The sequence below is a fragment of the Lepisosteus platostomus genome, chromosome 15, assembly GCF_059453375.1.
Source record: "Lepisosteus platostomus isolate fLepPlt1 chromosome 15, fLepPlt1.hap1, whole genome shotgun sequence".
In the NCBI taxonomy this organism is placed as follows: Eukaryota; Metazoa; Chordata; class Actinopteri; order Semionotiformes; family Lepisosteidae; genus Lepisosteus; species Lepisosteus platostomus.
In genome coordinates this window covers 15,727,130-15,780,189 of record NC_142625.1, presented here as the reverse complement: position 1 = coordinate 15,780,189, position 53,060 = coordinate 15,727,130, and the positions used below count along the sequence as shown (strand labels likewise).

Here is a 53,060-nt window from a genome sequence, read left to right as displayed (position 1 = left end):
AGGAGTCTTTGACCAGGACTATTTAAACAGAAGCTACTTTCAACAGATTCCAGGGTAGGAAATAAGTTTGTTTGTAATATGTTTACCAAACCTGCACACGATATTCCGAATCATGTTATCCCTACGAATACAAAGGGTATCATCACATTTTCTCTGTTCCAAATGTAGAAAAGTTCCCAATGTGTGCATGCCAAATTAAAAGGGCCATACATTACATGGAGTAATGTAGACACAGTAGATAGAGCCATAGCATCTGCTAGCTGTGTTTTGTGTATCATGTAGAGCCTGATGTAGATGCTTCACCAGAAAGCTGATATGTTCACCTTGACTGCAGAACTGTGTTTGGGAGTGCTTATTTTAATACAGCAGGTGGAAAAGTTACATATTGGACCCATTGTTTGTGCATTATACACACTTAATTTAGAAGTCGGAGAATTTTTTCCGTTGTACCCAAGTACTGTAGTTCCACGGTTAAATGTCTTAAATCATAATATAGGATAGACTTTATAGTTTTGAGGTTCTGGGCACCAGCTCTTTGTGGGTTTCCTCCAGGTCAATGAATGGATTACATTATCAGTCCTAAACCGAGCCCCTTGAATTGCAAGCTTGCAGTGTGATCAGTAAGAGCTGCGTCAGTGCTCTCTCTAATGCTTAAGCAACACTGTTGGCGTTGTAGGACTCACTGCTGAGGACACCTGTATGATGTCTCTATCCTTCCTATGCCAATTCCTAATTGGCAAGAGAAAATCAAATGGTAAAAAAACAAGCAACAGTTTTTCTTTTCAACAGGAAGTCTTGTGGTTTTCCACCAAGTGCTTTTACAAATTACATCAGCAGTAGTTTTTCACCTTAGGTGAGGTGAAACTCTACAAGAGGTTTTAAGAGAAATGTACACTTGCTGGGAATTTTCTGCCTGGATTTCAAAGCACCAGATCTCATACTGACAGGGGCAGAGTCAGCAGATTATGATTGGAAGTGAAACTTCTGGTGTTAATTAGGCCTTCTTCAGTCACCAGCTGAGGCTGTAGGATCTACGCTGAGAAAGGCTTCTTTTTCTCATTGCGGAACGAAAAAAGTATTTTTGCATTGCCTGCCATTCACTGAGCTACACTTTGGGGAAGATACTTGTTAATTATGATGGTTCTGCAATGCACTGGCCAGTTAAAGACATGAAAGGGTAGAAAACTGTATAACCCATTGGCAAATCCCCTGGAGATTTTATTTACTACTTGTGTTACAGCTCTAACAATCTCATTAAGGGTGACATGTAGCAGGAAGGACACGGCTGACTATAGCAGTGATCCCCGAATGGCGCTGTTTGCCAGAAAGATATATAAAACTTGGCTTGGGTCTTCCTGTCTGCATGTTGGCAGGACGACAGTGTGTCAGAAATGCTAAGATCTTTGTGAGGGAACCCACCACTACGGCAAGGAGTCAGGGCTGGGGGCAAGAGCTCTAAAAGACAAAGAGCAAAGGATTGTGAACCACAACCACAGAAGAAGCTGTGGGGGCCTGTGATGCTGTTTATGCCTGACATTTCATTGTGTGCCACAGGTGTGCTTGGTCTTGGGCTTTAGATTTCCAAATGTGAACCAGTTTGTAGGTGCTCAAACATTCATACGTGGAGTCACGTGTGTGAAAGGCCTGTAGTCAAACTAGCAGGGAGGTCCTCGCTGTAAACACAAGCATTTTGTTAACTGGTATAGCCTACATAGGATTCACATTTAAATTGTCCTCCCAATGTGTTTAATGTGCATACTAATGCAATGTAATTAACAGAGTCCATTTGATAAATCCAATCAGGGCATGATGGTGCAAGGGGACAACAGCTGTTATTATTATTTTTTAAATCATTGGGAATCGCAGCTATAATACCTTAAAACTACAAATAAACCAAAACTTAAAAGCAGCTCAGGAATGATTCTCTGAAAGAGCTGAATGAAATAATTCAGTGGGACTATAGAGCCTCTTGATTGTGTTTTCGAAAACAAATTCCATTCGTACCACAAGAAAAGAAAGGTGCAGCAGATGAAAAACGAACGCTCCTATGATAGGGTATCACGATTTTGCTTAACAAACCTGAACCTCATTGCTGAGCTCGAAGTCCTAGAGCAATCCCCTCTTTGTCTGTGAAAATTAACTTTGCCCAAATAAAAGATAACGTCTCGAACATTAAAAGACCTCAAGCACATTTGAGCTAATGAGATGTGTGAGGCGTCTTTGAAGCTGTGCATTGTGATGTTTCGGAGTGCCTCGCTGATAACTGCACAATATCCTCCGAACAAAGACTTGTACCATGGTAATGGCTTTTTAATTAATAATCATCGTCAGAATTGTGCTAAAAAATAATACAACCAACACCAATAAAAAAGACAAAGCGTAGCATTATTTTCTTCTGGGAGAGACAGTGTAAGTAAGATGCACAGTATAGCAGCTGAAGCATCTGTTCAGATGCTATTAAGAGCATCCTGATCATTCAATTTTAATGGAACATCGATTTTGTGTTGGAGATTGACATAATTCAGCAGTTTTGATTTACCAAATAAAAAAAGAAGACAGAATGAGAAAGAAAAAGCAAGAAACACCATCAAAATGCAGAAAATAGCAGAACTAGATAGGATTATTATTCTCAGTGGTGCTTAATTAGTTTCCAGGGAATATTTAAGACGGGGCTTAAATTCAATTGTCCTTTCGCGTCTTTCGAAATGAAATGAATGATTTGCAATAAGCGGCGCTGGTGATCTTGTGTTTTAGGTTTTGAAAATAATTGAATGTTAATGAGAAAGCAGTAATGCGTCACATGCATTCACTATGGATATCAATTATTGCAAAGAATTTGCTAGTTAAGCATGTAACACATATGGGGTTCAATAATAGAAGTGTAATTACATATCTGCAACATATTGATTTTTCACATTTCATTATCAAATATTATATGGGTTAAAGTGGAATTTTTGTACAGCACAAACAAGGTATCATGATTAGAATATTGAAATAAAAAAAAACTCTTACTATGAGGCAGACCGTTCTTTTTATTAAAAACACAGTGTGTTCGATGCAGTAGGTAACTCACCTACAGTGGGACATCAGGCCCTAAGGCATAAATATTAAACAGCTGCCTTGTGAGAAAACCTGTACATGCACACTAGTTTCTGTTAGCTTTATTTATTTCTGTGCACAGAATGTGCTGTAAATCCCAGTTTTGCAAATTGAGGTTTTCTCAAAAGTTACAATTGAGCATTCTGGTGCTCGGAGTCACATGCTAAGACAGAAAGCAAGTAACACTATTTTTCTTTCCTGTTTGTCTTGTATTTGATTTCAAATCAATGAAGAATGTTGTGATCGAACTGCTGTTAGAACTTCTTTGCTCCAGATTTCTAGTGGTTTTCTGCTTTGGATTTTGGCATTTTTGGTCACATTGAATTAAGACAGAGAAGAGATGTTTTGGGGCAGCTCCGTGGTACAGTTGAAAATGCTATTTTTATTTTCTCCCTGTGTTCATACAGTACAGTATGTGTGTTCTCTGGGTGCACTGGTTTCCTCCCACAGTCCCAAGACAAGCTGGCAGATTAATTGGCTTTCAGAACATTGGCCCTGATGTGAGTGTGGGCGTGCCTGTGTCTGTCTGCCCTGCAATGGACTGGTGTCCCATCCAGGGTGTACCCTGCCTTGCACCTATTGCTTTCTGGGATAGGCTCGGGCTCCCCTGAGAATTGGATGAATCAGTTAAGAAATGGATGGATGGATGCACTGCAGCATTAAATTGAATGCTGAACATCCACAGAACCATTCGATCACAAGAGGAGCTCCAGCAACAAAAGCCTGCTAGGAGGTAGTAACAAGCAGCCCTTCAGTGGTGGTAGAAAGGATAATGTCCCTGTGACTGAAATAGCCTGTGAAACCAGGGCTTGTTCTGTGGAATGGAGCTGTTCTGTGTCTTATTCATCTTGTAAAACTTGGTATAAAATTTTGATGTAAAAAAACTGTATATCTTGAATGCCTCGGTCACAAGTCGCCGTGATAGTTGCAGCTCATTGTATTTTCACATTGATGTATGATTGAAAAGCCTGCAGGGGAAATTCTCACACGCCAGCCTAGTTATTCATCTGTTTCACTGGTCGGCTGTAAAACCCTCTATTGATTTTTTTTTTTTTCCCTCTCTGCTATAGCTCAAGTCTGTTAACAATCTTGGCTTCTGAGAGGTATCTGACTTGCTGTCTCCTTATGTACTTGGCCAAACGTAAATACAGGCTGGACTCTACATGCCCAGGAGGCTGAGCCTTCAAGAGGATTTACAGTGCAGTTTTATTATCGAGGCCCTAAGATTTAGAATGTCACACAGTTTAGAATTCCAGAAGCAAGTCTGTTAAATCCAGGATGAAAACCATCTTTTGTGATGTAGTTTTAGTATATTATGGGATTATTTTTAGGGCTGCATGGAGCACTAATTCAGCTTAATTGTACTACAAAGGAGCAAGTAATGGTTTATTCCATGCTGAAAAGAGAAGTAAAGAAACGCAGCATTTTGGCTGTGAGACCTTTTTCAGGTGATGTGTTTATTTTCTTCTCTTTTCAGCCTGGAATAAACCTGTACTTGTTCCTTTGCAGCCTACGCATGCTGACGCAGCTCCCTACTTGAACTACTTCATTTCACTACTACATTATTTCACATGATGCCACATAAACACATGATGTGCTAAATGACTACATTCTAGTTTTAGTTGCTGTACCTATTAAGAATTTTCATCTTCCTTGATTCCTTCCTTGATTTTCACCTTCCTTGCACCCGTTTTTACTTGACAGAAAAATATGAAAGAGAAGAATAAGAACAAACGAAAGCAGAACATTTGCCACAGTGTCCTCATTTGGTTGCAAGCTGTTTATCGGTACATCGTTGTGGGAGGAAACCGGAGTAACCAGGAGAAGCCCGCACCAATACAGACAGAACATACAAAATGACAATAATAAAGTTTATTTTAGATTGCATATTTAAAGGAAACTTGCAGTGCCTTACTATAAACTAAAGCACATTCAATTAATTAAAATTGAAGAAAGGAACAAAACAAAGTGGGAATACACAATAAACCAGAATCAGCCAAGCCAAGATCACAAGATGTATATAAAGTGATTGATACTAGGGAGCCAAGCCCAAAACAGCATAAGGATAAGGATCTCGAAATAAACTCAAAACCTGACAGGAAGCTAATGCAAGGGCTCCAGGACAGAAGTGATGTGATCACTTGTGCATTACCTAGTTAGGACCTTAGCTGCCAAGTTATGAACATACTTTAACTTGATACACATAGAGAGACCAAGATCGAGAGATATAGGGCATCACATTAATTAATAATTTTTTCAGCTATACAGACATACTGTAGGCAGTGTAAGACACAGAGGGGCAACATTTCTCATATTGAAAAAAATATATATTTTGCATGATTTAGAACATAATGTTCAAAGGTTAGGCTAGGATCAAAGGCCATCCCCAAAGTCTTCAGAATGGATCAAAACTCAAGCACACTGTCATGGGTTAGAAAGACTACAGCATTGGGTTTACATCAATTTACATTGATGTCACCCAGAGAGTGCAGCAACGCTTAAAGTGATCCTTGTGGTTCTCCAAGGAACACATCCATCCACTTACAAATTCTTTCCCTTTAATAAAGACACTTCTGTATCGGGTTAATTTAGCTAAAGATGCCCCATTCAAAGCTCTGGTTGGGATCTCAAGCAGCTCAATTGAAAAGTGAGCACTGCAGAATGCAGGCTGGGCCTTACTGTTCAGTTATCACTAGACTGGGTCTGTAATTGAGATTTTCTATGCAGCACTGCAGAACTGGCCAAGCAGAACCAGGCTGGTAGATTAATTGTGGCTTGAGTATTGCTACCTGCAATGCACATACTGCCAGCATCCAGTCATCTAGTTGTCTCAGTAGAGCTGCGTGCTTATGATGTAGAGATAACCGCTGTGCCTTGCCTTCATCACTCATGTGCTAATTATAGAAGCAATTAGACAGTTATTGGAAGTGAAGATGATCATGAATATCATTTCTAAATGTTGGAGGGGTTTAGGAGTGGGACAAAACATTTAAAACTGCAAATCAATAAATGTAAAGAGAAACAAATGGTAAAGATGAAAATAACTTTTCTCCAACTTAATTCGGTTGCTGTCACATTTCCTCCAGCAAAGAGCTGGGATCATGTTTTTTTTCTCTTTATTTAAATCACATGCCTCATCACTATCCCAGGGAAAATAGGCAGGGGAAAAGCAGGGTGTGAATGGAAAAGCAACAAGACTCAAATAGCTGCCTTTAACACAACAGAGATCAAAACCAGGAAGACTCTGACAACGCTGTACTGTATAAAAGCTGGGGAAAACTCTGAGGCACAGACACACAAGTATCATCTAGGTCATGAGTCTGCAGTAAGCTCTGACTCTGTGATTGGAGTGCGTGTGAAACTAAGTAAGAATCTCCTTTCTTATTTGATTTTATACCTGTTTTTCTTCAAGGAGATTAGCTTTATAAATACAGTGGCTGACAGGTAAGATTAACTACTATACATGCACATACAAGATGAAAAAAAAACCCTGAAAAAGATGACAAACACATTCAGGTATTTGAATAAGCTTTGCTTGCCTGTCTGTTGTAGTGACAAATCCACCGTGAGACAGTTCTTCAAAGTCAATACCTGTGAATATGTGTCAGTTCTTCCTTTTAGACACTGTTCCCTAACCTTTTTCATATCTGACTCACAGAAGTGTACTCTCGAGCACCTTTTTGAAAGGCTTTAGTATTTTAATAACTTCACTGGTCTTTTGTACTATTTGTGGAGTGAAGATTGTATCAATGATGCCTGTTTTATCTGTTTGCCTGACTCGTGAGTTGCTTTCTTCAGATTCTTAAAAGAGAAGAGTTTCCTCCTTTTTAAGGATGTATAAGACAGCTCAAGTTAAGTGTTTCATTGTATTTATACAGCTCTTTTCGTCACAACAGATCCCAAAGCACCTTACACCGAGAAGAGAGCCCATTTCATCCATCACTGAGTGACAGCACCAGTATACAGTATATGAATTAAGGGAGAAGTTTAGAGAGGCTGAAATTGTCTAGGCCCAGGGACAGTTTCAGTCAGGACACCAGGGATAAAACTCCTACTCATTTGAACAGTGCCTTTAGCTTTTTATGGACCAAGTAGTCAGGACAGCTTACTGCCTCATCTGAAGTGTCATTAGTCATCCTAGTGGGGCATCAGGAATGCTGGTGCTTGAAATGTGTTCTTTACTAAGTAAAGCAGTACAAACAAGCCTGACCCAGATCTGCTCAGACAACAGGATCTGATGTCATTCAACACTTGAGATGCAAATTGGTGCTTTCTAGGGTCCCTGGAGCTGTTTTACAAAGTTGATCTACTGTATGGTTTACTGATTACACCACAAATAACCAAGGAAAAACAGAACCTACAAGCAAAAGTATATGTAATTAGTATTTAAAATACTAACATAGGAACAAGTAATAGGTTTATTCCATGCTGAAAAAAAGAAGAGAGAAAACACAACGTTTCGGCCGCGGAGCCTTCTTCAGGTGTCATAATAGTTCATAATACTAACATGGTCTCTATGGGTGCTTATGCTTCTGTATGTGATTGAAACAAGAAACCAAAAAGGTACTAGAGGCTACATGAAAGTTGCTGTTGGAGTGAGGCAGAGGGTTATCATCGATCATGCAAACAACTAAAGAAAACAGTTTCTTTTGACAACAAATGGTATTCCATTGGAGTAATTCTTAAATAGAAGCCTGTAGAGTTCCTATGTTATCATTTTTGTTCTTGTTTTCAACAATTTAAGGTGGCACTGTAAAGTGTGAGGGGTGCGATTTCCTCTGCGGATTTCAGTTTCCTGTTTTGCCATTTAAATGAACTTAAAAATTGCCTCATCGTTTCTTACCATCAACGCTTTGTCTTAATTCTCAATCACCTTATGTGCCTTAAAATTTAACCCTTACATATCTGAGCTCGCTTTTCAACTCATTGCTGTTGAGCTTCCCTTTAGTTCGAAAATTGAGTCTCGATAAACGAAATAATGAGGTATTTAAATTATCCATAGATTTATAGTATTTTTGTAGTTCAGGGGTTTACGGAGAGGAAATCACAGCTGAAGCTTGTGTATTACACTCTTGAGTGCACTGCCCTCTATCGGCCAAAATAAGTAATAAGGGTCTAAGCGATGGTGAGAACGTCGGACTAGCAAGTTTCTCAACACCTCACTCTGGTTTGTAATTAACGGCATTAAAAAAGATTTCTTATTTTTCACCAAGACCTTACCTCGTAAAACTCTAAGTGTGAAATTAATAGATTAGCTAGCAATGGGTATGCCTGGGGCAATTTAATCTACATTAACTAGAAATGTCAGAGTAAATTTCTGTAACACAATCCCGTTTGGGAAATCAGATTGAACTGAAGAACAAAAGCCCTGTTCTCTGAAAAGTATACATTTTCACTCGTGGTACTTGGCCCAGTTACGGTTTTAATGCCGAGTCTTAATCTAAACAGTTATAGTGGTCAGTTTGATCTACTTTCTCAAATCTGATGTTTAAGAAGCAAGTTTTTGTCTAATACCCTTATATAGCTAAATATTTCCTCTTAAAACAATATTGTTAACCTCATGTAATACAATACTATATTGTTTCAATTATTAAATCTAAGTGACTCTGTATACAGTGCTAATAATACCGACTATCTAAACAACTGGCCACCTTGCAACCTGAACTTTGACATAATAAAAACCTGGACGATTTTTGTATTTTTTACTGTATAGGTAGTGAGTGGAAAATTAGAAATAGACTTTAAAACTGTGGCTGTAGTTTATTCCAACTTTATTTATTTTTTTATTTCTTGGGTTTTAATTAACTTAATTTATAAAATTGCAAAGACATGTCAGAATAATATTGTAACAGTTTCCGTCCCTGGGACTGTAATTTCATTTCAAGTTGTATTCTTATGTGAGTAGTAATCTGATGCTGAGGTATTTGTTGTCTTAATGCCCTGTTTTATTGCTCTGTTACTGTGTCTTCCGCAGTTGTAATTAAATTGCGCTGCATCGGGGGGGCGATTGTGTCCAGATAGCGCAGCCTTCTTTACAGAAAAATAAGCTGTCGCCGTGTGCCATTTTCCTCTGCTCCTGTAGGGACATACGCAAGCCATTCTTGGGTGGTGTCAGTGAGGTGTATAGGTTGTATGTTAGCCTCTGTTGCAGGAGTATGCTACCGCCGTCATTGATGCATTTGCCTTCCTTTGCCGGTTAATTAAAGTGGGATGCACTGGACTGCTTAAACCAAAACGAAGCGGAACCCACCCAAGCGATAAATTCGGTTACCATGCGGTTCCTTCTACAATTTCTCAAGGAAAAAAGTGTTTAGAATTCACTGCGTTTGTGAGGCTCTGACTGGGATATGGTTAATTGCAGGAGTGCTGCAATTTTGCGAGTGGAGAAAACTCAGCGGAATTGGAGACAGTTTGAAAATGCTTTCCATCCAGCAAGCGTGTTGAACACCTGCATCCGACACGTCTCTCGGCCTGTGCTTGAATTCAGCAGCCTCTAGATCCATATTTTCTTTTCTTGAATGAGTTTTTCATTCTCTGAGTGGTATTTAGATTGATGACAGAAATGGAACGCATTTTCTGCACAGTAACTGTGCCTCCAAGCCGAATCCGTCATTGGCGATCAGTTCATTTTAATGTGCATTGTTAGTGCACAAGTTAACCAAAACGTTAACCCCTATTAACTGCGGGTTTTCACTGCTTTGTCATGGCAAAATCCTGCCGATTGAGTGTGAAAGACATACAGTATGAAAGCAATTTCTGTAATAATCCCTGTCTCTTGTCTCTAGATGGGATTCCAGGTTTCTGCTTTTTTCATTTCTTCAAGAAGAAGCCGAGGTAAAAAAAATACGCTGAACGAAAAATTAATCCTTTCTAGATCTAGCTTTGCCTCCTCAAAACACTGGAGCCCCGAGCCCAGTTCCTGGGGTTCCATCTGTGTGGAACCCGTTTATTCTCCACATGGTCATGTGGGCGTACTCCAGGTGCTCTCGTTTCCTCCCAGTCTGAAGATACAGTAGTAGGTTCATTGGTTTCTGGAAAAATTGACCCTGGTGTGGGTGTGTTTGTGTCTGTGTGCACCCTGTAAGGGACCGATGTCCTTTCCAGCGTGTACTCTGCTCCTGTTGCTGGCTGGGTAGTCTCTGTGACCAGTATTGCATAAGGAGGTTAGAAAATGGATGGATTGATGACATTCTCTTCTGTGGGTTCTTCCAGGATGCTTTTATGACCTATCAATGGTGCAATGCACTGGGCAAATAGAGAAGAGACAAAATCATAAATCTCTCTCCTACACTTTCCACCTAAAAAAAAAAAAACTGAGCAGAACCTATTTTTTTCCCCATTTCATTATCACCTTCTGGAGCTTGGTCTGGCTCTGCCTATGTACGTATGTGTCACTTTAAAAACTGAGATTTTTTTTTCTCTAGTGTGTAGAACTTTCACCATTCAAAAACAGTTTATTAAAAAAAAATCTCATTAAAGCCCTTCAATTCTTCCCAGGTTTAATCAAGCGAGACTGCCAAGCTCTTTAGCTCACTGTTCTTGATGTTTGTGTTGTTTATGCAGAACCCATCTGTTTTCCAACACAGACTTCTGGCAGAAGGTCTTTCTCGGCCTTCTGCTTCCGTCTTTGATGTTGCTGTCAGAAGCAGATACTTGCTCTTTTAAACACAATCTTGACTTTTTATTAACATTCAAATGAGCGCATCCAAAGTCCAGAAAATAGCATGAGGGCTGCTAAAAGTTACCCCCACCTTGGCTGCCAAACTTCTCCCAAGGTTAAGACAAGAAAGCAAGCACTCCAGTATGTGTCTTTGTCTTGAGCTCAGCAGCTATATGAAGTGTGTGATTTGATGAGATGACTGGTCATGAGCGAGGTTTTCCCAGAAACGTTTATGGCGTTAATAACAGTTAAACTCATTTTAGTGCTGGTGGAAGTTGGAAACACATTATGGACAAGAATGGGTTGACAGTAGGTGTGATGGAAGGCCTTCTTCAGTTTAAGAGTTCATGCATAGTTGTGTTGAGGACAAAGAATGGGGAAAGGGTGTTTAATTTATCCTCACTGAAAAAAATACAATACCTTCAATACCTCAATAAATCACTTCATGCTTTATATATGTCGCAATAGATATCATATATAGTATATTTAGTTTCTGCATTGCTCATTTTGTTACTTTCCAGAAATGGCTAATTCATCCATAAGCTGCAGAATCCAATGTTTTATTCTTAAATCAATTGTAGGGTAAAATATACGTTTTTAGTGATTTTCTTACTGGGTCTCAATCAGTAATCCAAATGTGTGAAAGTACACCCCTGAGGTGTTGAAGCTAATGAGCCATTTTGGAACACAAAAATAAGAACAATCACCCTTTGCAGGGCTTGCAACTGATGAATAAGTGGGATGATATTAAGACAGGCACTGCAGTAATTTGTAAAATATGCCCTGCAAAGTTACTGTCTTGTTTTCCTTCATCCTTCCATTTTCTAGCTGCTTCGTTCAACTCAGAGTTGTGGGAGAGCTGGTCATGGGTGTAAACCAGGGTACACCCTGGATGGGATGTCAGGATGTATGGAAATGTAAATCCAAAATATCTGGACACAGTTCAGGTATCCCTTAAGCAGGGAAATCAACAATAATAAGGGTGTAAATTGAATGTAAGTGTGTATATGAAGTGGATTTAATTGTATAACCCCTTAAATGTGCTGAAACATTGGTAATACTCGTCAAATGAATTAGGGGGAGTTTTTGAAAAGCAGTAGAAGTCCATCCATCCAACTGCTCCTTTCAGTTCTGAGCTGCTGAGGAGCCAGAGCCTATCCCAGCCAGCAACGGGCGCAAGGCAGGGTACACCCTGGGCAGGACGCCAGTCCAAGACAGGAAACATGCACTCTCTCCCTCCAGGGCCAATTTTCCCAGAAGCCACATAACCTACCAGTACATCTTTGAACTGTTGGAGAAAAGGCGAGGGAGCGCTGGAAGGGACTGTGGGCCCTGTACAGAGACTAAAGAAGAAATCCCTGTTCACTGAGCTCCTGTGAAGGACTGGAACGACCGCTGTATCAGAGCCGGGATAATGAAAAGGCGTGAACAACAGCCAGTGGTAGGACTTGAAGGGGCTCTTTCATTGTGCAAATCTAGCCCCAACATCCACCTACTCTTATTGATTGATAAAGGACAATCACTTTTTCTTAGAACAGGTGTAATAGGGTAGAGACAGCATGACCGTGCTTGAGTGTGTACTTATTGTGAGATGTTTACTCTTAAAGTTTAGTGTGATAGAAAAAAAAAACTGTGGGAGAAAAGCAGAGCACCCAAAGGAAACCTACACAAATCTAGGGAGAACATATAGGCTCCACACAGATAGCACCCCAGGACTGGAATTGAACCTAGGGCCCTAGCACTGCAAGCCAGCAGTGCTAACCACTGTATGACCATGCAGCCTTGGCAGTGCATGTGTTTCTCTTTTTTACTGATTGACCTCATCAATCATTTAACCCCTCTACAGTGCTCCTGGCTCTCTACCTTCAACAGCAAAGGTAAGACAACATCCTCTTGTTGAGAAACCAGAAAATGACTCAATTAATGCCCTTTTCAAAGCATACTAATTCTGAAAATTATAAAAACTTCTCCCAAATCTCTCCAAATGGCTTGAAGTTACCTGGTGAGCAATGACAACAGTAAAAAAAAAGAAGCCTGACGTGTTTCAGTTTGAAATGAGTTTGTTATTTTGGGGGTTGAGGTGTGTGTAAGCAATATTAAAAATAATTGCCGCAATACGGTCAGAGGAGGCCAATGGTGATAAATTGCCTTCTGACGGCAAGATTTCAGAAATAGATTCAGCTGTATAATGAGCTCTAACAGCTTGTCCTGGTGTCATTAATAAAGATGCAAGGAATTTTAAATACCTTTATCTCAAACTGCAGTAAGGAGTGTAAGTTTCTCTGTCTAAAGAATTATCACTTGAAAAGCTTGCTGTTATGTCAAGCAGGGAAATAAAAATAGCCTATTCTGTTATTGGATGCAATGCATGTGATTATTTTAAACGCAGGATAATGCCAGAGCAACTAAATAATGCAGTCTGTTTTTCTCTGTTTTATTACGTAACAATAGCTGGGAGCTTAATTAATGCCTCTTTGGTACAGTTAATATTTTAACATATACGTTAGGAGCGTTTTACCCTTAAATTGTTTAATAACTATACAGTGTTATTTTCATTTTAAACTGACTCCAAGGAAAGTTACTGGTTGTTTTTAACTAATTGTAAGCAAGCATGCCAAAAGTAGAAATATTCTTATTAAAATCCTTCTGCTGTTCGTTTCCCTGTGTAATGCCCACAGGGGTTTCTCATCTGCAGTTTCTTATGTGATATATGACACGATCATCACAATCTAATTTCTGAAATTCATGCAAGTTTCAAAATATAATTTTATTGACTTTAGAAACACTTGTTAGTTTAGGTACTTTACAGACTAGAGATACCTGGGACTGGAGTGTGCCCATTTTCCTGTTGCAGTAAGTGTGTCATGAAAACAAGATACCACTTTGAAGGGACACCAACCCACAGGAGGTTAAGACCTCAGGACTGCTTGTACCCTTTTCTACATTGATCATGTTTTTATATAGAAAAAATCAGAGTAAAATACCTCACCTAAAGATGAAACACCACAAACCTCTTGTGATGGATCAGAACCATAATGTTGAGAAACTCAAGTTTTTTCGCCACCACCAGTGTGCAGCCCCACATGGATGATGCAACCGCAGCCATAGTGCACCAGTACACTTACCACATATTAGCTCTCAGTGGGGAGGAGAACAGAGTGATGAAACCAGTTCATAGATGGGGATTATTAGGAGGCCATTATTGGCAAAGGCCAGTGGGAATTTTGGCCAGGAAATTGGAATTAACACCCTTACTCTTTTCAAGAAACGCTCTGGGATTTTTAATGATCACAGAGAGTTGGGACCCCGGTGTTTTACTGTACGTCTCATTCAATGGACAACACTGTTTTTATGGTATAGTGTCCCCCTCACTATACTGGGGCATAAGGACCCACACAGACCACAGGGTGAGCGCCCCCTAGTGGTCCCACTAACACCTCTTCCAGCTGCAGCCTTAGTTTTCCCAGGAGGGTTTCCATCGAGATACTGGCCAGGCTCACACCTGCTGAGCTTCAATGGGCTGCCAGTTGTCAGTTGCAGTGTGATACAGCTGGGCAGATGACTGAAAAGTTGGACATTTTGGCTACAATGAGAAATGTTTTGTGTGGTGGAAATCAAACACTGCCTTTCCACAGGAAAGCCTCATCTCGACTCTCAGCCATGGTGATTCAGAGGTCGCTTTGCTGCCTTACCACCCAGACAGCTTATCGTCATTGACAATGCCATCCGTGAATGTGGAGTTGGATCAGTATATTTGGGCAGAAAATGCCAGGCTGAAGCTGATCCCAAAATGGGTCAAGCAGTAAGACAATAATATAAATAAGGAACAAGTAAAGGTTTATTCCAGGCTGGAAAGAGAAGAAAAGAAACACAACGTTTCGGCTAAACTTTGTGTTTTTTTTCACTTGTTCCTTAGCAGCCTCTGATGCTGACGTACCTGTAGCTCCCTACTTGAATGATAGAAATATACAAGCAGATTTTACAACAGAATGGGGGAAGCAAGAGAAGACATTTTAAATTTGATTGATTTGATGTCTGGAGATAAACCCCACTGAAACATTACGGAAGGACCTGAAGCAAGCTTTTCTTGCAAAGGAATGCCTCCATGAAGGAGTTCCGTTAGGATGAATGGGTTAAAATGAATAAAAGCCAAAGTGAGAGACTGATAAGCAGTTACAGAAAAGTCTAGCTGAAGTCATTGCTGCTTTAGGAGGTGCCACCAGTTACTGAATGACAGAAATCATACTCGTTCACACAATGATATTTCCTCTTATCATTAATATTTGGGTAACTAAACAGTTCAAATATATTCCACATCTTTGTGTTACTTGTTTTATGAAGACTTGTGTGATGGTTTAAGTCCATTTTAAGTCAAAAATAGATGAGAATATGAACCAACATATTCTCTCCTCAGACTCCTTTGTAGACAGCCCTGACGTTGTCAGAACATTGGGTGCTGTATTCCAAACACTTAGGTTCTTAGATGTTCATTGTTTCCAATAGAGATATAGGTGTTTGGAATTTGGGGCCCATTGTCTTTAATTACTAAATGAAAAGTAAGGCTCATCGGCAGATTAATTTTATTTAAATGTTTATTTAATGCCTGACATCTTTGTTAGACCTTTTCATTTGCTTTCTTTTGCTTCCTTTCAGGCATCTGACGTTCTCCAGGAGCTCAAAGTGCCATATGGAATTTATAGTACATTTTCTCCATCTGTTAGCAGAAAGTCACTCCTTTCTGTTGAGTGTTGTGGCATAATTGTAAATTAAACTTTGTATTTGAAGAGTCTGTGTAACAGAGGTCTAAGTAATAACCTCTTGCCCAACTCCTTCAGCTGTGACTAAGTTTTCTGTAAGGCTTGAAAACTGAATGATTGGGCTTGTCTGTGGAGCAGCTCAGCTGATCTTGATTCTTCCTCTACTGTACAGGACGAAGTTACAAAACCAAGTCATAAACAACTGGCAGTTCCTGAGTGTAAAATAGAAAACAATTGCCTAATGAATTTTTTAACAGCATCAGTATTTAATTATGTATAGTAGTTATTCATTCAAGGGTTTGTAACAGTTTCAAAATATAAATGTCCACACAATGCAGAAATTGTTTTGGGAAAGGTCAGCAGCTACTAACTTACCTATAGCTGAGAAAGCACCTGTTTGACCAATTTAAACTGAAAAAGCACCTGATTGGGCAACTTAAATTGATAAAGCACTTTATTGGCCAATGGAGACTGCAAAAGCATTTGATTGGCCAACATAAACTGAGAAAGCATATCATTGGCCAGCTGTAGCTGGAAAATAACCTGATTGGTCAAATCCATCTGAAGACCCGAGTAAGATGTGCTGTAGCAAAATGTATTAGTAACTTCAATTGAGGAGGACCTAATTCTGCTTTTCTATTCCACCGAATATCTTCTCAAATTATCAAATGAGATTTTGCCAAGCATTCTTTCATCTCTGTTCCTAAAACCCTCCTTTTACTAAAGCTACTGAAATTCTGGTCTGAATTTTTCCATAAATGTACACTGTACTGTACATGAGCTGGCTTGGGATGAAGCTGCAGTCTTTTGGTACTCATACTAGGTAAGTTATGGCCTGCTTGTTAAATAAAAGTGCGCTCCTCTCCTCTCTCACACACAGTGGACCATATCGACCGTTTGAAGGGATACAGCTGCTTGAATCAATAATGGACAGGAAGGTTAAGATGTATCATTTATCACATGGCTTCTTAGTCCTTAAGTAATGAGGCAAAAACTTCACCCAGGAGGTAGATATAAGCTCTAAAGCTAGCAGAGTTCATTACAGTGTCAGCTCGTTTCCAATTTTTGTATTGTTGCCTTGAGAGGTTATTGGAGCTCTTGGCTAATGGGTTCAACAGTGCTGTAGCATTTTGAGTGGGCACTGCCTGAACAACATTAGTCATGACTACCATGTGTCAGAACAGTGCCTGTTCACAAAAAAAAGAGACTAGGCTGCACAGAATAAAACAGCAATGTCCTTAAATATATGATGTGTTTCTCAATATACACTTGCTGATAAAGGTATTATCATATTCAGTGGAACACTGGTAAGCATTGCTGCCTCACAGCACTGGTGCTCTAAGTTCACAACCTGGGGTACTATATGTGTGGAGTTTGTATGTTCTCCCCATGTTTGGGTGGGTTTCCTCTGAGTGTCCCTGTTTCTTCTCACCATCAATGAAATACTGGTAGGTTCATTGGCTTCTGGGAAAACTGTCCCTGCTGGGAGTGTGTAAATGTTTGTGTCTGTCTGCACTGTGCTGTCCAGGGTGTATTCTGGGTTGCACCTGTTGTTTACCAGAACACGACCCAGCTCCCCTGTCACCCTGTAATGAATTAAGTGGTTAGAAGATGGAAGGATGAAAGCGGTGTAATTGTTTAAGACAACCATCCATTTTCAGGAAATTTCTTATTCGCGGACAGTGTCCAATAACCAGGACCCTGTCCTAGAAGCACAAGGCCCATGTAGAGACTAGACCCTGGATAGCACACCACTCCACTGCAGTGGCACTTCAGAGAAACAACAGAATAACGCTGAGCCTGCCTTTAAAATGACTGATGCAAGAATCAATCCACTAAAAAGGTAGAGGAACATTAAGGTTCCTAGGGATGAGTAAATATTGAGATTCTGCAGGAAGCATTAGTCCTGGCTTGCCTTTGGATGGAGGCGGGTGACTGGAACCCCCACATGACAGCCACACTAATATAGAGAGAATGTGCAAACTTTGAATGTACCCCAGTCCAGACTCAAAGTCATGCCCCCAGAAGCTATGAGGTAGCAGCTCTGTTCACTATGCCACTGTGCCCGCACGTTTAAGAAATGTTGCTTACTAAACTGGGCCATTTTGTATCATTTAAATAGTTTTCAAGTTCAATTAATCCTAGTCAGTGGTTATGCATATTCCACGTAGGTCAGAAAAGGGGAAATCATGCAACCCGATATGAAATGTATATATCTTACGCATATGAGTCAGCATTCAGTCTACAGCCTACTCAGGTACAGCAGTGTCAAAAGCAAAGTCAAAGGGTAAATTCTGACTCATTGGCTTCACATTGCATTTCGATATTCAGTGATGTTTACCTGAGTCACACTGTAATGAAGTTGCTGGTGTGAGTCCAGGGTGGGATCTGAAATAAGGCAGTCATGGTCTCAGAACCCTCACCACGATGATGCCTAAAGAGCTGGCATCCCTGACGAGACAGCAGGTATATTGTGTAAGACACATTCATTTCATTCTTCTTCAGACAGATGAAGCTCCGCGTTGAAATGCCTGGGTGAACAGTGAAGATCTGCTCTTCACTGTATGTAGGAGCCATAAGCACACAGCTATTCTGGGAATATTTCCACTGAAATGAGGGGGATTCAGTTCTTCAGGTGCAATTTGCAATTTGAAGCTCTTGGTGTGAGTCCAATGAAAGGAAACTGATCCCAAGTTATCAAGATCTCAGAACATAGACACAGCTGCTATTGCTGAAAGAGCTCATTTGAGAAAAACACTCATTCTTCAAAGCTGTATGTGCATAACTAAAGAAGCATTCATTAAACTGACACAAAACCCATGTTTAGCATGGTACATATATGAGACACAAGCATTATTTTATGGGTCTAATGCTTTTAGCCAAAGCAATTTACAGAAGTTGCAATTACTTATTTTCCTTTTTACATGCTTATTTAGGTGCCCACAACCCTTTAAACAGGAGGCTAGGGGCCTAACCACTAATCCATACAGTGCAGATTAAGGTGCAACAGGAGACTGGCAATACAATAATGCTGAGCCTGCCTTTAATGACTGATTCAAAGCTCATTACACTGAAAAAGTACGGGAACACTAAGGTTCCAAGGGATGAGCAAACATTGAAATGATTCTGCAAGAAGCATCAGTGCTGATTAAATCAATACTTCAACCCATAATCCGATTGTGCGTTCCAACTCCAGGACTGGAAGGTGTCTCCCAGAATCTTGTGGAAAATGGAAACCTGTGATCAAGTGGAGAAAGTGGCTTCGGTGATTGATAATTGTCTTGGGAGTTTATTTCAATCCCAGTATTGGTTGCAAGGCACTTACCAGTTTTTATACCATGAAGTATAATGCCAGATTTCGCATACACCATATGTTATTGACAGGGAGACATCTGGGATCTACAAAACAAGAAAGGAAACATGACCTGTGAAATTTTCCTTACTTTAATGCTTCCTTAATGTAATTTAGCATTTTAAATTATCCCCCTGCTAAGATTTGATTTTTCCAATGAAGGGTAAAAGCGTGTAGTAATTTATTTTGGGTCACTGTCCCAGGCTAGCTGCAGCATTGATTTAAGATGTGCAAAGTGCCTCATTAGGACTCAGCGTTGTCCATGGAGAAAACAAACAGTTTTTACTCTTCTTAGGAGTGTATTCCTGTTAAGATCTGGTGTCTTTGATGCCAAGATGAGTTAATTGTTACCTGATTCTAACAGTAGGCCCAGACTTTCTCTCGTTTCTATGGCAACATTCTCATTCCTTTGAATTCCTTCTAAATATAGGACATACTGCTAAGAAATTCCTTTGAAGGAAAAAAAAATAACCCTCTTTACCACCCCCTTTTCCCCTAAAAAAGTCCCTATAAAAGAATCTCATCGCCTGCTGGTTCATTAGGCTTTTCTTTTTTTCCTGTTTTTTCAACAGCATTTCTAATTACTGAATTTTAATGAGAAAAGCAATGTACCCAGCCTATGAAATGTAAATAGCCCTCATCAGAATTCTTGTTCTTAAGACTGTTGACTGGAGATGTGTTGAATCGCATTGACTTACTTTGCAAAGGTTCTGTCCAGGGTTAGGCTTCTCCGCACAATTTATAGTTTTGATTAAGGAAAATGTGAAATGCTCTAAAAAGTGATGCTGAGCCTTCATATTTATTCTCTTGTTTTGCACTGCACATAATCTGATTGTAAGAAAATTCACAGTAAACCCTTTTTTATTGAAACAACTTTTAGTAAACTTTCTTGAAACATTAAGATGCAGTAGATGTAAATACAGTGGGTGTTGAACAAGATGAGATCTAAATTGAATATAGATAACTCTGTTCTGCTCAGGTAAATGACAGCAGAACATACACACTCTGTAATGGTTTGGATTTTAAAAGGCATCCAAATAGAATCTAACCAAAAGAAAATACATTCATTCAATTCCTATTAGTGCAGTGACTCAGAATAGTGCAGTGACTCATAACTGGTGGGTTGTGACTTTACCTTGATTGAAGTACTTTATCCCCAGTTGCTCCAGTTCACCCAACTATTCGAACAGGGAATAGAATTTCTGAGGGTAATTCCTGCAATTGAGGAGGAGATTCACATGCTCTCCTGGAACCCACTGTTGCCTTGCAGCTCTTGGGTCCAGAGTTTGATTCCAGGGTTTTGCTCGTTCTGTGTAGAGTCTGTATGTCCCCCTGTGTTTGTTTGGGTAATTTGTGGGTGCTCCTGTTTGCTTCGACCTCCGTAAGTCATGCTGGCTAGGTAAGTAGTGTCTGTAAACATACTACTTTGTCCCTGTGTTCATTAGTGAGCAAGTGTAGGGTAAGTTATCTCTAGGGTGTATGTGTTGTGCCATAAGTTTCTAGTCGAAGATCCATATTTCAAAGTTAGTTTTAAATTACCTGCCCCTTGAATGTAATAAATGGAACAGAAGTATTTTGCAGTATCAAGCTTGCCGCCTAAAGACGGTCCATACAGTCAGGACTAGGAAATGTTATATCAGGATAACAATCGTGTGTTAACATCCAGGTCACATCACTGTGATTCAGCAGGGTTTAACAGATTGTTGCAACAGCCGAGGGGTAAGAATGAACACAACATCGCCACCTGGTGCATGTGTGTTAAGGTTGGCCATTTCCGGTTTGAAAAGTAACCTAGGTTTTATAATAACTACCTTATTATTCTAAAACTCATGAATCATTGTGACTAAGCATTTCTGGGCCAGCCTGAGAAATGTGCACTCAGGTGTTGCGCAATATCTTCCTTCATTTTCTTCAGCGCAAACTGCCTATGAATATCTAATGTACACTTTAAAATTACAATACTTAAAAACGGAGGTGAAATAACTCTTCAAGAGTAACATACAGAACTTAGCTGAAATCAGTCACTTAGCTAGAACAGGCACCCAATACCGAACTGTAAAATATTTCAAGTTTTGGGTCAAATGGAATATTCCACCGTTTACTACTGTACTAGGATTTTTATCACTTTAAATAATAGACATTCGGATAAAACATACACTAGGTGTGTGAATTACACAGGATAAATACACTTTCTGTTTAGGCTCCAATACTTCCAATACGATCATTTTGCGGATAAAACTTGGCAACAACTCCTCCAGCGAATGGTTCCGTCCTGTTGCGTTGTGAAGTGAACACTTCCTTGTTTTCGGAACCGCACTGACTCTGTCAAACCGAGATGTTCGCAGTTGTTACAAGGATAAGATGTAACATAGCGGAGTTTAACAGAAACATTTTATTTTCTACAAAAGTATTGACTGCTGAACAGGGACGAATGGATAGCGAGAGGAATGAAAACAAGTCGATACACTCGGACAGCATTGAAGAAGTCCATAACGTGCCCATGAAGGTTATTATCCGACCCATTCCGCCGGTTCTGGATGAGGAGAAAGTGCAGAGTCTGATGCATAAGATAAAGGTAGTGTCATTTCGTTTTACAGTATCAGCGGGTAGCATCTAAATGCAATGTTGAATTAAAAGTTCTGAAATGATTTATGTTAAGACATTACCTTTGTTTGACAGTACAAAGTTGGTGATTTGTAAAAAAAAAACTTTTAGAGTACTTAAAATTACTCCCCACTTTCAAAACTAAGAGGAGGCGGATCATTTTGCCCGTGTGCAAATTGCACGTCTCTTGCATTTACTACGCAGAGCGCAGTTTACCCACACGGAAGACAAGGGGCGGAATCTGCCGATGTAATACAGTACTTACATGCAAATGGTGCTCACGATGAAAATATAGATGACTATGTTTTAGTTCTGTTTTGATAACGCAGTGGCAGATGACAGTGGTTTTCTATCACTTTCACCGTTTGTCTCCTGCACATTCTCCTTTTTAAATAGATTTTTGACAGTGAATGAACAATTGTCGCTCCGTCTTTCTGTATATGATGTTGTAGGAACCTAAGACGGTGCACTGCGTCCCTCCGATTGATGTGCTGTGGATTAAGGGCCGAAGAGGAGGCGACTACTTCTATTCATTCGGGGGCTGCCATAGGTTTGCAGCCTATCAGCGATTAAACATGGAGACTATACCGGCGAAAATTGTCAAATCAACCATTACAGACTTACGTACTTACTTAGGGGCCTCGACCCCTGATCTGCAGTGATTCTAGGACCTGCTACAGACTGGGCTGAGCTTCGTTTCAGTCTTACTGTATATCTACAGTACATAAAGTGGGAGAATGAGCTGCACAGGTTAATTCCACTCCATCTTCAATTAATCCACTTGGACACAGGTAATACCGACAGAATTACCAGACCGCGTGGACGTACCGAACACAGAAGATTCTCCAAAAATCAGAGGGACTCTATTCCAGTCAGGTGTGCCGTCATGCTGTGAAGCACTGGCAAGCCAGCCTAATGAATCTAAATCTTGGTTTTAGCGTTTCCTAATCTCAGGACTGTGTATTTCAGCACAGGGCATGGTAGGAAATAGATGTGTAGAGTAAAATGTATGCACCACCACTTCCAAAATAAACAGGGACAATGGGACATGCAGTGGAAGATCTCTACAAGATATGTCTTTTGATTTATGGGACTTGAGCACACTAATAAGAGAAGGATCTGAGTGGTGAAATGGAAACGGTGTATTTTTGAACGGCAGCCATGCATTCTGTGTGCTAATTTGCTGGCTGAATGTCAGAGAAGCATCGTGTGGAAACAGCTGCACAGAACAGGAAAGAGACAACAAAAGAGGCCAGGAACCTCTCTGATTGAGGTCAGAGGCACAGAGCACTAGCCGCCCGCTGGTGCTGCTGCTCAACACGTCAGATTCTATATTTATTGTCACCCCTTTATTTAAGGAAGACCCGTAGTATTGTTTGCTAGCATGGGACTTTGGAATTCCGTGCAAGGCTATGTTTAGATCACATCCAGGTATTGGTTTGGGGCCGAAGCCTGTATTAAAATGACAGGCTTCCATTAATTAAGAAGCACAAGATCTTCTTTGGGTTTCCTTTCGTTTGTTTTTTTTCCCCATGCGTGTCACGGTATACTGTAACTGCAGAATTATTATTATTAATTAAACGTACTGCAATCAGAAAGTGCAAAAAAGCTGACATTAAACCTCTGTGCAGGGAAACGTTTTCAAGTTTTACTGAATGTGCATGATAAGGGGCAGCCCACAGTACTCTGCAGTTAAAGGAACACACAATGTTGAATGTGTGATGGAGGTCGCCACAAACTGATTTTTGCCATGCCATGCCATTCATATGAATTCATCTTTTGACTTTTACCTTTGAACAGTATTAAACTGGGGGTTGCCAAAGAAAATTGCAGCTGCCAAAGGAATATTTTAGTGGACAGGACAATGTTGTATTGATTTCTCTCAGTCATTGTAGTGATTAAAAGTGATTAAATACTAAGTGCTGAAGTGTTAACTAATAAATGCAGAGAATATACTGACCAGCAGATGGAGGTGTTGAGCTGTTTATTTGTAGTGTTGATAAAATATTGCACCTGTGGATTTCACATCTGTAGTGGTTTTAATATATCTTTTTTATTAGCTCTAGAACCTCTAAAGAGTGCTCTGATCTTTTTTAGTCACGATACCCTTTGCTTTTTCTGATGAAATTGTTGAGCATTGGGAAAGTCATGAAATTGTGTGTATATTATCTGTTTATAAAAATAGATAATCTGCACACAATTTGAACTAAATATTACAATTTTATCTGTTAAACCTAGTTACAAGTAACTTACTGTATTTTAATTTTCAATTTTAAGTGCTAGGATTTCTGTTGCCAAATTTCTGGAATGTTATTATTGATACTGAATGTTTTTGACCTTTAAAACGTGTTCTTACACGTGGGTAAGATCAAATAAGTAATGATTCTGACTTTTATGATTGAGTCAAAATTGGGTGTTTTAAGGTAAGTGTTTGAATGAGTTATATTTGCTTAATATTTGGTAAAGAACATTTTCATGCAGAAAAAGTCACCACCTTTGCGTGCTGTATCATATTCCATTCATGATCATATTCTGTGAGATTGTCCTTTTTTGTGAAACTGTGAATTTCAAATGGGTGGCACAGCAGTTAGCATTGCTGCCTCATGACACTGGGGCTCCAGGCTCAATTCCGGACCTGGGGTAATGTCAGCGTGCAGTTTGCATGTGCTCCCCATGTCTGTGTGGGTTTCCTCTGGGTGCTCTGGTTTGGACAGTCCACATACTAGTGGGTTAATTGGTTTCTGAGAAAACTGGCCCTGGTTTGAGTGTGTGTCCTGCAGCCTGCAATGTTCTGGTGTCCCATTCAAGGTGTAGCCTGCCTTACGCCCATTGCTAGCTGGGATAGTTAAGACTTTTAAGACGTCGGCTTAATTTGTGCTAGTGTTCACCTTAGACACCATAGATTGAATTTTGGGCCTCTAATAATTTATTTGTCCCTTGCCCTCAACCCTGTAATGGATGAAGCAGTTAAAAAAATGGGTGGATGAATTTCTTTTTACGTTACATGTGGCCTGAGCCATTGGGATGTACGGAACAGGTATGTGACAAATGTTCTCAATGACAAGGATCATACATTAGACATTACCCTGTTCAGTAGGATTACACAGTTATACTCCGTAACACAGAATACGAGCACCATATCACCATCAAAGACACTTCTTGGTTTGTTGTCAGAATGGAACCTAGCATATCTAGGGTAAAATGCATACCTGGAATAGCCTATAATAACCTTTGTTAAGCAATCTAATTGAGTGACATGGACATACTGTAATTGTGGTAAAAAGAATGAGGTAATATACTGATCAATGTGGTGGACATATGGGAATCTATTAAATATGACTAAGCTCTATTTGGAAGAAGGCACAGCTAACATTTAAATTAGTCAAACATTTTTTTTTTAGTCTAATTCATTTTTTTCAGAATCTCTTGGATCAAAGTATTAGAAAAATAAGGGATGCTGGCATGCCAAATAAAATACACCAGATTAACAACAGCCCTGGGACCAAAGGGTCTCTCGTGTTGTTTCTCCTGTTGTCATACCACATAGAGCAGATTTGGAGGGCTTCTGATGATCAAAACAGCTTCATTAAGGATACAGTCCGGGCCATTTGGTGGGATTTCATCAAATCGAACACTGTGCTGCCTTTTTTTTATTTTTGTTATTGTTTGCGGTCAGGAATTTTCTTTGGTATGAGATGGTAACCTCCAAAAACCAAGTCGTGGTGCCGCTAATGAGTATCGCAGTGATGTGCAGGAACGTTTCGCCCAGAGTCTTCCTGCAGAGGGCTGCGGCTTGGGGAGCACGGCCCCTCGGCTTCCTCCGATCCCACTCGATCCCCAGCCGTTCCCCAGCAGGCAGGGGACAGGATGTGCGCGGGGTCAGGTGTCATGAGAACGGAGTGCTTCCATTTTCCAGGCTGGACTGAACCCGCCTGGCCACAGGGCCCCCCAACGCCATCCCAGTGGGAAGAGCAAACTCTATTTTTAAGACTCCTAGAGCGTGGTTGCTCCTGCTGTCCCTGTTACAGCGTCCAGTCTGCAAAGAGTCTGTAAAAGGATGACTCCAGTTAACCCTCCTGACCCCTTTCTGATTCGGCCTCATACTTAGATTAAAGGACACAGAGAAATGCTCCAGAGAGGTTTTTTTTTCCTCTGATTTCAAGGTGGAACCAATCAGTCTTTCAAAAATGAGGAGTGAACCTTTCTCAGATCTAGCATGTTACTTGTGAATTTGGAATGTGGGTGAATGAATTTTAATTGAAGTGTAGCTTAGATGCATAATAGCCTGTCCAACACCCGTGTATAATTGTTTTACCCTTCTGGAGCACGCTTTAAACAGATATACAGCCAAGTTTCTCAGGTGGAAGTTCTGCCTGAGGTACGTTTGTCCCTGCAACCTCCAAGATTGTGTGAGACGTGCTTGAAGTGACGTTTCTCTCTTTGCACATTTCAATGTTGTAGGGTTCCCTGCATGTATCTGTAGCTCTGGATAGGGATGTGCCAGTACTTTAGTCTTTTTGAGCTGTCGGTCGGCCTGGGTAGGATTATGGAGAGAGGGGCTCTCTCTGCAGTGAGATAAGCCCCTCAGCCTGAAGCCACAGTCCTGCAGTCCCTCAGTGACCCTGGAGGAAATGGAGGGGATTGAACAAGAGGAACCATTCCTTGGCTGAGAGGATTTCAATGGAGCGTCCCAGAAGACCTGTAAATTTCTCCAAAGAATCGTCGCGTGTGAGAAGATTTCCTGTTGCTACATGCCATCACAATAAACAACTTAAATAATATTTTTAAACAGGTATGTGCCGATTTGAACAGATGGACAGACTTTACCAGTTCTCTTCAGGCTCCCATATGCACGGAAGCTTATCATATACGTTATTTAAATGAATGTTCTTCTCGCTTAATTTTCTTTTAGTTCTGCGATTCCTGTTTTTCTCTCTTTAGCTGATTGGGAAAGATTGCATGCTCAGACTTTTAAATACATGTGGAAAGGGAAGCAACTGCATATTAAATTCTCCACTCTGGCAGCGTAATATTCCTGAAGGGAGTTTAGCTCTACTAAATATTTGATTTTATTTCTACTTCTGAGTTTTATGAGCACCGTCTGTTTAGTTTAATCCTAGCATTCCTGTATGTTGACATACAGGAATCATCTAGATCTTCTTTTGTCTCCATTTAAGACTTCGGCTTAATTTGTGCTAGTGTTCACCTTAGACACCATAGATTGAATTTTGGGCCTATAATAATTTACATGTGCCTTTCAGGGTGTATTCTGCCTTGTGCCCGTTGTTTCCCTGGATCTCCTGTTCTGCTGCAACCCTGTATTGGATAAAGCAGTTAGGAAATGAATGGATGAAATTAGGTACCGGATTACAGCTATGTGTTCAGTAAAAAGTTTTATGAAGTCTGAAGATATGTTTTTTATAACCAAATATTCTGTAAAGGGAGTCACCCTTTCTCTAACCGACTCTGGAGAAGTTCTAGTTGATGTATTTTAATGAGGATGGTCTTTTAATAGGACTTGGTACCGTAGCTCAGTACTGGATTCCTGACTCTTTTTTTTGTGGGTTTTTCGAGTTTCATCTCCATTCTGCAATGCTTGCCTATAGTCCAGTGCAGAATCTGGTGGGTTTCAGGGGCGAAACAAAGAAATCCTTAGAGTTTTTCTGTTAGAGGCTTCATACAAGACTTCAACAGTTGTCAGTGTTTGGAACCAGCATAGGAATACTACATACAGTAAGAAGACATTTCCTGGAACAGAATCTGTGACAAAATAAATTCTGCTTCCAAAAATCCCAATAATTGACTCACCCAGTTAACCTCACAGAGTGTACAATTTGGAACCAGGATTCTTCTTTGTAGACTACTCTAAGTACAGTATATTCCTTTCACCTAGTATTCTTTTTAAACGATAATTCCTCTTCCAAAAGAAATGGATCGAATCCGCTAATTTGACTGCCGCTAAAAATGCTGATGCTTGCTGAGAGCCTGTGATTTCCCTTTCTAATTATATGGAGCTCTTTAAATCTCAGGCCAATGGCACCAAGAAGGAGATGTGAGGGGCTTGGCGTAGTGCTGCTGACATGGTAAGATCTATATTTCACAACTTGGGGGGAGATTAAACTATCGGTGGGGGGGACTTGGAGTGGGGGCTGTTCAAATGAGGGTTTTTTTTTTGTTCCGAAATTTAAAATATATATATATGGAAGTTCTTAACTGAATCTTGAGAGGGATGACGCCAACCAAGCCACTTTCCTCCCAGCTGTACTAAATCATCAGAATTTCCGATGTTATGACTCAGAGCTGTACATTTCATATTCCAATCTCTCCTTGCTGTATGTCTTGTGCATCTCTCCTTCACCCGATCTCCATCTTTGCAGCTACGCCTTGGTTAACTCCTGACTTTTTACGAGGTTGACCTTGTCTCCTCCTCTTATGGCCTATAAATGTCTCTCTGTGCGCATCTGATAACAGGTCCATAAACATGCTCAGATGTGTCTGATTCTTCTCTGTGGTCATTCCTCATGAGCATAAATTGTTAGACAAAAAAAAAGGTTGCCTGTTGTGAGGGGAAGATGCTATCCCTCTCTGGAAGTAACTGTATCCTCAAAGGGTTCTTGGCATGTGAGAGTCTATCTCGTTCTGCTCAGGGAGGGAGGGGTTCGCACCTGCTGCTTTCAGAGACTGATGCGAAGTGAGTGATCCAAGCCCCCCCAGCTCCAGCAGTGCTCAGCCAACTGTGCGCCACCACTTAAAGAGTCTCCGTCAAGCTGGCTAATAACACAGCCTGGGTTCCAGCTGACACGTCAGGGCTCAGTCTGTGTTCTGAATAAGTACCTCTTTTAGTGCAGTCACTCAGTAGACAACAAAACACATTTTACATACATGTGAAAACCTACTCCCTAATTTTTCTGTACCCCATATGCTATTTGAAACTCTTATGGTTTATGATTTGTTTGGTAGCGTACCACTTTCGCAAAAGATTCTTTCTAAAATCATGCTGTTTTTCTAGTAGGATCCCCTTGCTGTTTTTGTTTTACAGTAATGCTACCAAATTGACAGGTTTTCAAAGCCATGCTCATATTCAGAAACTGCAATACCCACCTTCACCCAGTGGCCCCTCTACAGAGCAGATCGGATGAAGAGGTGAGACATTACGTTACCAACTCCGGAAGGAAATATAGGGATTGATTATAGGAAAATTGGGCAAACCCAAAGTGGAATTTAGCCAGGACCCTGGGGTTAAACACATTCTTTTTTTAAAAGTGCCATGGGATCTTTAACAAGCATGTTATCGGGACCTTGACTTATTATGTCACCAGAAGGACAGCATCTCCTGTAGAATATTGTGCTCTGTCAACATTTTAGATCATCGATTTGGAGATTCTGGAATGTCACTGGTTGACCAACAATCGTGACAGCAGCTACTTTGTCATCCATTCCAGTCCTGACCTTTTCTTAGCTGAGTTTCTTAAACCTTACAATGACCGATTGTGCAATGCTGGCTATGCTGTTTGTATAAATTGTGCAGAAAAGGACATGGTAAAAATGCGAGTTGTGTTCTTGCTTTTTAAAACTCCCGATGAGCATGTAAGAAAGCATGCACTGTGTGGGGGAGGCAAGCAAAACTGTAAAACCTTTTATTTTATGGAGATATTTCCCCTGTCACCCTTTCTTTTTAAAGAAAACTTTAAAAAAAATAACATTCTCTGCAAATGTAAACCTAGTTAAAATTGTAAAGTGCAGCTGCCTTTGGAAGTCTATGAGGGCTCTATGTAGGTGTGAGAAAAATGTCCTCTCTGTATTGTTTTGTACAGAATATAATGAAAGTATGAAACTATCCAGCCTCAGACACGCTGTACTCTTTTTCCTTGGTGAGCATCAACTGAGGCAGGGTAACAGCAGCCAAGCTTGTGAAATTCCACAAAAACGGCACAATGAGAATTTTGTCAAGGGTTTTCCCTCCAGAAATCCAAGAACAAAACCTGCCTGTTTCAGGAGAGCGAACGAGACCCTCTCCAGCCTCGACACGCAAGGTGGGCTTCTTTCTCCATCCTGTTAGTGCAGTTATGTTTACCCCTCGTCTCTGCAACACAGTCCAGCCCATCCGCAGACCTGAAAAAAAGGGCCTTCACGAAGCCTGCCTTCACTGCTACACAGCAGGCTTTGATTGCCCTTGATCCTTATTATTCCTCGGGGTCGGCCTCAATAAAATTATGAAAAGTGACCTCCGGTGAAGCTGCTCGCTCATTCGTTCCACCCGGGGAAGGATTACTTGAGAGCTCCTTGGCGGGGAGTTTGTCAGCGCTGAAGCCTGCCGCGTTAATCTAGCGTGTCTCTGAGGGTCTCTGCCCGGAATCTGAGCAGACTGCCCGCCGCAACAGGCGTGTAATGCATGCCAGACGAGTCCACTCTGACCTCGCTGGGAAATCTTCTCCACAGCGACCGCGAGATAGGCTCGCGGCCGCTTCTGCATGTCAGTGTGCCTCAGGAGAAGTGTGAAACCTATCGGGGCTGCTTGGTGGATTCTGACTGTATCTTTATTGTGAGCTGAGGTTCTGGAACCCTCACTCTCTTTGCTGCTGAGCTCCGGACTGTCATTAATTAGTACAAATGATAATAGAATTAATAGTACAAAAGTCTCATTCTAACTGAACTGCCTTTACATGTTGGGCATGTTTGCTTTGCTCTGTTGTGTTTGTTGTGAACTGAGCTCCGGTAGTAGCACAGACCTGTTTTACAAGAAGAGAATTCATAGCCAGTGGAAAGAAATTGCTGTGCCTTTAAGTGGAAGCCGATTTACTGGGGTAATTCAAAATCTACTGTGGTGCCACCATAGTTTATTGAAAAATGGTTGGCTGTTGTATTTTTCTGCATTGAATGTAGGTTGTGGCCAACTTGTTTTCCAGCTTATCTCTGACGCTCCACACTCATGTTCTATTTAAATAAATAGAGTAATTCAGATCTGCTCCTGTTAACTGTTCAGTGAACTCAGTAAGGTTTGTTCTTTGCCCATTCTGACATTAGGACAGTGTCTGGCACGTTGTGGGGGTTTCAGCTGTCCCTGAAGGTTTTCAGTGTTGTGGTACTTGGAGAGTTGCTTCTCAGAAGTGGCAGACCTGTTAACTGTCTACATTGTATGCTTCTGTATGGTGCAGAAGGCATTAATACAGAATGTTCTGAAAGCTGACTGGGCAATGTTTTCCATTTTTTAATATTATACAGTATATTCATTTATTGTATTTATGTAACTGTGCATCTTGCCTTGCGCCTGTTACTTGCAGACTAGGCTCTGGCTTCTCCAGGACTCTGTATTGGATAAAGCAGTTGGAAAATGGACAGATGGATGGGTAGGTATGTTATGTACTAGCAGCCCTGCTATATAGCAGATCAAGTGTGGAAATTGCTCCAACCTTTGAAATAATGGGGGAAATTTAGGGAAGTCCAGGTTGTGCAAGCTCACAGTAGATTTTAGTCCGGACTCCTGGTTTTACAAAAATCCTTATTTACCAAAAGTATTTTCACTAAGGATAAAATGGATTCATTAAGGAGATCTCTCCCAGCACAGGACTGACCAGGCCCAGCTTTGCTTCTGAGATCTTTTGAAGTCAGACAAAAAAAGTGGTAAGCTTCTCTCTGGGGAAGGCCAGATTTGATTGCTTCATAAAACGTCATGTATCCAAACGTCATACTGTATGTTAGCTGTGATTTACCACTAGGTAAATTCTTCGGGTATTATTTAGCAAGCAGCTGAACTTCTACTCAGCACTTAGAAAAACAATGTAGATATCTTTGTCTGAATGTTCTTGTTCACGGCAATATCCATCCATTCTCAGTTTATTTATCCTGGTGAGTTGAGATTTAATCCTGGCTGCATTTTAAAATCTCCCCTATTCCATCGTCTCGATTCTGGGCACACTCTGTGGGTGGAGGCGTTCTTACAGTCATGCGCAGGCTTGCCTGTCAAGTCCATTTGTTCAACAGTGCGCTGCTTCTAAATGCACCGCAGGTTGCTCTCATTCGGTGTTGTCATTATACAGTTAAGGTATGGAGCACTGCTCTGCCCTTGCAGGTCAATCGTGGTGCTAATCACACACCTGACAGACAGTGTCTTTGGTATAAGAAACTGGGGGTTGGGGGGGATTGAGGGGGGCAGGAGGCTTGGGAGCTGTCAAGCTCATCAGTCACAGATATTTACTGACAGGTCCACCTGTCTTCTTCAGTCATCTGCCCTGAGATTCTAATTAATCCCATACCCATTCTCTCCCTTGTAAAAATATTGTGGAATCCTTTTAAGTAGTTCTCCCGTTATTCTTATTTATTAAGTAAATATACAGTACATCATAGGAATCTTCTCCCTTTGCATTACAATATACTTGCCCCCAGAAATTCCTCACTATTTTGTGATAGTTGCATCTCTCCCTATCTCCAAGATTGTTTTAGTAATTATATGTATTACTGGCATAAAACTCAGCTCTCCTTAGATGCAGGTTGGGGCCAACTTATTTTGCATCCTGTCCCTGACTCTGCATAATTACTGTATGTTCTAATCTTTCTGTTAAAAAACAAAGGAATATTTTTAGTCATTCCTCATGAAATCCAAGTGTGTTGTAGTGTTTTAAGTACAATTAACACATCATGTTTTTAGATGTATTCCTTTCTGTGCTTTTTAATAGACTGTGCGCTGTGCAGTCTTGAACAAAGTTGGAAATATTAAGCATAAAGTTTTATAGGATTTTTATTGTAGGACATAAATGATGAAATACAGATGGGAAATGGAAACATTGTTTCAAGTGTTTCCCTGCAGGATTGCTTTTATTCATCTTTGAACAGTTTCCAGTCTGCAGCATATGTTATTTCCTCAGCCATACTTTTGCATTTCTGGCTTTTAATACGATCCTCATCAGAAGCTGTTTCGAGAACTGAAAGAATGATTTCACTCCTGTTTTCACAGCATTTCTGCAAGTGCCAAAAATGGCTTTCATTCATAAGAATGTTCTCATTTCGACTCTTCGTGGGCCCACCAGTGACAACAGGGATATCAATGGTAATGGCCATCAGGAAGAAATGACTCAGTCAATTTTTTTTCTCCCTCCAGTTTGAGTGCAGCTGGGCAGTGCTTGGGCGAGTGGCTGGAAGGGTCCCCATGTGGGAATACAAAGCAAACCTCACAAAGTCAACAAGAGCCCTTGCGCTAGATCACAGAACTGCTTCTCCTCCACCCCCCATCGCTGTGCACTGTCAGTGTTAGAAAAATATTGTCGCGGGCCTCAGAACTCCTTGTCACATCATTCCACTCCACTGGTTTTATTGGCGAACACTCGAGCACTGTGTAAGCTCTTTTGTAGTGGGATCTTTCTCAATGAGCTTTTTCGGTAGTTTAAAGGAACCATCTGCACTTTCCTGTATCTCCACTACTTACTAAACAGCGTAGAGTAGCGTCTGCCATGTTATCCCGCACTTCAGCAGTTGAAAATAGCTGCTCTAAAAGCTGATGGGCTCGAGATGTTTGTAGCCCAGGGGAAGACAAATCGTGGTGCACAAAGATGCAAAGCCAGTTGGTGATGACTGGATCGTGGTTGTAACATTATAATACGTCCCCTCTTCCCCTCTTCTTCAGATTTTTCACACACTGCTTGTTTTCTCTCAGCTTCAGGTGAAGCTCTCATAATTTCTTGTGCGCTTCCTCGAAATCACAATTGAGACGCCTTTTGAAAAAGTAATGTGAACCGGTAATGGAATATTTAGTTTTAATGGGAAATGATAATCTGTGAGTGAACAACAGAAAGTCACACAGAGAATGTATAACAGGATATGAAACCAGCTGGATGTGAAATAACAGGAAGGCACTTTGTACAGCATAATATACTATATAGATTTCTCATGACACTTCATGAGTGATGATCATACCCATTCTGATTATGAAGCTGAAAATAGCAGATACAAATGTGCTCATCTTTAATTCTGCACATGGATTTTGAAACCACGAAACGTGTAGTCTCTAGCATTGCCAACATTACCAACACAGAGATATCAACATCTGTATTTTTCTGATGAAAAAAACAAAGGAATCCCTTTATTAATTCACAGCGAACTCCATGCAAGAGGGCTGCAGTGTTTTACAGTAAGTAAAAAAAAAACTTTTAGATAGTGTGCTGTGTAGTATTGAAGCAAGGTGGGAATGTGATTTAATCTTTCTACTGATTCATTTTTTAAGCTGAACAAGTTGAAACACTTTTCTAACACTGAGCCATTGGTGTTGTCTTGAAATATCTCTTTATTACCTCTCAGAAACAGAAACAGTTAAACAAACTGCAGAGGAATTAGCCAGTGGCCCCCTGCTTTAAGGAATACAATATCTTCTTGTGTTTTAAATCATTCCACCAGTTCATTTGAATTTCTCAAGACGTTTTACAAATTTAGCGCTGTCCCAGATAATCTTTGGGCCCAGGTGTCAAGTGTAATTGTGCTGTAAATGTGCTGAAAAACAGGAGCCCGTTTTGGGAGGCTTGGATTGGTAATAACAGCTCTTCAGCAAATGTCTGTTCTGCCCATTATAACGTCTGTCTCACGGTAGTCCGGTCAGGGCAGTGGAGCTCCGGTGTTTTATAATGGAGTAGAAGTTGTCGGTGGGTCAGTATTGTTAGTGCAGCTGAAGTGAAAAGCAGGGTTTGATGTGTCGGGCTGTGTTTGTCAAACATGCCCTCGGTTGACACGGCCGTTTCAAGTCATGGGGTCTGGAAGCCATTTGCCCCCTTTGGTTGTTTTCTCAAACACTGACGCAGGGAGCCAGCAGCCTGAGCTTCGCCCCCAAACATCTGCTCCGCGTTTATTTACTTAACACTTAACTATCTCCCTGCTCACAAACAAACCAAGTCAACACACAGGCAGGCCAATTGGCTACTGAAAAAGAATTTTTCATAATAAATCTTTTTTTTTTAGTTTTAGTCCTTGGGCAATAGAATATTTCAAAATGTTTTTTTTTTTTTTATCTGAAAGACTTCGCAGTGCTTTGTGAGTGCTTAACATTGGTGGGAAGAGGAGGGGAGTTGTACAGTACCTAGGAGACCATGAGCACAATGTGTGGGTTTTTCATTTCTGCTATGTGCTTTTTAAGAGCAGTTTTTCCTAATCTTTTGTTTTAATGGCAAACGGCAGGAAACAGATTCCTGAATTTGGCTTTCTGCCTTGTGGTGTTAAACCCTGCACATTTTGTTTGTATGCCTCAAAGTGGTTTTTCCTTGCCACTCTGTCAAAGAGGAGATATCTGACTCATGTAGTCTGATGTCTTGCAATTACAGTTGCCTCTTGCCCAGTAAGTCTGTTAAAGCCAATTCCTGCAATCCTTCAAGGAAAGGCCAGTTGAGATCCCTGGATCAGGAAGCTACAAGGAAAAAGAAGGGGAAAGGCCAGATAAGCAGAACCTTAGATTGTTTAGGATACAGAAACTGCTCACATACAGTTCAGGTTGAACCGTATGATCCAGACTGTGACTGTGACTGAATGGGATGCCAGTCCACTGCAGGGCACTGACTGCCACACAGGTCTGTAGTCGAACCCAGGGCCCCAGCACTGCAAGGCAGTCCTGCTAACCACAGTGCCACCATGCAGACCATGAAAGAAAAAAAGGTCTTGAAATTGCTGAGCTCCAGGTTACAATACAGTTTTTAACAGGTTTTCAAACGGCAGTTGAGGGTTTTAAAACAAGATGGAGTGACCACCCTTGGGGAAATATGTTCATTTCCAAAATGGACACTTTCGCTACAGTGGTTAAAGTAAATATATGGATATAAGGACGAAACTTCAGAAGCAGTCATCAACCTTTGATTTTTCTGGCTTTGATCTTTTAGTCGTGGTGATTGTGCTTTTCTAGATGTCCTCAATTGCCTTTTATGGGCAATTTTATAGGGAATCAGGAGGAAAGGTGTCAGATGAGGAAAACAGTGATGCCGCAGTGAGGTTTGGACTCTGTCTTTATAAAATAGAAATGCGGTAAGTTACTGTACAACGCCACAGCTAAATATAAGAAGTGTGACATGTCTTACAGTGGGTTTTTTGATTGCCGCATTGTAGATTTTATTTTCTATCAAATATCTGTTGCTTTTTTACACGAAATGTTCAGTTGGCTCTGTCTTCTGTTTCCCAAGTGTGTGTGTCAGGTTATAGAAGATTTGAAATGTGCTCAGTAAATCAAAATGTACTCCCATTGCGTCTTCTGAAATGTAACCTGCCAGGGTCTGTAGCCCTCCTGATTCAGGCAGTAGTCATCGGTAACTCATGTGTGACTAATGCAAGGAGCCCCTTACCCTGAGAGCTCAGCACTTACTTCACTTTACCTCCTCCCCAAAGAAACACAGTCCCATCACAGCATTCCAGAGGGTTAACTCTTGTAGGAGCCACCTACCACAATTGCTCACAGGCATGTGGAGTTTTGGTCACAGGTGGAGTAATGAGAGGAAAAATATTCTTGTATTTACTGAAGCGGTACCGTATGTTTCAATGACCGCATGCTTGTGGTTTTTTTCATTTTTTGTGAATGACCTGTTCCCAGTTCGCTCTTCTGATGAGTAGCTAAGGTTTTTCAGTTTTCACCAGAGGGGGCAATGCTCAAACCAGCATTTGTTTCCAAGACCTAAAGTCTCCGTACTTCAAAAAGTGCTGCAATGAATTTTGTGTTCTTTAACACCTTAGATGAAATTGAACTGTAACTTTGTTCTTTATGTATTAAGCTATTGCAACAATTAGAATTTTTCTGCTGTTTTTCTTTCCTTAATGCTTTCCTATTATTTTTCTCTGCTGTGACTGTGATTCATCACAATGGGCTGATAATACGATAATACTGATATATAGTTAGAGGGCAGTCGCATTAACTTCTGTGCTTCTTCTTCTTTCATTGTGGTAAACCAAGGTTTTATTTGATGCTGCAAAAGAACATGGTACAACCTTAGGGTAAACAAAGTAAATTAGTGTAAAATATATATGATAAATGTCCATTATTGACCACAGAGATTTATCAGTTAAGCTTTCATGAGCCATTTCTCAGAAGCAAATTTTCAATTTAAAATTTCTGTGTCCATGTTTATGCCATTTGAGGTCTTGATGGAGCTGTCCAGCCAGGCTGTGGAGCACGACAGTGGGTTTCTTCAACAAATGGCTGGGTAAGATTCTGGGGGCCGGTTAGCCACTAGTCATCAACCTAGCAAGAATGGCCAGGTGATGTCCTCTTACTTCTCCCCCTGTTTGTATTCCTATGTCTGGACCAGTTCCCATCCTTTCCTGACTAATCAGATCCAACTCGAATAGAATTGTCTCATCCTGTAGGAGTATGTGACCATCAGGAATGAGTAACTCTGTTTACACATCAGTGATGAGGACTATGAGCTGGAAGCGGAGACAGCTGTAATGAAGATCCCAGCTGCCTTCTGCCAAGGTGCATATTAGTGAGTCTTTTTGACCTCTATATTAAAAAATAAGGTGGACCATTTTTTCCGCTTTTAATGTGGCATTTTATATTTTACATTAGTTAACCCTTCCTGGGGCTTTTCCTACTTCACTGCTTCCCAAGAAGACAGCTAGTGAGCTCTAAACCGCAGAGGTTTTCACTGACTAGTGCTTTGATCTTCTTGACAAGGACATTTTTTCCAGGCCTTTTTTTTTTGCCTGTGTTGCTTTCGTTTTGTTTCTTGATTGGACCCAGAGATGGACCCCTGAGAAACTGCCGATCGATCAGCATACTCTGATCAACGAGCTTCCGGCAACCCGGCGAGCTTTTGTCACCGTTCTCCGGGAAAGCCGAACCTATCTAGTTCATTCTGTGTGTTTTGTTCGTTCTCTGGTTTGTGACAGTCGTGCCGAGGAATGAGAAGGAAAAGTCAACCCACAGGGAAATGATGGGCCGTGAGCAAGGTGTTGAGGCCATGATGTGATGCCTGCCACCATTAGTCGTGCACTTGCACAAGGTTAGGAACAAACGCAGGCACAGAGCTGTGGAAGGACTTGTAAAAAGCTGGTTGCTCTCCTGGACTAAATTTCTAGCACGTTGAGGGCAGCATTTTACAGCCCAGCTTTTTACAGGTTTTTAATGATGGGAGGGATCTCCCAGGGCCCCAGAGTGCTTTTAAACCCACTTCAGACATAGAACTCCAGGAGAGCCCATTTGTAAAATCAAGAGGTTTGCTTTTTTTTTTACTGGCCTAGATTTTACTACTTTTATGAAATGGGGGGAAAAAATGTGACTTGTGTTTGATGTAGAAAGAGTTCAGTTTTAACGTGTGGAGAGCTGCTGCCTCCCTATTGAAAGTGATTTACGGAAAGTTCATTTTAGCTGGCACTGAGGAAATATGGAAATAATCTCTTGAGAGTTTTAGAATAGGGCTTATCTTTATAAGGCAGAATAAGTTAACAGTTGTAAAAGAGTACTGTGACCCTGCTTGGCTACTTCCGCTTGTGATTAACTGTGTGTTATTAAAAAGGTGGAATTTTCCTCATGATGATAGTTCCAGTGTGCGTAAAATTCATTCTTGCTGTTTCATTGTTTTTCATTAGTTTATGAAGTGTCTTTGCAGCCTTTATTAATGGTTCCCATGCACAGAGGTACAAATATGTACCGTGACTGTCTTCACAGGAATGCGACATTACCATGTGTAGTAAGTGCTTGCTGGAGACATAAACTGATCGTATTTTTATAAGATGGTGGATTAGAGTGCCACAGGTTTATGACTTGGTTTTCCCTGGAGGTTAAGTTTGTTGCTGGTTGCTTTTGAGCCAAGGGCAATACAGAGACAACCAGCCAATGGCTTTGCATTTAGGTCTGCTGAAATTTATGTCAATGTAATGCCTGTAGCACAGCTGTCTATACTAAATATTTTTCCTTTTATGCCCTGGAAAGATCCATGTCTACTCATAGCATGCTAGAAGTCCTCTCAAGCAACAGTGGGGAAGCAGTAGTGAAAACCCATTCCTCATTCCTAAAAGTGTCATTTTAATGTCTGTGCTCTGTCTCTATTGCATTTTCAAACAAGCGTTTTTCATGCATTTGCAAAATCATTCAGTTTTCTCACCATGCCTTCCTCATCCGGCTATTAACGATTGTTGCATGGGCATCCTGCATTATATTTCTGCTTGCTCCGTTTTGTGTTTAGTGTTGTGTCAGGACTGCCTCTCTAAAGTGGGATCTTCACAGAGATTGGGGTTCCCTGACATTTCACTCCGTCGCCACCGAAATTAGAAGGTGCTTTCCTTAGCTGAGCAGAAGGGATTTAGCCTGTCAGCGCTAAGGTCGTCCGTATGGATGTGGCCGGGAGAGAACTGGCCTCTGTCGGCGTGAGGCCCTGGCCACTTGGGCATCCAGTGTCGCTGCAGAGTGATGGATGAGGGGCAGCGCTATGGAGGGGGGTGCCTGTGTATACAGGTGGAACAGATGGGAGTCACCTGACCTAAAGTTCCCACTTCAGTTAGAGGTGGACTTAAATCACTGAGTAAGACGAGCTGACCACTTTCCCTGCTTTGTACTCTTTGGGGATCATTAGAGCTGTGCTACTGCTTACAAAGGGCTGAATTACAACACTAAAACTGTAACGTGCCCTGTATCGGAAAGGCAGGAAATGCATGACCTGTCATCTTACCATTTTGTGTAACTTTGACAGATGTACAAACCAGTGGGGGACAAGAAACCTACAATAATAACATCATGTCTTTTCAAGGTCTTTACTCCAGTAAAGTGGCTACTGCAGTACGACAGCAAATCAGTTGTAATACCTACAGCACAAGCTGACCTGGGCTATGAATTGAATTCACATGGTATCAGGTGCAATGGCAAAATACGGTAAGGGCCACATCCCACTTAGCAAAATGAGGTCCAGACTCTTCGATCTGCTGTTGGAAAAATAGATCAGTTTCAGTGAAAGTTGTTCATTGAAAGGCAAGGCTCAGTTTGTAGAAAACCAAAGAATAACTGTAATGCTCTACTTTTTAACTTTCCCTAGGAAGCCAACTGTTTGAATGGAATGTTGATTAATATGTTTCACGTTTAAGAGGAAGGTTTTTATGTTCTGGGGTCTATTGTTACAATCTTGCAGAATCTTGAGGAAGTCCATATTAATTTTTGTAGCTATTTTATTTCCTATAGCCCAGCAATTTTATTTCCTGTAACAAGCACATTCGTGTAAGTCTTTCATTGTTATGTTAATTTCAAAAACATGGAAGACAGGACAGAAGAATTATTGTAATAATCTTTGTCGTTTTATTGTTTATGGAACACAAAACAACTGTTAATAATCCAAGGACAGGGAGCAGCCGATGATTTATCTTCAGTCAAAAATACTTTCTGCGTCTTTAAACTAAATTGGGAAAAAAAACATCTTCTGCATTTAACACAATTTTTTTTATAGTTTTTCTGTGGGGTTACCGTGAGTTTGATATTTGACCTGTATCTTGTAAACTGTTCCCGTTGTGGATAGATTACAGTGTCAAAGGTGTCTGAAATTTCAGATCTGAAAGAGATCTTGACGGATCTCCAGGGCACCTACAGCAATGACCCTGTCTGACAAGCCACTGCTGACAGCTGGCCCATGAACTTTGATGATAACAATGCACGCAGAGAATAGAGCTGGAAACAGGAGTTTGACCTCCCAGAGGGTCACGATAAAGCTGAGCTTCATTGGCGAAGACTCCAGTTTTGCTCTTTCCAACTGAAGCAGCGATAATCAGAGAGAGTCATGTGTGTACTGTGCAAATTGACAGGCGAAGCTCCTGACAGCAAGATGCGCTGTTGCCAACACAAACTGAGAGAGGTCAGAGGACATATCAGATACTCCGAAAGGGGAAAGGGTTTGATCAAAATGCAAACATTCCTTTGCCATTACGCTCAGTCTTAATCATCCTGTGTTTGTCATAACAGAGATTCAATCATTACTGAAAACACAGCAGAAATGTGGTGTAATCTCGTTACCTTTTGATACTTACTGTAGAGGAGGAACATCATTAGTTTTTGTGGTCTACATTGGAGTATGACTAATTTAATTGTCTAAATGCTTTTCATTATAATTTGAGATTTAGTTCTAGTTTAAACTACTAATCTATTATCTTTAAAAATCCTAATAAAGTTACCAAACTCTAAATTAATGTCCCAGAACTAAATCATGTGCTTCTATTTTAATTGCATGTGCTTAAGATTTATTACACCAAACGCCCCAAAATGCTGCAATTAAAGTATATATGTTTTAAGATACTAAGTACTTAGCTTCTATCACCACAGCTTTGTTTTTAAAAGAAACTCGTGTGCACTGGCCACAATGTCCTGGTATTTCACACAGCCCAGAATTTAAAATGTACTCCTCGTACAGTATAAATAAAAAATAGTGTATTCCATTGTTTACACTAAAAATCTCAAAGGCATCATGCAGTGTACTTAAAAATAATAGTTTATGTATTCAAAAATAATGAGAAACATTTTAGAGTCATGGTAGCATAAAAAATGAAAAATAAAAATACAGCCTTAGTTGCTGGAAGTAGATTAAAATAGTTTGGAATTGGTAGCATTGGTTAACTACCAGATCCTGTGTCAGGAGAACATGAGTGATTATATTTGTGGTCTCATTTACAGTAGATCCTTATTTTGGGTTTCAGTTGCTAGGTCCTGCCTTGTTTTACACTTCCACACTAAAAAAGCTGATCCTCTGGTGACAGGGCCTACTGCTGTCTTGCTCCTAATCTGCGGAATGCTTAGGGATCTGAGAAACAATGACTCCATCATCATTACCATCGAAACATCATTACTAAGGAACAATGACTCTACCATCAGTCGGTGAGATTCACACCATCCGCTGTCGCAATGAAGCCTCATCCATCATTCTTGATCCCAACCATCCTGGCCACAATCTGCTCCCCCCCCCTGCGCTCTGGCAAAGCTGTACAGACCGCTAGGCTCAAGAACAGCGTCTATCCAACTGCAGTGTGCATCCTTAACAGCTAACTGCAATGCCTCAGGCTCAATACACATCTGCACTATGCTTACTTTTTGCATGGTCTACCATATTTTATTCTCACTACTACATACTGTATGCATGTCCTTTATTGGTCCTGTTGTTATTATTTATTATGTTTGTAATGCACTGTCTACAGTGTGTGGTGTTGTCTGTAGTACTGCGTATGTCCTCAGAGATCAGTGCGATTAAGGATGACAAAGTACATGTACTGTACATATGGCACTAAACTCCTCTGCTCTCTACTACTCTCCCGTCCTTAGAGAAATACACAGACTTCACACCTGCAGCTGGCCGTGCACGTCGCCTTCTGCCAAGCGCTCAGTTTGTGCCACTGAAGAAAAACAAACCTCAGCGGTAGGGGGGCGGGGTGGGGGTGGGGCAATAAGACCATAAACCTGTCCCAGAGCCCTCAGCGTGACATCCACACACTCAATCTGCAACACTGCACTCCTTCGACACTACACTGCAGCGCTGTGGCACTGCGACACCGCTACACTGCAGCGCTGTGGCACTGCTACACTGCTACACTGCTACTCTGTGGCACTGTGGCACTGCGGCACTGCGACACCGCTACACTGCAGCACTGCTACACTGCTACACTGCGGCACTGCGGCACCGCTACACTGCGGCACTGCGACACCGCTACACTGCAGCACTGTGGCACTGCGGCACTGCGGCACTGCGACACCGCTACACTGCAGCACTGCGGCACTGCGGCACTGCGGCACTGCGACACCGCTACACTGCAGCACTGCGGCACTGCGGCACTGCGGCACTGCGACACCGCTACACTGCAGCACTGCGGCACTGCTACACTGCTACACTGCTACTCTGTGGCACTGTGGCACTGCGGCACTGCGACACCGCTACACCGCTACACTGCAGCGCTGTGGCACTGCTACACTGCTACACTGCTACTCTGTGGCACTGTGGCACTGCGACACCGCTACACTGCAGCACTGTGGCACTGCGGCACTGCGACACCGCTACACCGCTACACTGCAGCGCTGTGGCACTGCTACACTGCTACACTGCTACTCTGTGGCACTGTGGCACTGCGGCACTGCGACACCGCTACACTGCAGCGCTGTGGCACTGCTACACTGCTACACTGCTACTCTGTGGCACTGTGGCACTGCGACACCGCTACACTGCGGCACTGCTACACCGCTACACTGCAGCGCTGTGGCACTGCTACACTGCTACACTGCTACACTGCTACACTGCGGCACTGCGACACTGCGGCACTGCGACACCACTACACCGCTACACTGCAGCGCTGTGGCACTGCTACACCGCTACACTGCTACTCTGTGGCACTGCGGCACTGCGACACCGCTACACCGCTACACTGCAGCGCTGTGGCACTGCTACACTGCTACACTGCGGCACTGCGGCACCGCTACACTGCGGCACTGCTACACTGCTACACTGCAGCACTGTGGCACTGCGACACCGCTACACCGCTACACTGCAGCACTGCGGCACTGCAACACCGCTACACTGCAGCACTGCGACACTGCTATACTGCTACACTGCAGCACTGTGGCACTGTGACTCCGTGGCACTGCTACACTGCACCAATGTGGCACTGTGGCACTGTGGCACTGCGACACCGCTACACTGCTACACTGCGACACTGTGACACTGCACCACTGTGGCACTGTGGCACTGTGACACTGCTACACTGCAGCACTGTGGCACTGCTACACTGCACCCACAGCCTTCAGGGCGATGCAGACTCTATCAGCAGTCGTGCTGTGGTATCTCACCCAGGTGATATTGTATTCATCTGATCTGCTTGCTCTCCAGTGTGCACACTGTAGTAAGATTTCAGTATTTCAGATGTGCCGGAGTGCACTGGCTTTCTTGACAACATTGTTTAAAGTTATCCTTTGTAGGAGCAAGGCTTGGGTTAGTCTGGGCTAGCAGTCAAGGGCAATCGGTAGCAGAGTTTTGTTAAGAGACTGCGTTTCAAGCAAATATCTGCATGAATGTGAAGTTTATTTTGGAAGAAAAGTAGAGTTTACTCATAACAGCAGGGTTGTGGTAATCAACGTACAGTTTTATGGATGTTTTTTTAAAATCAGAGTAGGTCTACATAAGGGAAGGAAAAAATGGTAACAATGTGTTCTACAAAACACAGTCTATTGTGAGAGTAATTAGCCATGAATGACGTCTCCCCTGCTAGGTCATTTAGGTTCAGTTTTCGTGACTGGGAATTTTTCATTATATTACAAAACACAGCTTGCTTCTGCACATTATAAAATGTAATTAACCTACTGGGATTGTATTCGCTCTCTGGCACGAAACCCGACGGTTTCAGTTTGTTTAGAATCTAGCTCCTGCTAGGTACAGTACCAACGACTACAAGCTTAATACTTGTACCTCACTTTGTGGCAGTGATGATTAGGAGGCGGTATTAAACTGGCAGGTTAAACTGTGGCAGGGATTTCAAGGAAAATGGCATGTTTTACATGTAAATACAGCATGCTTGTATTCCAAATATAATTAATCACGCATGATTTTACTGGCGAAAAACACCATTTTAACCTTGAGAGTAGATTTTCTCAGAAATATTTGTTGGGTTTCCCCGTTTTGCCAATAGAAGTTAAATTGTTATTCATTCGCCAACAGCAAAATATTTCATGATATGCATTTCGAAAAGAGAGCAACGGGGAAAAAACTACTTTTTCCTGTGGAATGGTCATTTAGAAAGCGAACCTCTTCCCTGTAAATGCAGTTAGTCTGAATACGCAAATAATGGTTAAACTGTGCGTTTCGTTCGTTTCCCCTCCACTAATATATTTGCTTTTTGTATAACCCTCGCAATAACTGTTATTTTACACATCAAAAGTAAAACAATACATACAAACCTGAATTATCTTACAGAATACCATTTCTTATTATTCTAATACTAATGATTGACTTTTAATACAATTACCATATTTAAAAGACGTAGAATGTGTAACGTTTGTCCTGTATCATTAAAATATTGGCTAAAGCAAAAACACGATTAATCTAACTTATTTTTTTCTTTCAAAACCGTAGATCTCGTGCGGAATTAAACTGAAATACAGAGACCCAAATTAAATGTGTATAATACCGACACAAAGTGTTCTTCTACGTGAAATTACTTCATAAACGAACAGTTCCATTAAATTCTAATATACAACAATTGCTGCGTTCCTTTTAGTATTATTTACAGATAGAGTTATAATGCTTTTTTACGGCGAATATGCAGTAACTGTATACCTGTAAAATATAATTTATAATGGTAAACCATAGGTCTATTAAATATAATATCGTTTAAGAAATGAGTACAGTAGGTTAAAAAAAACATTCTCCTGTCGGTCCGCTTTATCAATGTATTACCAAAGCCAGATTTTAAAGTGTGGTGTTTGTATAAATAGTATTTAAAAATGCTTATTGCGTGCAAAAAAAAAATCGAATTGATATTTTAAGAGAAATTAAACTACTATTATTCCCCTCGGCAGATATTCCCAGTTCCAGTCCAGTCCTGTACAACGCGTTATCCTGGGTTGCGAGACTGAAATGTGTAAAACATTTCAAATTCCTCTCATTAAGACTGCATAGGAAGCAACACAACAATAATTCACTACTGAAACAAAGTGAAATAATTCACCAGTGAACCAAGACCAGATCTTTAGTTCACTCATACAGAAATGGTGTCAACAGAAACAAGCATTCAGTTTTTTTTTAAAACAAGAATAAAATATTAGCAATAATATAAATGTCAAGAATCAATTTTCCGCTAACAAATCTCAGAGAACGGATTTACTGTATATTGTAACTCCCCCTCTCGCTAGTGAGTTGATATTAAAACCCGTTCAGTGAAGACCCTTTGAAGCGCTTGATATTATTGGCTTTTGATATTATTGTATTTCTAACGGATTTTAATTATACTGTAAACTTTTTGCTGACGACTGAAATGAGGCAGCTATTAATCCCCTTTCAATTGCAAATACAGATGTAATATTCCCGCCCCCCAAAACAATACAAAAGAGCAAGTGCAATTCACAAGGGTGCAACACGACCTTTTTGTTTTTAAATCTGCTCACTGATAAGGAAAATAGCAAGTGCTGTGATGGCTTTCGCTCTAAACCGCTTATCCTACTTTTTTGTTCATCGATAAACAGCTCTGAATGACAATAATAACCAAATAAAGAGACTGTTGCATTAACAGCCATTTTTAATATTCGTGCAATAAATACACCCTTAAGGGGAAAATGGGTTTAGAGAGCTCTTGATACAGTTGGTGCAAGATGAAAGCCTGAGTCAGAGTTAAGTGTTTGATAGCTGGATATTCGGATGGGAGATTTTCTCTGTCCGATTGGATTTGCATGTCTGCTGCAACCCCTCCCCTTGCGGTATAAGACGTCCGCTGAGGCGCTCCGCCGGCCGCTGAGCCTGCAGAGCGCTGGACCGACCTGTCTTAAGGGGATATACCGGCGGTGGCTCGTAACTGTAGAGCTGGTCTCTAACCCACACAAAAAAATAATCTTTCGTTTAAAAAAGGGGAAAGAAAAAGGTGTCAATCAAACATTTCCACTGACGTTTTCAAGAGGGGATTGTTTTGTTAGCCTGTGTTTTTTTTTTTCTCCTGCCTTTTCGTGCGCGCCTCCTGAAGAATCTGACATAAGGGGAAACAGCTTCTGGTCCGTTGGCGAAGACCCCGGCAGCTCTCTCGATGACGGCATTCGCCATGCTGCGGCCTATGGCAACTCATCTCCTCTACCCCGACCTCAGCATGATGTCGGAGGACGAGGAGAACCGCAGCGAGAGCGACGGCAGCTCCGACCAGAGCTACGGCTGCTGCGCCGGAGCCGACAAACGGCGGAGAATGTCCCGAAAGGCCGGGGTCGGCGGGGTGGTCGTGGTCAAGCAGCGACATGCGGCCAACGCCAGGGAGAGGGACCGAACCCAAAGCGTCAACACGGCGTTCACCGCGCTCCGGACCCTTATTCCCACCGAGCCGGTGGACAGAAAGCTGTCAAAGATAGAGACACTGCGCCTGGCCTCCAGCTACATCTCTCATCTGGCCAACGTGCTCTTGCTCGGAGACGGCTGCGAGGACAGCCAGCCCTGTCTCAGCGCGGTGTACGGCGCGCAGGGAGATGGAGAAGGAAGGCAGCCCCGGACCATCTGCACCTTCTGCCTCAGCAGCCAGAGAAAAGGGGTAAGCGTGGGTCCCTGCGTGTCCTTGCGTGTCCCTGTGAGTCTGCGGAGCCCCACCTGCGCGGTCACGTCAATGTGAGCGCAGCAGCATGTACCGACTGATCAATTTGACGCCATCGATGCCCATACCGCCATCCTTAACATTGCCTTCAACCGCGCGAACGGCAGGTGTTTCTTATAATCCCGGCAAAGGGATTTTGAGATCTTTAGCCCTACCGTGGGGGGGAAGAACCTTTCGCTGATCATTCCTGGAAGCTTTCCAAGCAATATAACAAAAGTCTGTTTGTCATTAGTTGATTCACTGTCAGCGCGTACAGATAAACATAAGGAAAAATGTTACCCAGAGGATAGCATTTTTTAAATCTAGATGACTTCTTCTGAAACGGACTACTGCATTCAATATCGCCTGCTAAATTTAAAGTAAATTAATATTACTATAATACATTACTTAATATTCTTGCATTTACCCGCGTCGTTACTATTCTTGTTTTAATCCAATACTAAACTATTTTACGATGAAATAACCCTGAACGGGAAATAAATCCGAACGTGGCATTAACCGGATTTTTTCTCTCCACATTGATTATCGCACCGGTTTCATTCATGTTATTTCTTCCTCTTCTTAACATAAGCGAAGACTGAAGTCAATACAGAAATAAAATTCCTTTCTGCGGATGTACAATGTTTGATATGCCGCAGGAATATTAATATATGCATTGTTTATTACATAGTATTTCCCTCTATCAGAAGTCTGTACCCCACCTTTTACTACAGGAAATGAAAAGCTAACCTTGTCACCTTTTTCATTTACAGTGTTCACTCAGTGTAAACGGAAGAATTGGCTACACTTAGCAAAACAGATACAAATACTGTCTAGATAAAGCAATATGTTTTTTAGTACCTGTTATAATATTGTCCCCCTAAGAGAGAGGATACAATATTCAGAACTAAGAACTGACAGGCAGCTGTTAACTTAAATGTTCTAAAACTTTAGGATTGCAAAATCTGCGCGATGTTATACATACTGTACCAGTGGAGTTTCTTAGGCTACACATCCTGCACAAGGGGCAGACATGCTTGGAGATGCTACAGTTTAGTGTTTTCATTTGATACCATTCTAATATAATACGTTCACAGCGTTCATTTATTAGAACCAAGCTTTCTATCGTCTTTCTGAAATCAGTTTGGCACTACAGGACTAATAAAACGCTACAGTTAAAATTACCTGTGGGCTGAAATATTGATCTACTGTAGGTTTAGCACTTTCACCGAACAAAATAAGCCTAAGAATTGTTTCATAATTACCTTTGTCTCTCGAACGGCAGGTTAACGCAATGCACGCAGTTTGAATGCTTAATGTGGTCAGGAAAACGTCAGGCTAATTTAACAATACTGTACTAAATTTAAACGTATCTCCAGTGATTCATGTTCAAAGTTGGACTTGAAATCAATCAATAATCTTTGATACGTCATGCTTGTTTTTAACAATTACAGCGGCAAAATAATAAAAAAAATAAAATTCCAGAAGTCAGAAGATTAGGATATTTATTTCAGACCTCTAGAGTCGTACACTTTTAAAAAGAACTACATTTAAACAAACTATTTAAAAGAACTAAATTTATTTTATGACCATGCCAAAATTCCAAAATCAAAATATTTAAATTTGTATTTTCAGATGACAGCAGACAGTAAACTTTTAAATGACGTACCAGCATTAAGACGTTCTGCTGGAAATCATTTTAAAGCATTACATTTTGTTTTGCAGTATTAGTTCATATTCTTCAAACAAATGCTACATGTTAAAACGCTTTTTGGTCTTGCGCTAAAATTGTTCCTTAGACGAAATAATATCTTATTTCTCTAACTGGGTGTTCTCTCCATCCCTACATTTTCATATTCCAGTTTCCTGAGGATCTTGCGTCCAAGTCGGAGAGCTACAAAGAAATTATTTTTATATAAAGTTTATTGACAGGATAAACTTCTCGAAAATGTCGCATCACCTAAGTTTTTAAGGGGGCCGTGTTAAAATATTTTCATAGTGTTTGTTTATATAAAGTTAAACAAAATGTAACACAGGTTTCACAACCAAAGAAAGAAAAAAAAGAAAGGTAAATAGGAAATCCAAACTTTCTCACATTTAAACTAAATAATTCGCAATATGTTAAAATTAAGCACTCTGGGTTCAGATGACGTTGGCAGCTCCTGGCTTTGTAAAATCTGCTCTTAGCCTTTAAACCTTGAAGCCGAAGAAAACGTCGTTGCTTCATATTTTATCTCTAGTGTTGTTATAGATCAGGTTGTCAAATGACAACACCACGGCCACCTACTGTAACTGTTTAGCAATAATACACCAACTGAAATCGCAGTCTAAATTTCCCGTTATTACACGGCAGATCGCTTTTCTTTTGTTTTGCAGCATTAGCTACTGTTCTTCAAAAAATACTAAATGTTAAAACGTTCTTCAAAAAGTGTTTAATGTTAAGGGGGCGCTGCGGTGGCTCAGTAGCTAAGCGCCTGTGGCTGGAAGATTGCCGGTTCGTATGCTGCGGCCGGCTGAGAAATCCTACTCCGTTGGGCTCCTGAGCAAGGCCCTTAACCCCAGCTGCTCCAGGGGTGCTGTATAAATGACTGGCTCTGCACTCTGACCCCCGGCTTCTCTCCCTGTCTGTGTGTCTCATGGAGAGCAAGTTGGGGTATTCCAATTCCTAAAACGAGAAATTGTGTATGCCCAATGGAGAGATCTTACCTTATCTTTTGCAATTCAAGAGCATTAGGGTTATATTAATATCCCTGTTGTCACTGGTTCATGCTTTCAGCCCACAGTAACACTCGCTCAGTCGGGCCCTTCTGTACCTCACCAGATGTAACTGTCCCAGGGCACCTCAAGCCCTGGCTGTCTGACCCGCTGGTGGGCTTCTTTCTGACCTGAACCGCGGGCTCGTTGCAGGTGAAGGACAGCAGGGACTGTCTGAAGATGAGGGGTGTCGGCTCGCTGCGGATGGGACGGAGGTAGAGGGGGCCAGCAGACCCGCAGACCGTGCGGACACCGAAGTCAATGTCCTCAACTCAGGGAGTCTCCAGCTGGGCCGATCCCCAGGATAACATGCTGAAAACCAGGAGGCGCAGGGAAGAGCCATTGTGGAAAAGTGTATCATTCTGGGAAGAGAGAATATGGACCTATTTAAAAGTTGGGGATGTCCAGAACTGCACCAGCCTTGAGGGATCCAAGAGGCTCCAGTGACCTGTTTAAAGGCAGATTGCTGTTCACACTTTAATGCTGAGCATAAAGTAGTATGGCATGGCATGACCTTTTTTTATACGTGGTTCTTAATAGAGTTTTATGAATTTTGTTGTTTTTTTTATGTTTACTAGTGTGGGACAAAGTATGTATTCGCCTTTGAAATAAAATTTATTTTTTTCAAGCAGTGTTTTCAGGTGATTGTTTCTACACAGTTTTCTTCAGACCTTTTGGATTTGTGTATCCTTGAAGGGTCAGCCCAGGCACACGTTCTTTCGGTTGCAAAGGATGTTGGCCACAAAGCTCTGTAATGTGCTTGTCGTCGGTCGAGGCATCCACATAAGGACACTCCTGAAGTAGGAGAACCTGCCTTGGTACTGTTTTTAAAACTGAGTGGTTTTCCCCCATAGCCCTAAGTTATAGAATCCTGAAAAAGTATTCAACCCATGTTGGAAATACAAGTATAAGTCCCGGTCAGGTGCAGGTGATGTCTTAGCTGTTTATTTTGTTTTTTTTTTCAGGCAGTTGTTGAAACCTCCTAATCCGGAGGTTGGGGTTTTTATATGTTCAGCACTAGTGGCACAGCCTTGTGAAAATGTGGAAGAGTGTGCTCAGCAAGGGGAGGTCTGACCTAATGGGAGGAGAATCCAGCTGGGAATGTGGTCGGGTTAAATGGCCAAATTAATTGCCAATTTAACGTGACCATATGTACAGAGACTCGGGATTCACCTTAGGGGAGTTTGGGAGGAGTCTGGAATCCATAGAAATGGGCTTTGACACCAGCCGCCGCAGAGATGAAAAGGATTGGTTTGTAAAGTAAATACAAGATTACTGAGAGGACGAGTTTGTGTCAGAGGACACGATTTGTCTCAGAAGCAGGGGTCCCAGTCTTGTCCCAGAGATATGTAGCCCAGCAGGTTTTTAATTCTCTTTAACTGTGAAGATTTAGGGAAAAAAGACTAGGCTTAATGGATCCAAACTACAGAGAAATCCAATTAACAGTGATGACTAGAGCTGGGAAACCCTTGTTTGGTAGATGTGTTTTTTTTAAAAAATAATTTTGTATATCAGGCTCAATCTTACAATGCTTAATTAGATTTACTGCGACAGTCTAGGGATGCTCTCCGTCACAGCTAGGCTCCCTAGTGCTTGTCCATTAGCAGAAGAAGAACTGTCGACACAATGGGCTTTTAATCAAGATGCCAAGTTGCTTTATTTACAATAGTATTTTCCGGTTAAGTTTACAGGAGCTCTGAAATGTAGGACAAACAAAAGCCTAGTTCTCTCTCTACTGCCTACACTAAAAGTCACTGGACTTTGGATGGCTCCTACACTTAACGGCCACATCCACAGGCTTTTTCTTTTAACGAACAGTCTCTCAGATCTTTTGCACAGTCTTGTGCTTGTCCCTCTCAGCCGTTCAGAAGGTCTCTGATAACAAAAAAGACACAATTGTCCCAGAAACATTATGTCTTGTCCCTCAGAGAGTTTGGTTTCTATGGAAACCTGCTCTCACTGAAAGACCTCATGTTAACAGGGATGTCAGAGCTGAGCCTACCACACCCTTCCACACATTGAGGAACACATTAAATATGGAACAGATGTGCCTCTTTTAAAATTAGATGGACGTATTGGCAGTCTAACGGCTTCCTAGGATTTGTAGTTCTTCCCGCTGAAGCAAAAAGAGCTACAATTTCACATCCTGGCCTCAGGTGCTATTGTGAAAAACTGGAGGCATTTACTGAAATGCAAGCCATTTTTAAAATGCTGTTGTGTGTATTGGCAGAAAAAAAAGAAAATGGTTCAAATTGGCTTAATTTTCCCTCCAATTTCTCATTCTCCAGATGTATGCTACTTCCAAAGCTTAAAACGAACTTAAACAATTCTTAAACAAGAATTTACTTTAAATCTTTTTTAAAGCAAGGAAATTGAAAGCCAAATCTTTTTTCCCAGAGGCAGTTTATTTTTTACTTTATTCTTTGTCTTGCAACAAAATAAATAAATTTAACTTCAATTTTATTTTTTGACACTGTGCTGAAATTATGCAGGTGAACACATTTACTTTAATCTTGTCTGATCTGAAAAGAGCTCAGTGCAAAATCAAAGGGTTTCAGTCTGCATTGGAGTGAACTGCAGATTGGTAGTTGGCAGAAGAAAAATTTTGTTTAGCCCTGTTGATGCTTTTTTAGGCATAAAATCCATCCCTTTTTTTCATCCCAGATGGCATGCCAATCCATCATAGGGCAGACACAGTTATATTCACAACCAGGACCAAATTTCTCAGTAGCCAGTTAACCTACCATTATGTTTTTGGACAGCGAGAGAAAAGTAGCGCACACTGTGGAAAAGCTATTGCTTTTTATACAGTATTATTTATATAAGAAAATGTATAATCTATATTGTTATACTATATATTACTGTCTTGCTAACAACAATAATAATAATAATAATGATAACAAAGGTAACGGAATTATTACTCTTTGACTTTGGCATCTAAATCTCACTCTGACAGATATTATCTCCTCCCTGATGCAGTTGAGATAAATGAGAAGGAGGCCAGGACATTGATGATGATCTTACAACAGTCAAGTCTGAAGTGTTGTGGCTGGCATCTAGATGTGATTATTCAGAAAGGCATCCAAACCTGAGCTTCAGATGGTAGAAGAGGGTACTCAATCTGTCGAGGGAGATGCTCAATTAGTGAGGATAATTCTACTTTCTGGTCTTAAGGCTAAGGGGTGTATTGTGAGTATTCTCGGGCTTTTCTGTTCAAGTCTTTTCTTACATTCTTTCTTGCAATCAGTATCTCCTTCACAGTGCTTTGTGTTGCCAGAAGTTTGAGCTGCCAATGCTTTTCTGGGCTAGAAGGCAACAGAGGAAAAGTCATTCGGTTTCCTACTGTGGGATGGTTTCAGGCAGCCGTCATTAAGACTGTGAGCTGAGATGGTGACAGTGATGATGACCTGTCTTGTCAAAAGTTAGCAATGCAAGAACAGGGGCATGTGTGTGTGTGTGCAGGTGGACAAGAATTCGACAAAAGGTCCGTATAATGACAAAGCACAGAGGTGGTCTGCGCAAGTCTAATGTCTTTTACATCTCAACCTGGTGATGTCTCTTTTAACAATGCAAAGTGCCCGACTATTTATATAGGGTCTACTTTCACCTTGTG

At 41.2% G+C, this 53,060-nt stretch overlaps 2 protein-coding genes and 1 long non-coding RNA gene across 5 annotated transcripts; 2 read left to right on the top strand and 1 right to left on the bottom strand.

The window, feature by feature from the left end:
- Positions 1 to 18,542: 18,542 nt before the first annotated feature.
- On the bottom strand, positions 18,543 to 18,917 carry LOC148648079 (uncharacterized). The gene is made up of 2 exons (XR_015926714.1): positions 18,842 to 18,917; positions 18,543 to 18,753 (listed from the first exon to the last, which is right to left on the bottom strand). It is a non-coding gene; the product is annotated as an uncharacterized LOC148648079 (long non-coding RNA).
- Positions 18,918 to 20,803: 1,886 nt separating this feature from the next.
- Positions 20,804 to 23,437, top strand: srxn1 (sulfiredoxin 1 homolog (S. cerevisiae)). Its single transcript, XM_088607797.1, has 2 exons — positions 20,804 to 21,443; positions 21,925 to 23,437. Exons 1-2 carry the CDS (start codon positions 21,204 to 21,206, stop codon positions 22,132 to 22,134), a joined length of 450 nt encoding a protein of 149 aa, XP_088463923.1. The 5' UTR covers positions 20,804 to 21,203; the 3' UTR covers positions 22,135 to 23,437.
- Positions 21,309 to 50,075, top strand: tcf15 (transcription factor 15). Of its 3 annotated transcripts, none has more exons than XM_088607795.1 (3): positions 21,309 to 21,443; positions 46,106 to 46,654; positions 49,601 to 50,075. In XM_088607795.1, the coding sequence occupies exons 2-3, from the start codon at positions 46,166 to 46,168 to the stop codon at positions 49,664 to 49,666; spliced, it is 555 nt and encodes a 184-aa protein (XP_088463921.1). In that variant the 5' UTR covers positions 21,309 to 21,443; positions 46,106 to 46,165; the 3' UTR covers positions 49,667 to 50,075. The 3 variants fall into 3 exon arrangements, with proteins under 3 accessions (XP_088463921.1, XP_088463922.1, XP_088463920.1); XM_088607796.1 differs by lacking the exon at positions 21,309 to 21,443 and adding an exon at positions 33,200 to 33,593; XM_088607794.1 differs by lacking the exon at positions 21,309 to 21,443 and having other exon boundaries at positions 43,070 to 46,654.
- The last annotated feature ends 2,985 nt before the right edge of the window (positions 50,076 to 53,060 follow it).

Excerpts from the sequence above, each read along its gene's own strand:
- srxn1 (XM_088607797.1), top strand. The coding sequence starts at position 21,204 with ATGTTCGCAGTTGTTACAAGGATAAGATGTAACATAGCGGAGTTTAAC. Across the intron at positions 21,444-21,924 it reads GTCTGATGCATAAGATAAAG|GAACCTAAGACGGTGCACTG; the intron begins GTAGTGTCATTT and ends ATGATGTTGTAG.
- tcf15 (XM_088607795.1), top strand. The coding sequence starts at position 46,166 with ATGACGGCATTCGCCATGCTGCGGCCTATGGCAACTCATCTCCTCTAC. Across the intron at positions 46,655-49,600 it reads TCAGCAGCCAGAGAAAAGGG|GTGAAGGACAGCAGGGACTG; the intron begins GTAAGCGTGGGT and ends GGCTCGTTGCAG.